General features: G+C 38.8%; 6 protein-coding genes and 1 gene segment (V, D, J or C); all 7 read left to right on the top strand.

Moving 5' to 3' along the window:
• Positions 1-14,766: 14,766 nt before the first annotated feature.
• LOC128383400 (uncharacterized) lies at positions 14,767-19,172 on the top strand. Its single transcript, XM_053343029.1, has 6 exons — positions 14,767-14,812; positions 14,968-15,312; positions 15,445-15,486; positions 15,617-15,727; positions 15,840-15,874; positions 19,083-19,172. Exons 1-6 carry the CDS (start codon positions 14,767-14,769, stop codon positions 19,170-19,172), a joined length of 669 nt encoding a protein of 222 aa, XP_053199004.1.
• A 3,131-nt stretch (positions 19,173-22,303) lies between these two features.
• On the top strand, positions 22,304-23,519 carry LOC128383876 (uncharacterized). Its single transcript, XM_053343467.1, has 6 exons — positions 22,304-22,349; positions 22,515-22,859; positions 22,987-23,028; positions 23,147-23,254; positions 23,359-23,399; positions 23,490-23,519. Exons 1-6 carry the CDS (start codon positions 22,304-22,306, stop codon positions 23,517-23,519), a joined length of 612 nt encoding a protein of 203 aa, XP_053199442.1.
• Positions 23,520-29,315: 5,796 nt separating this feature from the next.
• On the top strand, positions 29,316-30,859 carry LOC128383875 (uncharacterized). The gene is made up of 5 exons (XM_053343466.1): positions 29,316-29,361; positions 29,523-29,867; positions 30,148-30,255; positions 30,369-30,403; positions 30,737-30,859. The coding sequence occupies exons 1-5, from the start codon at positions 29,316-29,318 to the stop codon at positions 30,857-30,859; spliced, it is 657 nt and encodes a 218-aa protein (XP_053199441.1).
• A 2,262-nt stretch (positions 30,860-33,121) lies between these two features.
• Positions 33,122-35,908, top strand: LOC128383399 (uncharacterized). The gene is made up of 6 exons (XM_053343028.1): positions 33,122-33,167; positions 33,336-33,680; positions 33,806-33,847; positions 33,979-34,077; positions 34,171-34,205; positions 35,828-35,908. The coding sequence occupies exons 1-6, from the start codon at positions 33,122-33,124 to the stop codon at positions 35,906-35,908; spliced, it is 648 nt and encodes a 215-aa protein (XP_053199003.1).
• Positions 35,909-36,785: 877 nt separating this feature from the next.
• LOC128383398 (immunoglobulin lambda variable 1-51-like) lies at positions 36,786-37,715 on the top strand. The segment is given in 3 exon segments: positions 36,786-36,831; positions 36,992-37,336; positions 37,594-37,715. Coding segments are annotated over 3 exon segments (513 nt in total).
• Positions 37,716-40,772: 3,057 nt separating this feature from the next.
• LOC128383396 (uncharacterized) lies at positions 40,773-43,553 on the top strand. The gene is made up of 5 exons (XM_053343027.1): positions 40,773-40,818; positions 40,987-41,331; positions 41,590-41,700; positions 41,784-41,818; positions 43,473-43,553. The coding sequence occupies exons 1-5, from the start codon at positions 40,773-40,775 to the stop codon at positions 43,551-43,553; spliced, it is 618 nt and encodes a 205-aa protein (XP_053199002.1).
• Positions 43,554-51,802: 8,249 nt separating this feature from the next.
• LOC128383394 (uncharacterized) lies at positions 51,803-56,256 on the top strand. The gene is made up of 5 exons (XM_053343026.1): positions 51,803-51,848; positions 52,019-52,363; positions 52,621-52,731; positions 52,822-52,856; positions 56,152-56,256. The coding sequence occupies exons 1-5, from the start codon at positions 51,803-51,805 to the stop codon at positions 56,254-56,256; spliced, it is 642 nt and encodes a 213-aa protein (XP_053199001.1).
• The last annotated feature ends 5,969 nt before the right edge of the window (positions 56,257-62,225 follow it).

The following is a 62,225-nucleotide window of genomic DNA, read 5'->3' as shown; positions in this document are numbered from 1 at the left end:
CGGTGATGAGTGGGAAGATGACAGGAAGGCAGTCCTTAATGGGTTTCGATGGGATGGGGTCCAGGGTGCAGGTGGAGGTGGAGGTTTTTATCCCGGTCATGAGAGTTGTTAACTGTTCTGGAGATATTGGAGAGAACTGTAACAGGGGCTGGATGGTGGCAGGTGGTGAGGCAGGTGGTGAAATGGGAGGGATTCCAGAGGTGTTGAGGTTATTGTAGATGGTGTCTATTTTTGTTTGGAGGTAGGAAAGGAATGATTGGCAATTTTCAGTTGTAAATGATGAGGAAGTGTTGTCGTATGGTTTGAGGAGTGAGTTCATGGTGGAAAATAGAGCCTTGGAGTTGTTTGAGCCAGAGTGGATGAGGTGGGAGTAGTAGGTGGTCCGGGCCGCGTTGAGTGCATCTTTTTAGAGTTGTAGGTGGTCTCTGTAAGTAAGAAGGTGAACAGATAATCCAGTTTTCTTGCAGAGTCTTTCCAGTTGGCGTTTCCGGGATTTCATTTGGTGGAGTGCGGGGATGTACCAGGGGGCAGAGTGGGTGAATGAGACAGTTTTTGTTTTGGGGGGCAAGCTGATCCAAGCAGGAGGACAGTGTACTGTTGTAATAGTTGACCACGTCTGTGGGGTCATCAGAGGGCAGGGGAGGTGAGGCAGACAGACAGTGAGTGAGAGAGGCTGAGAGAGCTGCAGGTGAGATGGAGTTAAGGTGGGGGTAGGGATTTTAATGTTCATTTTGATTGCCAGGTGGTCAGAAATGTGCAAATTGTGACTGGTTAGCTGTTGAATGTTGAGTTTAGTGGAGCAAACCAAATCCAGAATGTGACCACAGCTGTGTGTTGGGAAGGTTATTTGTTGAGTGAAATTGAGACATTGCAGCAGTTCTAGGAAGGAGTCCCAGGAAGAGAACAATTGTGCTACTAATGTTGCCTACAGGAACTATGGAGTTATGCTATATTGAGATACAGTGTGTGACATAAACTTTCTGATTTACAGAATTTGGGCTTTGATGACCTGAACCCTTCAGTGCGGATGTCCCTTCCAAACACAATGAGAAGCAGGAAGCCTCCAACAGGGAGAGAAGAGGACACTCATGTTCTTTATGCTGCCACTGGATAGACTCAGGAAGCAACTGGAACTGCAGCTTTGATGCTTTGCATGTGTTAATATGGTAATTGCTCTATGCTTGCTACAATTTCTATTTCACTCGCTAGATCCCTTAATTAAAAACCAAATCACGCAATGTAATTGTACAACCTCACATAGAAGAAATAAATGCTCATAATGTCATTGTGATGTGCAATGGGTTCAAAATGGAATAATACAAAATAAACCAAACAATAAATAAAGTGAGCAGAAAACAGTGGAAATTGAGTAAAAGAAAACAATCATTTTTGCTCTTTGATCATCATACAGGCTGTGTATCTTTAATACAGTGGTGGCTCTCAATTCAAGTGCAGATCATCATTCTACACAGTGTTATTTGGCCTGCAAACAGTAGATTATTTTTCTTTGTTGTTTTAAATAAAGTGTCTATATTAATAAATATGTGCATATATTCATTTATTGCTTGTTTATCTTTTTGTATCTTTAAGCCAAAGTCACTGTCTTTCTTATTCTGTGAGTCTATGATCTTCAACTGACAGTAAAAAGAGAATATGCAATGTTTGATAGAAGAGGAGCCAGAAAGGAAAGTGACTGTCAAATTTATTTATACACATAGTAAGATGGAGACAGTGAGTGAATACACGTCACTTGTTTAACAGGAAGAGACAGCACAGTGTGGCTTGAGCTTAATGAAGTGAAAATAAAGAGGTTTCGAGAGTCAATGTGATAAAGAAACCATTGAAACCTGCCTATTGCTCCTCTCATACAGACAAAATATAACCAGCATCTGTATTTTTATCAACTTTTTTAAAAAAAAACAGTAGCTACAGATAAATAAATAATAAAATACCGATGCTGTAGTGATAAACAGCATTGTCTCTGTAGGCCAAAAATATTCATTCTCGACCACAAACATCGGCTTCCTTTTTTCAAAGACCAAGAGTAATGCTACCTGGCCATGAATCTCTTTTCAAACTATTATCACTTCACTGCTCATATTTTACACAAACTGCTTTACCTTGATAAGCTACAACAACATCTCAAACTTGAAGAGGCCTAATAAACCTACTTCACTCTTGCCAGCACACATTCATAGCTCTGCATTATGAGCATCCTGAGCTTTAGTCTTTAGTTACACTCTCAGGTATCAGTTAGAGAATAACAGCTGGAAAAGGTAATCTGTACTCTGTATTCACAAAGGTAAAATAGTTTGTTGACTTTTGGTAGTCTTTTTATAATGCATTAACATTCTTAACAAAAGCAGAAAGGAAACAGGAGAATGTAAACATTAATAAGCACAACCCTTCATAACTGAAAATTCCAAAACAGGAGCAGAAAACAGTCCTGGTAATAAACAACAAATGACAACTTGCATGATACAAACATATCACCAATTATAGTAGTTCATATTTTTTAACAAGTCAATATCGTCACAACGGCTAATTGTGGTCCTCTAATCAGTGTGTTGTTGGTCCCTGACTCCAGCACTCTCACTAGATTGGACTACTGTATTCCCTGTAATAGTGGCTGAAACAGGATTAGATTAAAGACAGTTTTGGGATATATGATGGGATCACTGCAATCATGGGATTGAGGCAGGCAGATAAGACAGTCAACTCACATCAAGGTTAAGCAATGGTATGGCCCACTTTAGGAATTTCTGGTATTGTATTACAAGATTCTTCAAAGCATGAATATGTGAAATATATTGTAATATTTACATTTTCAGGTAAGACAAATATATGTACCTGTTGTTTTTACCTCTTTTGGGGTGGTCCAAGTCTAAAATAGGGGGTCAGACTCCCCAATTCCTCTGTGATGTGAACCCTAGTATTTACAACTGTCAGTAATAGCAACCATTCTCCATACTTTTGAAAACATGATTGTCCCACATTGCAGATTTCGTTTTGATTTTATTCAAACAGTTAAGAAACTGTTGTCTCTCCTTTGCATAGACACTTTTAAAGTGTATTCCTGTTCTCCAAAAGGAATGCTACCATTTCTTTTCTATGTTCTTAAGAAGCATGACAGAAATGCTTCATTAGCTCAACTAGAAGATATTTCACCAGAAAAGACAAGATTGGGCCTTTCTGCTGTGCCTTTATATCCATACTAGTGGCCTTTATCTATCTGAAGGCAAAACCAAAAAGAAACCTGCCAGCCTGCATCCAATAGAGAAAAGGAGCTAAGTGTTGTGTATGTGGCCACCAGATAGACTCAGGAGACAACTGGAACTGCAGCTCACATTGGAAATGATGCTTTATTATTTTTATTTCTGCTGTGCTTTTGTGTGTGGGCCGAAGTCTGTAGATTCATCCATCTGTAATGCAAAATGAGCACAAGACTTTTTACAAGTTGTGGTCTGTTGTTTGATGTCATTGAAGATGTCTTCAATCTACCTACTTATAGTATCATTCAGTGTATGGTCTTCAGTGTATTGACTGCTGATTGATCTAGCAGATCACTGACATATCAACGATTGCAAGGAAGATACGGTCCTCTGCAATGGTGCGGGACTCTGCTACCATGACCATAAACATACAGACAGACATACAAGAGATTGTCATCATCGTCAGTCACTGAGGATGAATCTCAGCCAAGCTGTCGGGCAGTGGCATGGGATGATCAGATTAAGTAGTGAACTCATGTTCGTCAACAACAGCCATGTAAAGCTCAAATTCATTATCGTTGCAGCACAGTGAGTTGTCACACAAATGGTCCATACATTGTCAGTGTTGGACTGGAGAAAGAGCCCAGCAGTGCACACAAAGCAGACAGGCTGCATCATGCTGCTCTCTTTGTGATCCCATCCGAGGCACGTCATGCAGAAGACGTACTTGTTAGAAGCAGCAAGAGTTTGGAGCATGTCCATCCGTGGAGAACTAAGCTGAAGTGAGGTGATATACTGCCAAGGATGATAGTGTCAGTAAGGGGCGACTATGTGCATGTGGTTGGAGAAGAGCTGGAGGTTAGAGTCCAGTAAAGGGCAGAGCCTGTGTGAGATAAAACTGTTCTCAGGGGAAGATATTTTGGTGGACAGAGACATGTTATTCCTCTTAGAGGGGACAAGGTGAAATATGTAGTGAGAAGGAGTCTGATTTCATTTGATTTTATCATCCAATGCAGTATTTATTATGTGCTGCTGTATATTTCCTTTTGTTTTGCTTAATGGATAATTGTTTGGTCTGTATTATTGTGTTGTCTATGTTTTGCTGTCTGTGCTGCCATACCAGACTGATACAAAGAAGGTAAGAATAAGTTCCATGATGGCTATGAAAAATATGGGAGTAAGTGAGGAAATGTAAGCTGACTGAAATTTTTTGTTGTATCTTTTATAGATAGAGGTGAGCGATTGGAGCATTCTAGCATTAACTATTCATTACCCCACCCTTTCCAATGAAACCCTGTTACACTGATAGAAAGTGTCTGAGACACGATGCTACGCACAATGAGGAGATTCACCTTAATAACAGCATTCCTTCTCTACAGCCTCAGTAAGTAGCAGTATTATATTATTCTCAACACCACATACAACACAAACCTCTCTTTCATCCAGTAAACCACCAGGATTTAAACTTGCAAATTAGTTAGATTTTAATTCATTTAGATGACTTTGGTGATCAGCTGAGAAGTAAATCATGTCAAGTCATGTGTTATGTCTTAGAATTGACAGTTCAAAACAATTATCACAGTGTGGTGTGAAAATACCTTAAAGACAAACAGGAAACCAACACGTGTATAATATCTTCGTCTTTATTTAAGGTAATGGTGAATCTGAGGATGAAGCGCATTTAAAGACTAAAAGTAAACATTTCCTTTCTTCTGTTAAGTTTTTTCATCGTGTTTATTAGCACAGTCAGTAATCTGAATATTAACAATGTCTAAAGTCACCAGACTAAAGACAGAGAAAAATTCTATCATTGTTTTCTTGTAGAAGAGACAAATCTGATGAGTGTGATCCTGGGTGCTGTGACTCTCTTGCTCACTATTATCATCATTGTTCTGGCTGTTAAAATCAGGAAACTTCAAACAGGTACCGCTAGTTTGAAATTTGTAGCACATACGCTTGTAAATTGTGTCGACATGAACAAATCCAAAGCTAAGTAATCATTATGCAATCTGACTTGCCTTTTATCATTTAGCTGCCAATGCCGAACCAAAGCCAGAAAGAAACAAGGTGAGCCAACACTGAACATTCATTATGTGAACTGTCTGCTAATCTTTATTATCTCAAATATCTCTTCCACCTAAATTCAAATGAACCCCATTCATTTCGATTTTCAATTTTTTATTTCAACTATGATCTTCAAACTTTAAACTGGCAATTAAGTTCACTGATCTCGTAAGTTTAATTTGTTGTTTGTGCTAAATGTATTACTTTTGTGAGCATGTGACATACTAAACATGTCCAAATATGTTATATATTATGGTGGTAATGTCTACCACCAAATATTGGTGGTAGACATTACCTTTCTTCTCCACAGTGATGTGTCTTTTTCTCCTCTGAACCAACATTGAAATGCTTCATTAGCTCAACTAGAAGATATTTCACCAGAAAAGACTAAACTGGGCCTTTCTGCTTTGCCTTTATAACCATACAAGCAAGTGTCAATTACTTGTCTGAAGTAAAAGTAACAAACTGTAAAACAAAATAGTTATTTAATTTGAACCATTTGATTTACAGAATATGGGCTTAGATGACCTGAACTATGCAGCGCTGAATTTCCAGCCAAAAGCAAAAAGAACCCGTCGGCCTGCAACCGAAAGAGAAAAGGAACTAAGTGTTGTGTATGCTGCCACCCGATAAACTCAGGAGACACCTGGAACTGCAGCTTGCTGTGGAAATTGTGTTTGATTACTTTTATCTCTGCTATGCTTTTGTGTGTGGGCAGGAGGGTGACTGACAAAAAATTAAACTGTGATAATGTTTCCATACTCAAGCTGTGGTTGTTTTTTCCTGCTCATGTTTCTTCCTGTATTGCTCTCTGGGTCAAAGTCTATCTAATTGTTTCTGCCTTTTGGCTGAGCAGAAAAAGAGCATGATGTGTGATAGAGGAGGAGTCAGAAAGGACATTCATTACTGTCAAACTTGAACAAGGAAGTCAAATCAGAGGGTTTGTCAGGGGGAGGAGTGAGGGAGGTCTGTCACTACCCGATGTGAGTCGCCTACCCGATGTGAGTCTGACATGCGCAGTAGCGTTTTCGATCGTCCGCCATCTTGGACGGTTATGTACGGCAACTCGGCTTGGAAAAAACGCCCCCAGACTCAAAACGCGATACGCGAAATAAATCAGTTGTATAAACATATAAATATAAATAAAATAAATCAATCGTATGAATGTATAAATATGAATAAATATAAATAGTTTGGTTGTAAATAGTTGTCAGAGGTTAAGAGTAAGTATACATATCATGGAAATATCTGGAAATCAGACATGTATAAATATAAATAAAATAAATCAATAGTATAAATACATAAATATGAATGAATATAAATAGTGTGTTTATAAATAGTTGTCAGAGGTTAAGAGTAAGTATACATATCATGGAACTATCTGGAAATCAGACATGGAAATAAAATAATACAAAGTAATAGTAATAATAATTATATCTATCTATCCACTATCTTATCTATCTATCTATATTTTTATTGATATATTTATATTGTATTATTATTTTATTATATACATATATAAAATAGATAGATAAGATAGTATATATATACAATATATAATTATATATAGATATATACACACTATCTTATGTATCTATCTTTTTATTTATATAATATTATTTTATTATATATATGTACATATAGATGTATTGTACTATAAACATATTATATATTTTATATTTTTTCAATTGAGAATGGTATAAACTAACTGAAGTTTTTAACATTACATTACATCCATTTTACATTCATAGAGCTTTGATTTTGGAACAGTTTTGTTAACGAAAAAGAGGCCAAGATTTATCTGATGTGTGATGTGCACTCTTTTAGACTTTGTTATAGACACAGGTACCACCCTTTCTAGTTCTGTCACAGCTCCTCCACTCACCTGATGGACTTTCTCAGCTGTTGTTTTGATGCAGACAGATATTTAAACTGTGGTATGCATGCCTCTGTTTGACAAACTATTACAAGACCATTTCAAATGAATGAATGCTCAAGCCAATACTTTTAGTTTATAACTTTGAAGGACCAAAGGATTCCATTTTGAACATGAACCAAACATTTTAATCTAAAGATACAAAAATGTGTTTCCATCAAATTGATGTCAGAGATGGAAAAACAAAAGACAGAGCTTAAACAGTATTGTCAAAGAATTTAAATCTTGAATTTTAACCACATGCTTTAAAAAATTAATATAAACAATGGAAGAAACAAAAGACACATGTATGTACATAGCTATATGAAAAATTGTGCATATATTCAAGTAAAGACAATTTTATGTAATCACATAAGAAGTTCCAGATGAGGTGGTTCGGGCATCTAATCAGGATGCCTCCCGGACGCCTCCCTGGTGAGGCGTTCAGGGCATGTCCCTCCGGTAGGAGACCCCGGGGAAGACCCAGGACACGCTGGAGAGACTTTGTCTCTCGGCTGGCCTGGGAACGCCTCGGGATCCCCCGGGAAGAGCTGGATGAAGTGGCTGGGGAGAGGGAAGTCTGGGCTTCCCTGCTTAGGCTGCTGCCCCCGCGACCCGACCCCGGATAAGCGGAAGAAGATGGATGGATGGACATAAGTTATGACTGTACTCTTTAATTTAAAGAGACCCAACATTCCCCCCATGAGCAAGCACTTGGCGACTCCGTAACGGGAAGAAACCTCAGGCAGAACCAGGCTCTAGGTGGGCGGCCATCTGCCTTGACCGGTTGGGGTTGATAGAGAAAGAGAGAGAGAAAGACTGAAGCAATCTGAATCTGGAGCATACAGGTATGTAGGTGCTTAAGGCAGAAGGATGATTGTCAACAGTGCAGTCTCCCGATCATCTTCATCTTTTCCTGAAATTGCACAAAAATAAAGATATTAGTACAACAGATATTATAGTAAACTTGAAACTATATGGCACTGTCTTTTAAACATGTGTCCACACACTCAGTAGATATTACAGTTAATAAAACAAGTTAAGCAGCAGTTCTACCTCATACTAGTTAACTTTACCTCAGTGTCTTGTGTTGGGATGCTGCACTCTCCTCTCAAGAGTTTCCTTCCCTGGAACTGCACCTCTTGTCATTGATGCCGTCAGTGTTGTAAGAAAAGAAATGTTAGAAAAATGGTTGTTGAATACAAGGTGAAATGTTACTTCAAGCTTTGTGTTCAAATGCTAATTCTTGTATCATTCTCACTTGGGTAGTTGTTATTTGTTGGAAGTAGTAGAAGTTTTTTGAAGAAATTGAAGTTAGGCATTGATCCCACAGAGAAAGTACAAACTACCTAATCAGCTTCTTACCGAGAACAGGTGTCATTTAAACACAATTGGCTTTATTGTGTTTGCCATAGATGTCCAGCTCAGACTTGATCACTCTCTCCTAGTCTTTTAGACTGTCAATCTGAATTAAGACAACAAGAAGATGGAAATAAGTGAAGTATTGTGTTGATCCTACAGACAAAGTACAAACTACTGACATCAGGCTCTTACCGAGAGTGGAGACTGAAAGGGTGTCGTAGATGGGGAGGCAGGTACTTGAGGAGGATGATGAGGATGACTTTACTGTATTTGGCGTAGATGTCCAGCTCAGATTTGATCACTCTCTCCTAGACAGTCCTCTAGACTGTCAATCTGAAGTAAGACAAGAAATTGAAGTTGGGCATTGATCCCATAGACAAAGTACAAACTACCAAATCAGGTTGTTACCAAGAGTGGAGAATGGAACAATGGTCACACCAACAGTTTAGCAGTATACTGAAAACACTTACGTTTCTGTCTGTAGTACGGCCTCAGGCGATTGATATTCACCTTCTGCAAGGACCCAGTGTTCTTTTGGATGGTGGCCACGCCATTTTCTGACATATCAAGGACTTTATAGGGGCCTTGATGCATATGTTTCAGGCCATGCCTGAAAAGGAGAATGTCATCACCTGTGTTAATTTCTACTGTTTTGCAGCGCTTCCTTTTGCGTGCTACGTAACAGCTCTTTTGCTTCTCCTGGGCCTTTTCTATGTTGGCAAGAAGCTATTGGCCAAAGCCACAAATAAAGTAAATAACATGAAACACAAAAATACAACAACTTCAATACATGAGCTTTGTGCCTCACTACCTTTTCATTGAGGTCTGTGATTGTCCTCATCCTCGCTTCCAGGTCGTTCCAGCCGAGAGACATAGTCTCTCCAGCGTGTCCGGGGTCTTCCTCGGGGTCTCCTACCGGTGGACGTCCGGGAGGCATCCTGATTATATGCCCGAGCCTCCTCATCTGGCTCCTCTCAACACAGAGGAGCAGCGGGTCTACTCCGAGCTCCCTCCGGATAACTGAGCTTCTCACCCTATCTCTAAGGGAGAGCCCAGCCAGCCTACGGAGGAAGCTCATTTCAGCCGCTTGTACCTGCGATCTTGTTCTTTCGGTCACTACCCAAAGCTCATGACCAGAGGTGAGGGTAGGAACGAAGATCGACTGGTAAATCCAGAGCTTTGCCTTTCGGCTCAGCTCTCTCTTCACCACGACGGATCTGTACAGAGTCCACATTACTGCAGACGCCGCACCGATCCGCCTGTCGATCTCCCGCTCACTCCTTCCCTCACTCGTGAACAAGACCCCGAGGTACTTGAACTCCTCCACTTGGGGCAGGATCTCATCCCCGACCCGGAGAGTGCACTCCACCCTTTTCTGGTTGAGGACCATGGACTCAGATTTGGAGGTGCTGATTCCCATCCCGGCCGCTTCACACTTGGCTGCGAACCGAGGAGGTCACGGTCTGATGAAGCCAACAGGACCACATCATCATGTTTAGCAGTGTGAAGATCTCTTTGTTGAGCTGTAAATATGTATACAAGAGCAATACAACAAAGTCTGTAAGCATCGACTGAATAGAAAAACAATACATGAATGATCTGCAGCTATGAAGATGATCACGGTTTATCTAATATTGTATTTATCATACCTCATTCACAAACTCCCTCCCCTGGTCAGTTATGATTTTGCTGACCATGCCAAACATGTAAAACCTGGCAGTTACTGCAGCGGAAATCTCCACAGCTGACTTTGACTGTAGCGGTTCAGCAACAACAAACTTGCTGAACAAATCAGTCATTGTCAGGATGTATTTGTTCTTGCGTGCAGTCTCCTTTAATGGGCCAATTAGATCCATTCCAAGCACACTCCAATTTTCTTTCACCTGCAAATATAAATGTCGATAGTTTATCACAGAGTCAACTGACACATGTTGAAAAGAACATTATATATTGGTGTTCAACACTACCTTGATGGAGTGTAGCACTGGTGCCACTGTTTTTATTGGATCATTTAACTGGCATTGGTGACAGCGCGTGACCTGAAACAGAGGTCAATGTACTTGAATAGATATCTCATGTTAGTTTTTCTTGAAATAAAAATATAGTTGGAAGTTCTATCGTCCAGATAACAAACTTTGCCTTACCCAGTCAGTAACATCCTCCGTGATGGTGGGCCAGTAGTATCCTGCCACCAAACGGTTTCTGGTGCCTCTGACACCATTGTGGTTGCCTGTGCCTTGCTGGTTGTGGCACTCTTTGAGAGCAGCGCTCTTTTCCTCCTCAGACATAACCACCAGCCGCATGTACAGTTTGTTTGGGCCAGTGTAGAACAGTCTGCCATCTGTGTAGAAAACAATTCTTTAATTACAATTGTGTGTCTCCCTCTGTGTGTGTGTCTGTCTCTGTGTGTGTCTGTCTGTCTCTCTCTGTGTGTGTCTGTCTGTCTCTCTGTCTGTCTGTCTCTCTCTGCGTGTGCCTGTCTGTGTGTGTCTCTCTCTCTCTCTGTGTGTCTCTGTGTGTGTCTGTGTCTATCTGTGTGTGTCTGTCTGTATGTCTCTCTGTGTGTCTGTCTGTCTCTCTCTCTGTGTGTCTGTCTGTCTCTCTCTGTGTGTGTGTGTGTGTGTGTCTGTCTCTCTGTGTGTGTGTGTGTGTCTGTCTGTCTCTCTCTCTGTGTCTGTCTCTGTGTGTGTGTGTGTCTGTCTCTCTCTGTGTGTGTCTGTCTGTGTGTCTTCTATCTGTCTTGCAATATATATTCATGTTTTTCATTAAAATAATGTTGATTACAAAATGTATTGATTTATGACAACCTCTTGAAACAGACATATTTTGCCACTAATGAGCCATGTGTAACACTTTTTAAAACATTTTTTCGTGAAGAGATTAAAAATAAAAATTATGATTAATATGAAAAAAAATAAATATTGGAAAATAGGAAATGTGCTAAAATATTTTCATTATTTTATTATTATAATTCAAATGATTACCATGATTATCATTATCAAATTACCATGCTAGCTAGCCAAATTACCTTTCAAGATGTAATTACTCTGAGAACGAGTAATCTTCCACTTCACAGCTTTTCCACAACTGGGATTAAACTGTCCCGATTGCAGGTAAGCATGGAGCTGACTGAAATATTCAAAATCGCTCATTTTAATCAATCCGCTGAAATTGACGGTGCAAGATTGAAAAGTGGCGCATGCGCGACTCACATCGAGTAACAGCGCGGATAGATACAAAGCGCATGCGCTACAGACTCACATCGGGTAACCAGACTCACATCGGGTAACACAACGCGCATGCGCGGCAGACTGACGTCAGGTAGCGTCATGGCGCATGCGTGAGAAACGCAACGCACAAAAAACCACAGTCTTACCTATGGTAGCAGTAGTTTGTCCAAGCGGTGTTGCCGTAGATATCCGTCCAAGATGGCGGACGATCGAGAACGCTACTGCGCATGTCAGACTCACATCGGGTAGGCGACTCACATCGGGTAGTGACAAGGTCCACATCACTTGTTTGACAGGAAGAGACAGCACAGTGTGGTCTGAGCTGCAAAGAGGTGAAGATCATGAGGCCTCTAAAGACAAAGCTTGTTGGAAAGTATAAAAGGAAGCATCATAATCAGACATATTTGTTTGGGACAAAATTAAACTAGCTGCTGCATTTATACTTTTGGAAAAGAAAATGTATATAAGCCAGCAGTCTGGTGGCAAAACCAGCTGTCTATATGACTCAAAAAGTATCCACCACGTGAATACCCCAACATCTTCTGTCTTTGTGAAATCACTCCACTCATTAATTGATACCTTATTACTTCATTACTTTACTGTCATATATCAACATCTACCTATAAAATTGAACAAAGAGGCCTGATGCAACTGTGTTATTGTTAACTGCACAGCTCTCCATTTAGAACAAATTGAGCCACAGTCTTAGGTTACACGTTCAGCGAACAGGTTCCTAATGTTGGGAGGTGTTCACAGAATCTGTTCATTTATTCATCAAGTTCAATAATGTAAATTTAATTGTAGCAGTGATAAATCTCACAGGGAATACATACTGAGGGTCATTGAAATATGACGAATATTCCATAGCACTTTACCTAACCTTTCGTCATAAGGTTGACACAACAGACCTAAGTGTGGAGTAATAGGATAAGTGATGATGATTTTTGCCCCTGACAAACATCTCAATGTTTTTTCAGGCAATGTTTGCATGCAGTATCCAATTGTGGCGCATCATGACAAGCATTGGGAAACATATTTAGCCTCTTCTTTAAACTTTTTTTTTTTATTCATTTGGCATTTTTGTCTTCATTGGATAGTGGGTAATGAAGTGGCAGATAAGAAAAAAGGGGAGGGAGAGATGTGTATGACATGGAATTGAACCAGTTATTTTGTAGTCATGTGGGATGTGTGGTAACCATTCTGTCTACTTTTAGAAACTTGCAATCCAAAATGCAATCTTCTTATTAGGTTTAGTTTTACAGTTTTTACTTTAGTTAGTTTGCACTGACAAATTTAAAGTGTTCTCCTGTTCAAAAACATCAGCCACACATGGTGAATAAACAGGTTGGCAATAGGTTAGATGTTCTTTGAGAGGAAGCATATAATTTGTGTTCTAAGTTTGTGAAAGTGTGTGAGTACATTTCCCCTTCAAAACATCCACATCATACAAAACATGCAGACGCTCACTGTCCAGGTCTTTGCACTGCTTTTGAAACCACTAGGTGTTATTGGCACTCTGTTTAATGCAGTTCAACCACTGATGACATCCTTCAAATATTCATGAAGTGCTGGCACCATATCTTTAGCTGATAAGGCCCCTTGGTGCAAAAAACACAATAGTTCCATATCACATTCTGTGCCTTAACGATTATTCTCCTCACCAGCCCAGAAGATTTTCTGGTCATCCAAGGGAGCACTACCAGTTGTGATTCTGACGTAAATATCCCAGCTTAGAATTACTCAACCCAAGTACAAAAGCACAGTACAAGTGAAGTTGCCTGTTTCGCGACATCTGTAATGTATAATGAGCACTTGCCGTGATCCAAGCTGTGGTCTGTTTTTTGATGGCATGGAAGATTTCGTCAGTCTGCCCACTTCGGGTATCATTCACCAGGGGTATGGTCTTCAGTGTATTTGCCGCAGATTCATCCAGCGCCTCTCTGGCTATGTGTCCGGTTGCAGGAAAAATGAGGTCTTCTGCAATGGTGTGGGACTCTGCTACCATGACCACAACCTTCAAGAAATTGTGCCAAACTGAAGTTGGTCAAGGTTTCTGAAGGCACAGGTAGAGACACAGAAGAGATTGTCATGATAGTCCATCACTGAAGCCACTCGGAGAGTCTCAGCCAAGGTGTCAAGCAGTGTCAGTTGCAGTGGAGGATCGGATCAAGCAGTGAACTCATGTTCACCATGGAGAGACATGTTAAGCTCAAGTTCACTATTGTTGCAGCACAGTGAGTTGTCAAACAGGCGAAAATGGTCCGACCATTGTCAGCGTTGAACTGGAGAAAGAGCCCAGCAGTATACAAAAGGCAGAACGGCTGCATCATACTACTTTCAGAAGCAGAAGCAGCAATGAGACCTGGGCATGATGGTAGGGGACAAGTTTAAAGTACGTCCATCCATGGAGAACTAAGCTGAAGTGAGGTAATTTGCTGCCAAGGATGAGAGTGGCAATGATGGGTGATTGTGTGCGTGTGATTGGAGGAGAGTTGGAGGTTAGAATCCAGTAAAGGGCAGAGCTTTTGTGATATAGAACTGTTCTTAGAAGAAGATATTTTGGTGGACAGAGACATGTACTTCCTCTTAGAGGGGACAAGGAAAATAAGTAGCGAGAATGAGTTGGATGTAATTTTATTTTATCATCCAGTCCAGTATTTATTATGTGCTGCTCTACATTTTCTTTTGCTTTGCTTACTGGATAATTTTTTGGTTTGTATTATTGTGTTGTCCATGTTTTGCTGTCTGTGCTACCATACCAGACTGATACAGAGAAGCTGAGAATACATTCCATCATGGCTGTAAAAAACTATGGGACTAAGTGAAGAATTGTATGCTGACTGAAATTCTTTGATGCATCTGTACAGATAGAGGTGAGCGATTGGAGCTTTCTAGCATTCACTATTCACTACCCCGCCCCTTTCCAATGAAACCCTCTTACACTGATAGAAAGAGTCTTTGCTGAGACACGGTGGTATGCACAATGAAGAGCTTCACCTTAATAACAGCATTCCTTCTCTGCAGCCTCAGTAAGTAGCAGTATTAAATTATTCGGAACAAGAAATATAAAACAAACCTCTCTTTCATGCAGGATTTAAACTTGCAAATCAGTTAGTTTTGAATTTATTTAGATGTTGTTTTATCAGCTGACGAGTAAATGTCTTGTTGTCTCTGTGTGTTTCAGGCTGGATCTCTGTCTCAGTTTCTGAGTCTCAGACTGTGGAGGTCCAGCCTGGTGATGAAGTCACACTGCAGTGCTCCAACATCTCCAAAAGTCAAACTCAGACAGAGTGGTTCAGAGTGGTCAACGGAACCAAAGCCAGCTGTATCGCCTCTATGTACGGATCTGACAACAAAGTTATACTCTGTGACGGATTTCAGAATGCAGAATTGGAAATTAGTTCAAACATCTCTACAGTCTTTCTTAAAATCACAAAAGTGGATTTATCTGACTCTGGACTGTATTTCTGTGGATTTTACATCGGCACAAACACAGTCATTGCTGATGTGACAGAGTTACACGTTCAAGGTAAGATTGTGGTCATGTTTTATCTCTTTCAGTTGACAGTTGAAACAATTATCACAGTGTGGTGTGGAAATACCTTAAAGACAAACAGGAAACCAATATGTGTATAATATCTTCACCTTTCTTTCTTTTAAGGTAATGGTGAATCTGAGGATGAAGCACATTTAAAGACTAAAAGTAAGATTTTCCTTTCTTCTATCAAGTTTTGTCAACATGTTAATTATCACAGAGCCAGTAATCTCAATCTTAACAATGTCTAAAGCCATCAGACTAAAGAAATATAGTCTAATTCCATCATTTTTTCTTGTAGAAGAGTCTGATGGAATAAACCTGATGAGTGTGATCCTAGGTGCTGTCATTGTCTTGCTCACTATGATCATCATTATCCTGGCTGTTCAAATCAGGAAACTTCAGACAGGTACCGCGAGTTTGAAACTTGTAGCACATACTCTTGTAAATTGTGTCAACATGAACAAATTCAAAGCTAAGCATGATCATTATGTAATCATACTTAATTTTTTATCATTTAGCTGCCAATGCCGAACAACAGCCAGAAAGAAACAAGGTGAGCCAACACTGAACATTCATTATGTGAACTGTAACCAGTGTGCTAATCTTTATTATCTCATAATATCTCTTCCACCTAAACTTAAATGAACCCCATTCATTTCGATTTTCAATTTCTGATTTCAACTATGATCTTCAAACTTTAAACTGGCAGTTTAGGTTCATTGATCTTATAAGTGACATTATTTTTTGTGCAAAATGTTTTATTTGTGTGAGCATGTGGTGTACTCAACATGTTAGCCAAATATTGGTGGTAGCCACACTTTACGCTTCTTCCCCACAGTGATTTGTCTTTTTCGCCTCTGAAACAACATTGAAGTGCTTCATTAGCTCAACTAGAAGATATTTCACCAGAAAAGACTAAAATGGGCCTTTCTGCTTTGCCTTCATAACCCTATAACTGTAAAACAAAATAGTTATTTAATTTCAACAATTTGATTTACAGAATATGGGCTCAGATGACCTGAACTATGCAGCACTCAATTTCCAGCCAAAAGCAAAAAGAACCCGTCGTCCTGCACCCGAAAGAGAAAAGGAACCAAGTGTTGTGTATGCTGCCACCAGATAGACTCAGGAGACGCCTGGAACTGCAGCTCGCTGTAGAAATTGTGTTTTATTACTTTTATCTCTGCTATGCTTTTGTGTGTGGGCAGGAGGGTGACTGACAAAAAATTAAACTGTGACAATGTTTCCATACTCAAGCTGTGGTTGTGTTTTCCTGCTCATATTTCTTCCTGTATTGCTCTCTGGGTCAAAGTCTATCTATTTTATTCTGCCATTTGGCTGAGAAGAACAAGAGCATGATGTGTGATGGAGGAGGAGTCAGAAAGGACATTCATTACTGTCAAATTTGAACAGGGAAGTCAAATCAGGGGTTTGTCAGGGGGAGGAGTGAGGGAGGTCCACATCACTTGTTTGACAGGAAGAGACAGCACAGTGTGGTCTGAGCTTCAAAGAGGTGAAGATCATGAGGCCTCTAAAGTCAAAGCTTATTGGAAAGTATAAAATGAACCTTCCAAAACTGACCTGTTTGTTTGAGACAAAATTAAACTAGCTGCTATATTAAGACTTTTTGGAAGCAAGAAAAAAGAGATAATATAGTAAAGCAGCACTGCGTGGTGGCAAAAGCTGCTGTCTGTATCAGTGAAAAGTCTCCACCACAGGAACTTTTCAGCTATGACCACAAACACATTGAGTGCCTTGCACATCACCATCTGCCTTTATAATTGAACAAAGAGGTCTGATGCACCTACGTCATTTGTAAACTCTCCATTTTGAACATACTCAGCCACAGTCTCAGGTTACACTGTCAGCAAATGGTGTTTAATGTTAGCAGGTGTTCACTGAATTTGTTCATTAATTCATTATGTTTCTATACTGTTCATAGCAGGGGTCTTCAACGTTTTCCAGGCCAAGGACCCCCAAACAGATGGAGACACAGCGGGGACCCCCTACTTTTACATATTGTATAAAATTGTGTTTTATATTAAACTGGTCCTATAGTGCCATGTATTATGTACCTTGTTATTGTGCATTCAATACTAATATTCAAATAATACCAGACATCCCAACCTGCAAGGGAGGTCCGTTCCGGGGGTGGGATTACTGTTACACTTGGTGTCGGTCAGTGCTGGGTGGGGTGGGGTGAGGTGGGGGTGCGATCGGTTTAATAAGCGGCAATACAGAGCTATAAAATAAGGATGCTTGATCTCACACGCTACATTTATAGTCACACACACACACACACAGTCACTCTCTAGTTCGCGCCCTTGCTCACTCCAGATTCCGGGAGATTGGATCTCATTTGTGGGCGTCAGGGAGCTGCTTTCAATATGCGGGAGACTCCCGGAACTTCCGGGAGAGTTGGGATATCTGTAATACACAGGTTCATATATTCATGTTTTTATTTAGCATGTGCAAGGTACGGCCTCGTGATTGGCACAGCAGCGATAGGGGTGGGTCCTCCTCGTTGGCGGGACAGGTGTTGTGAATGAACCGGTGCCCAGCTTGAAAGAGCTCCTGTGTGTCGCTGAATGTGTGCATTGCTGACTGAAAGACGTCTTCTGCCTCCATTCATCTGTTCACTACAGTGTGTTGGATTCATGTTAATGTGTATTTTAAGACATTTCAATTTATGGAACAAATTACGAGGGGGAATATAAAAAAATGTGTAATCAACTAAAACTTTCGCGACCCCCCTGCAGTACATCCCGGACCCCCTAGGGGTCGTGGACCCCCTGTTGAAGACCTCTGGTTTATAGGGTATTTTTGTCTCCACTGGATAGTGGGCAATGAAGAGGGAGACAGGAAATAAGGGGAGATGGAGATGTGTATGACATGGAATTGAACCAAGGATATTGTGGCTATATGGGATGTGCAGTAACCATTCCATCCACTTTAGGACGCATGCAATCCACAATGTTATCCTTTTTGTTTTTCAATAGAAAAACAAGCAACAACAAAACGTTTTTCTTCCCTTGCATAGACAAGTGTTGAAGTGTTTTCCTGTTCAAACACATCAGTGAGATAAGCAACTTGTAAAGCCACATATCATCAATAAACAGGTTGGTAACAGGTTAGTTGTTCTCCAAAAGGAAGTCTGTAATTTATGTTCAAAGTTTGTGAAAGTGTGAGTAGCTTTCCCCTTGAAATAATCCATGATACAACACCTTCACATTCTCACTTGCCCGGGTCTTTGCGCTGCATTTGAAAGTACCAGGGGCCTCATGTACAAAGGGTGCGTAGGCACAAAAACGTGTCATACGCTCTTTTTCACAGCAAAGTTCACATGTATCAAGAGTGAAATGACCGTGGGAATGTGCGGTGCCTAACGCCAACTTCATGGCTGGCGTACGCACATTTCTACAGCTGTTGATCCTTTGGCGACACTTAGAAGTGATGCTGGGAAACTGTTATAACAAATAAATGTGAAAACAATTAGTTCTCAGACTAAGTGATGTGCACATCAGAGACACTTGAACAATTAACACACCCACGTGTCCGCAATTACATGAGTGGACATAAAAGCATGCGCAAAATGGTGTAGAAAATACCGTTAACGACATTGGCTGCTTTAGCAATACGAAGAGAACGTGTGTTCAGAGATAGAGAGGATTTACTAGCACATGATGACAACTGGCTCATCAGGCGCTTTAGGTTCCCAAGGGCAATCCTCCTGGAACTGTGTGCTGTCTGTATCCATACAGGTGCTGACCACAATGGGGTTCCTAGCAACCGGGGCATTCCAGAGGGAGCTGGCTGACCGATCAGGACTGTGCCAGTCAACCCTGAGCTGAACCATGCCAGCCGTGTAGGACGGAATTATCTGCATGTCAGCCAGGTATATCAAATTCCCATACAATGCAGCTGAACAGGTCAACATGAAAGCGCAATTTGCAGCGAGAGCCGGTTTTCCTAATGCAATTGGAGCTATCGACTGCACACACAGGAAACATTTTCATTCGATCAATGTACATCGATCAATGTTAATCAACATTTTGGCGAGAGGGCCAGGTTCAACGCATGATTAATACATTCTGAGTAACAGCATGGTTGGGAACAGACTACAAGCTGGCACTGTGCGCAATGGGAGGCTTCTTGGTGAGTAAATAAATACATAAATAAATATAAATAATTTATTTGTGTGTGATTCGCAGATTGATCCAGCAGCTCTCTGACCATGTCAATGGTTGCAGGTAAGATAAGGTTTTCTGCAATGGTGTGGGACTCAGCTACCACGACCATAACCTTCAGGATATCATGGCAAACTGCAGTCAGCGGAGGATTTCTGAAGGTACAAGTAGAGACATACTAAAGATTGTCATGATTGTCAGTCACTGAAGATGAACGGAGAGTCTCAGCCAAGCTGTCAGGCAGTGGCATGGGATGATCGGATTAAGCAGTGAACTCATATTTGTCATCAACAGCAATGTAAATAATGAGATGCTCATTAGAAGCAGCAATGAGACCCGGGCACGATGGTCAGAGACGAGCTTGGAGCACGTCCATCCATGGAGAACTTATCTGAAGTGAGGTGATTCGCTGCCAAGGATGAGAGTGGCAGTGATGAATGATTGTGTGCGTGTGATTGGAGGGGAGTTGGAGGTTAAAGTCCAGTAAAGCTGGTCCGGAATGCAGCTGCCTACGTTCTGACAAAAACTAGAAAAAGAGATCATATTACTCCCATTTTGGCTTCACTGCATTCAATCTAGAATTGAATTTAAAATCCGTCTCATTACCTTCAAAGTTCTTAATGGTCAGGCTTCATCATGTCTTAAAGAGCTTATAGTACCTTATGTACCTACTAGAACACTTCGCTCCCAGCATACAGGCCTACTTCTGGTTCCTAGTATCTCTAAAAGTACAATGGGAGGCAGGGCCTTCAGTTATCAGGCTCCTCTCCTATGGAACCATCTCCCAGATTCCATCCAGGGACCAGACAACCTCTCTACATTTAAGAGTAGGCTTAAAACTCCTTTTTGATAAAGCTCACAGTTAGGGCCCGCCCAGGCTTTTTCCTGGACCAGCTCCTAGTTTATGCTGCTATAGGCTTACTGGGAGACCTGCAGTACGGTTTAGCTCCGTCCTCTGCCTGGTGTCAACTCACACCGGGAGTGTTACAGCTGCGGAGTGGAGCATGCTGTGGGAGAGCTGTGCCTTTTAAAATGAAGTTGCACTGTTAATACAGCAATTACGGCAGCCCTATCAAATCCGAACGGGTGCCTTTAGTCTACAGTAATTACTGTAGTAGCAGCACAACTAAACGGCCCGATTTTGTTAACTTGCTCAATTTTGGTTGATTTGGTAATTTTCTTTGATTTTTGTGCTTATCTCATGTGTCAGTAGGCTACGTAGCTAGATGGAGTCTTTATCTGTCTGTTTTATTCCTGTTTGTTGCTGAAATACGATCGGGAGGCTGCACAGGTTGTTTGATTTTGAAAGACGGAAGTTTTATTATGCTGATTCAGTGTCTGACTTCCTGTCTGGTGCAATCTGCTCTGTTGAGCTTGTTGCGAGTTAGAAACAGCTCCGTCAAAAATAGAAATGCTACCTATTGATAGCACTGCGGTGCAGAGAGCCGCTGCTGGGACGTTGCTGAGACGCTCTCGGTGGAGACACTCTCATTGATTATAGTGGTATCTATCAGCTCCGGTGACCACGGCGCAGCTGTAACGCGCCACTGACGGACCCGGTGGAAATTGGGCTTTAGACTGCAGGGGGAAACACATAAGTTAAACTTCTACTATGGAGTTCACTGTGCTTTTTCGTCTCACAGGTAATCCGGGCCTGTAGACGTTGCAATGACAGATGACAGCCTCTAACTTCAATGTTGATTTTCAATGAGCTTCTCTCTCCTATCCTTCCCCTCTCTCCTCTCTATCTCAACCGGTCAAGGCAGATGGCCGCCCACTTTGAGCATTGTTCTGCCTGAGGTTTCTCCCCGTTAAAAGGGACTTTTTTCTTGCCACTGTCTCCAAGTGCTTGCTCATGTGGGAATGTTGGATCTCTTTAAAATTAAACCTGAAGAATACGGTTTAGACCTGCTCTATGTGTAAAGTGCCTTGAAATGACATTGTTGTGTTTTGGCGCTATACTGATTGATTGATAAAGCTTGTGTGACATAAAACTGTTCTTAGAGGAAGATATTTTGGTGGACAGAGACCTGTAATTCCTCTTGGAGGGGACATGGGGAAATATGTAGTGAGAAGAAGTGCGATGTGATTTGATTTTATCATCCATCCATCCATCCATCCTCTTCCGCTTATCCGGGGTTGGGTCGCGGGGGCAGCAGCCTATGCAGGGAAGCCCAGACTTTCCTCTCCCCAGCCACTTCGTCCAGCTCTTCCCGGGGGATCCCGAGGCGTTCCCAGGCCAGCCGAGAGACATAGTCTCTCCAGCGTGTCCTGGGTCTTCCTTGGGGTCTCCTACCGGTGGGACGCGCCTTGAACACCTCACCAGGGAGGCGTCCAGGAGGCATCCTGATTAGATGCCCGAGCCACCTCATTTGGCTCCTCTCGACGCGGAGGAGCAGCGGGTCTACTCCGAGCTCCCTCCGGATAACTGAGCTTCTCACCCTATCTCTATTTTATCATCCAGTCCAGTATTAATTATGTGCTGCTTAATATTTCCTTTTGTTTTGCTTAATGGATAATTGTTTGGTCTGTATTATTGTGTTGCCCATGTTTTGCTGTCTATACTACCATACCAGACTGATACAGAGAAGCTGAGAATAACTTCCATGATTGCTATAAAAAATAAGGGAGTAACTGAGGAAATGGATGCTGACTGAAATTCTTTGATGCATCTTATACAGATAGAGGTGAGCGATTGGAGCTTTCTAGCATTAACATTTCATTACCCCGCCTCTTTCCAATGAAACCCTCTTACACTGAGAGAAAGAGTCTAGGCAGAAACATGGTGTTACGCAATGAAGAGATTCACCTTAACAACAGCGTTCCTTCTCTGCAGCCTCAGTAAGTACCAGTATTAAATTATTCTGAAAAACAAATATAAAACAAATTTCTCTTTCATCCAGGATTTAAACTTGCAAATTAGTTAGTTTTGAATTTATTCATTTAGATGTTTTTGTTGTTTCAACAACTGAGAAGTATAACTCTTGTTGTCTCTGTGTGTTTCAGGCTGGATCTCTGTCTCAGTTTCTGAGTCTCAGACTGTGGAGGTCCAGCCTGGTAAAGAAGTCACACTGCTGTGCTCCAAAATCTCCAAAAGTCCAATTGTGACAGAGTGGTTCAGAGTGGTCAACAGAACCAAAGCCAGCTGTATCGCCTCTATTTACGGGTCTGACAGAAAAGTTTCACTCTGTGATGGATTTCAGAATACAAAATTTGAAATGACATCAAACAACTCTACAGTTTTTCTTAAAATCACAAAAGTGGATTTATCTGACTCTGGACTGTATTTCTGTGGATTTTACATCGACACAAACACTGTCATTGCTGATGTGATAGAGTTACACGTTCAAGGTAAGATTGTGGTCATGTTTTATCTTTTTCAGTTGACAGTTGAAACAATTATCACAGTATGGTGTGAAAACAACATAAAGACAAACAGGAAACCAATATGTGTATAATATCTTCACCTGACTTCAAGGTAATGGTGAATCTGAAGATGAAGCACATTTAAAGACTAAAAGTAAGATTTTCCTTTCTTCTATCAAGTTTTTTCTTTGTGTTTATTAACAAGGAGCCAGTAATATGAAAATTAACAATGTGTAAAGCCACTAGTCTAATTCTATCATTTTTTCTTGGAGAAGAGTCTGATGGAATAAACCTGATGAGTGTGATCCTGGGTGCTTTGACTCTTTTGCTCACTATTATCATCATTGTTCTGGCAGTTAAAATCAGGAAACTTCAGACAGGTACAGCTAGTTTGAAACTTGTAGCACACACTCTTTTCAACTGTTGACATGAACAAATCAGCAATGATTATTATGTAATCAGACTTTTCCCTTTTATCATTTAGCTGCCAATGAAAAACCACAGCCAGAAAGAAACAAGGTGAGCCAACACTGAATATTAATTATATGAACTGTAAACAGCCTGTTAATAATCTTTATTATCTCATAATATGTCCGCCACCTAAACTAAAATGAACCACCACTTTCAATTTCTAATTTCAACTAAGTTAAGGTTAGCTGATGTGAAAAGTGACAGTATTTTTTGTGAAAAATGTGTGATTTTTGTCAGCATACGGCACACTCAAAATGTCAGCTAAGTGTTAATGGTAGCCACACTTTTCCCTTCTTCACCACAGTGATATTATTCTTTTTTCCCCCTCTGAAACAAGTTGAAATGCTTCATTCGCTCAACTGGAAGATATTTCCCGAAGAAAAAAATTAATTGGCTGTGCCTTTAGAATCATATTAGAGAGTGTTATTGTGCGTGTGGCAGAGTGTGTCTGAAGTATGGAGACAGAAAGTTATTTAATATTAACAATTGGATTCACAGAATCAGCACACAGATGATCTGAACTACGCAGCTCTGAATTTCCAGCCAGAAGCAAAAAGAACCCGCCATCCTGCAACCGAAAGAGAAGAGGAACTAAGTGTTGTGTATGCTGCCACCAGATAGACTCAGGAGATGCCTGGAACTGCTGCTTGTAGTGGAAATTGTGTTTTATTACTTTTACCTCTGCTATGCTTTTGTGTGTGGGCAGGAGAATGACTGGCAAAAAATAAACTGTGATAATGTTTCCATATTCAAGCTGTGGTTGTTTTTTCCTGCTCATATTTCCTCCTATATGTCTCTCTGGGTCAAAGTCTATCTAATTGTTTCTGCCTTTTGGCTGAGCAGAAAAAGACCATGATGTGTAATGGAGCAGGAGTCAGAAAGGACATTCATTGCTGTCAAACTTGAACAAGGAAGTCAAATCAAGGGGTTTGTCAGGGGGAGGAGTGAGGGAGGTCCACATCACTTGTTTGACAGGAAGAGACAGCACAGTGTGGTCTGAACTTCAAAGAGGTGAAGATCATGAGGCCTCTAAAGACAACACTTGTTATAAAGTATAAAAGGAAGCATCTAAAAGTGACCTTGTTTGGGATAAATTAAACTAGCTGCTAAATTAAGACTTTTTGGAAGCAAAAAAAAGAGATAAGTAAAGCAGAACTCTGTGGTGGCAAAAGCTGCTGTCTATATGAGTCAAAAACAAAGTCTCCACCACAGGAACTTTTCAGCTATGACCACAAACACATCGAGTGCCTTGCTATTCTTGCATCTGCCTTTATAATTGAACAAAGAGGTCTGATGCACCAACGACATTTTTAAACTCTCCATTTTGAACATACTAAGCCACAGTCTCAGGTTACACTTTTACCAAATGTTTTTTAATGTTTGCAGGTGTTCACTGAATTCGTTCATTAATTTTGAACTGTATGAAGTATGAAACAAAAATATAAATATCCTGAATTATAGGTATACATGCTTTTTAAACAAGTTAAACTGCTGATGCTTATCAAGTTTCAAGAATCTAAATTTAAGTGTAGCAGTGATAAACCTTTCAGGTAATATATTCTGAACATCACTGTTCTATAAAGAATGTTCATTTGCACGTCATCACAAGGCTGACATAACAGACCTAAGTCTGGGTGAACTAATAGGATAACTGGGCATGATTTTTGCTTGTGACATAAGTCTCAAAGTTTTCTTCAGATAATGTTTGCCTGCAGTATCCACTTGTTGAGCCTCATGACAAGCACTGGGAAACATTTATAGGGTACTTTTGTCTTCACTGGATAGTGGGCAATGAAGAGGCAGATAGGAAACAAGGGGAGATGGAGATGTGTATGACATGGAATTGAACCAGGGATATTGTGGTTATATGGGATGTGCAGTAACCATTCCATCCACTTTAGGACCCATGCAATCCACAATGTTATCCTTTTTGTTTTTCAGCAGTCAAGCAGCGTCAAGCAGAAGAGATGCTCATTAGAAGCAGTAATGAGACCCGGGCACGATGGTCAGAGACAAGCTTGGAGCATGTCCATCCGTGGAGAAGTAAGCTGAAGTGAGGTGATTTGCTGCCACGGATGATAGTGGTAGTGATGGGTGATCATGTGCATGTGATTGGAGGAGAATTGGAGGTTAGAGTCCAGTGCAGGGCAGAGCATGTGTGAGATAAATCTGTTCTTAGAGGAAGATATTTTGGTGGACACTGACCTGTTTTTGCTTTTAGAGGGGACATGGGGAAATGTGTGTAGTTCCTTCTGTTTTGCTTACTGGATAATTGTTTGGTCTGTATTATTGTGTTGCCCATGTTTTGCTGTCCATGCTGCCATACTAGACTGATACAGATAAGCTGGCTGTGGAAATTGTGTTTTATCTCTGCTATGCTTTTGTGTGTGGGCAGGGGGGTGACTGGCAAAAAATAAACTGTGATAATGTTTCTGTGGTTGTTTTTTTCCCTGTGTCTCTGGGTCAAAGTCTATCTAATTTTTTCCGCCTTTTGGCTGAGAAGAATAAGAGCATGATGTGTGATGGAGGAGGAGTCAGAAAGGACATTCATTACTGTCAAACTTGAACAAGGAAGTCAAATCAAGGGGTTTTTCAGGGGGAGGAGTGAGGGAGGTCCACATCACTTGTTTGACAGGAAGAGACAGCACAGTGTGGTCTGAACTGCAAAGAGGTGAAGATCATAAGGCCTCTAAAGTCAACAAAGGAACATTTCAGTTATGACCACACACACATCAAGTGCCTTGCTATTCTTGCACATCACCATCTGCCTTTATAATTGAACAAAGACATCTGATGCACCTACGTCATTTGTAAACTCTCTATTTGGAACATACTCAGCCACAGTCTCAAGTTACACTGTCAATAAATAGTGTTTTAATGTTAGCAGGTGTTCACTGAATTTGTTCATTAATTCATTATGTTTCAAGAATCTATGTTTAACTGTATGAAGTATGAAACAAAAAATGCAAACTTATCCTGAATTACAGGTATACATGCTTTTTAAACAAGTTAAACTGCTGATGCTTATCAAGTTTCAAGAATCTAAATTTAAGTGTAGCAGTGATAAACCTTTCAGGTAATATATTCTGAACATCACTGTTCTATAAAGAATGTTCATTTGAACGTCATCACAAGGCTGACATAACAGACCTGGGCATGATTTTTGCTACATGGGATACATGCAATCCACAATGTTATCTTTTTTTTTTAGTAGAAAAACAAGCAACAACAAAACGTTTTCTTCCATTGCACAGACAAGTGTTGAAGTGTTTTCCTGTTTCCAAGATGCTTGACTACTGCAACGTATAAGATAATGTTGCAGTAGTCTAGTCTGGATGTTATAAAAGCATGAATCAGGGTTTCAGCAGCAGAGAAGGTGAGTGAGGGGCGGAGACGGGCGATTTTCTTGAGGTGAAAGAAGGCAGTCCTGGTGATGTGGTTAATGTGGCGGTCGAACTTGAGTTGGCTGTCAAAGATGACTCCAAGGTTCTGGATGTGAGGGGAGGAGGACAGAGTACAGTTGTTGAAGGTGAGGCTGAAGTTTTGGGTGGGCCTGGTGTGGGATGTAGGACCAATGATGATGATGTCCGATTTGTCACTGTTCAGTTGGAGATAGTTTCTTTGTATCCATTTTTTAATTTCAGTGAGACAGTTGCTGAGTGTGGAGGGGGTGGTGTTGGTGATGGCTTTGGTGGAGATGTATAGTTGGATGTTGTTGGCATAACAGTGAAACCGGAGACTGTGATGATGGATGATTTTGCCAAGGGGGAGCATGTAGAGGATGAAGAGGAGGGGACCAAGCACCGATCCCTGGGGGAACTGGTGACGGTTGGTGAAGTAGGAGTGGATCCAGGTGAGTGCTGTGCCAGTGATGTGGTCTGAAGATTTCAGTCGGGAGAGCAGGATGGAGTGGTATCAAAGGCTGCTGTGAGGTCAAGGAGGATGAGGATGGTGAGGTGACCGCAGTCTGAGGAGAGGAGATCGTTAGTGATTTTGAGGACGGCTGTCTCTGTGGTCTGTTGAGATTGGAAACCGGATTGGAAGCATTCAAAGAGATTATTGGAGATGAGGTAGGTACTGAGTTGAGAGGCTACAGCACGTTCCAGGATTTTTGACAGGAAGGGGAGATTGGAGATGGGGCAGAAGTTACTTGGATTCTCAGTGTTGAGACCAGATTTTTTGATGACAGGTGTAGTGGCAGCCAGTTTGAGGGTTTGGGGAACAGAACCAGAGCTGAGGGAGGTGTTAATGATGTAGGTGATGAGTGGGGAGATGACAGGGAGGCAGTCCTTAATGAGTTTGGATGGGATGAGGTCCAGGGTGCAGGTGGAGGTTTTTATCCCGGTCATGAGAGTTGTTAACTGTGCTGGAGATATTGGAGAGAACTGTAACAGGGGCTGGATGGTGGCAGGTGGTGAGATGAGTGAGATGGGAAGGATTCCAGAGGTGTTGAGGTTACTGTAGATGGTGTCTATTTTTGTTTGGAAGTATGAAAGGAATGATTGGCACTGTTCAGTTATAAATGATGAGGGAGTGTTGTCGTGGGGTTTGAGGAGTGAGTTTATGGTGGAAAACAGAGCCTTGGAGTTGTTTGAGCCAGAGTGGATGAGGTGGGAGTAGTAGGTGGTACGGGCTGCGTTGAGTGCATCTTTGTAGAGTTGTAGGTGGTCTGTGTAGGCAAGATACTCAGATACACTCAGGAGACAACTGGAACTGCAGCTCACATTGGAAAAGATGTTTTATTATTTTTATTTCTGCTGTGCTTTTGTGTGTGGGCCGATGTCTGTAGATTCATCCATCTGTAATGCAAAATGAGCACAAGACTTTTTACAAGTCTGTTGTTTGATGTCATTGAAGATTTCTTCAGTCCACCTACTTATAGTATCATTCACCAGCGGTATGGTCTTCAGTGTATTGACTGCAGATTGATCGAGCAGCTTATCTTCAATTGCAAGGAAGATAAGGTCCTCTGCAATGGTGTGGGACTCCGCTACCATGACCATAACCTTTAGGAAATCATGCCAAACTGAAGTCAGCGGAAAATTTCTGAAGGTAAGTAGAGACCGAGACATACAAGAGATTGTCATCATCTTCAGTCACTGAGGATGAATCTCAGCCAAGGTGTCAGGCAGTGGCAACAGATGATCAGATTAAGCAGTGAACTCATGTTCGTCAACAACAGCCATGTAAAGCTCAAATTCATTATCTTTGCAGCACAGTGAGTTGTCACACAAATGGTCCATACATTGTCAGTGTTGGACTGGAGAAAGAGCCCAGCAGTGCACACAAAGCAGACAGGCTGCATCATGCTGCTCTCTTTGTGATCCCATCCGAGGCACGTCAAGCAGAAGACATGCTTGTTAGAAGCAGCAAGAGTTTGGAGCATGTCCATCCGTGGAGAACTAAGCTGAAGTGAGGTGATATGCTGCCAAAGATTATAGTGTCAGTAAGGGGCGACTATGTGCATGTGGTTGGAGAAGACCTGGAGGTTAGAGTCCAGTAAAGAGCAGAGCCTGTGTGAGATAAAACTGTTTCCAGGGGAAGATATTTTTGGTGGACAGAGACATTTTATTCCTCTTAGAGGGGACAAGGGGAAATATGTAGTAAGAATGAGTCTGATGTGATTTGATTTTATCATCCAATCCAGTATTAATTATGTGCTGCTGTATTTTTCCTTTTGTTTTGCTTAATGGATAATTGTTTGGTCTGTATTATTGTGCTGCCCATGTTTTGCTGTTTGTGCTGCCATACCAGACTGATACAGAGAAGGTAAGAATAAGTTCCATGATGGCTATAAAAAATAAGGGAGTAACTGAGGAAATGTATGCTGACTGAAATTTTTTGTTGTATCTTTTATAGATAGAGGTGAGCGATTGGAGCTTTCTCGCATTAACTATTCATTACCCCGCCCCTTTCCAATGAAACCCTGTTACACGGACAGAAAGTGTCTGAGACACGATGCTACGCACAATGAGGAGATTCACCTTAATAACAGCATTCCTTCTCTGCAGCCTCAGTAAGTAGCAGCATTATATTATTCTCAACACCACATACAACACAAACCTCACTTTCATCCAGTAAACCACCAAGATTTAAACTTGCAAAGATTTGAATTAATTTAGATGATTTTGGTAATCAGCTGAGAAATAAATCTCTTGTTGTCTCTGTTTGTTCCAGGCTGGTTCTCCGTCTCAGTTTCTGAGCCTCAGAATGTGGAGGTCCAGCCTGGTGAAGACGTCACACTGCAGTGCTCCAACAACTCACCATATTCAACTCAGACAGAGTGGTTCAGAGTAGTTGAAAGAAACAAAGTCAGCTGTATCGCCTCTATGTACGGGTCTGACAGCAAAGCTTCTCTCTGTGATGGAATTCAGAATGCAAAATTTGAAATGAGATCAAACAACTCTACAGTCTTTCTTAAAATCACACAAGTGGATTTATCTGACTCTGGACTGTATTACTGTGGATTCTACATCAACGCACACACAGTCATTGCTGATGTGACAGAGTTACACGTTCAAGGTAAGATTGTGGTCATGTTTTATCTCTTACAGTTGACAGTTCAAAACAATTATCACAGTGTGGTGTGAAAATACCTTAAAGACAAACAGAAAACTAACACGTGTATAATATCTTTGTCTTTCTTTAAGGTAATGGTGAATCTGAAGATGAAGCGCATTTAAAGACTAAGAGTAAGATTCTCCTTTCTTCTTTCTTCATTGTGTTTATTAGCACAGTCAGTAATCTGAATATTAACAATGTCTAAAGCCACAAGTCTAATTCTATCATTTTTTTTTTGTAGAAGAGTCTGATGGAATAAACCTGATGAGTGTGATCCTGGGTGCTGTCATTGTCTTGCTCACTATTATCATCATTGTTCTGGCTGTTAAAATCAGGAAACTTCAGACAGGTACCGCTAGTTTGAAATTTGCAGCACACACTCTTCTAAATTGTGTCGAAATGAAGAACTCCAAAGCTAAGCGTGATCATTATGTAATCAGACTTTTCCCTTTTATCATTTAGCTGCCAATGAAGAACCACAGCCAGAGGGAAACAAGGTGAGTCAACACTGAACATTCATTATGTGAACTGTACACATTAGTCTGTTAGTTTCCATGAAAATTTTAGATTTTTGTGAGCATGTGGCGTACTTAACTTGTCAGCCAAATGTTAGTGGTAGCCACACTTTTACCTTTTCCCACAGTGATATTGCTTGTTTTCTCCTCTGAAACAACGTTGAAAGGCTTCATCAGCTCAACTAGAAGCTCTTTCTCCAGAAAAGACAAAATTTGACATTTCTGCTGTGCCTTTATAACCATATTTACTTATCGGAAGTAAAAGTAAAAGATTGTTACAAAATAGTAGTTTAACAGTAAGAATCTGAATTACAGAATATGGGCTCAGATGACCTGAACTACGCAGCTCTGAATTTCAAGGCAAAACCGAAAAGAAACCGCCAGGCAGCAGCCGAAAGAGAAAAGGAGCTGAGTGTTGTGTATGCTGCCACCAGATAGACTCAGGAGACGCCTGGAACTGCAGCTCAAAGTGGAAATTATGCTTCATTTTTTCTATATCTGCTGTGCTTTTGAGTGTGGGTAGGGGGGTTACTGACATAAAATAAAACCTTGATGATGTTTCTGTACTCAAGCTGTGGTTGTATTGCTCATATTTTTTCCTGTATGTCTCTCTGGGTCAAAGTCTGTCTCATTTTTTTTGCCTTCTGGCTGAGAAGCACAAGAGCATGATGTGTGATGGAGGAGGAGTCAGAAAGGACATTCATTACTGTCAAACTTGAACAAGGAAGTCAAATCAAGGGGTTTGTCAGGGGGAGGAGTGAGGGAGGTCCACATCACTTGTTTGACAGGAAGAGACAGCACAGTGTGGTCTGAGCTTCAAAGAGGTGAAGATCATGAGGCCCCTAACGTCAACACTTGTTGCAAAGTATAAAAGGAAGCATCTAAAACTGACCTTGTTTGGTACTAAATTAAACTAGCTGCTGCATTTAGACCTTTTTTTGGGGGGGGAAAGATAATAGAGTAAAGAAGCACTTTGTGGTGGAACAAAACTGCTGTCTATGTGAGTCAAAAACAAAGTCTCCACCACAGGAACATTTCAGTTATGACCACAAACACATCACTTGCTATTCTCACACAACAAGAAAACTGCCCCTTTCTGTTTATACAAATAATAATTTAATTTGAGCACTTTACTTCGTAGCACTTTACTTAAAAATTCATCACAGTACTGATGTAACAGACCTAAGTTTGGGGGAATAAATAGAATAACTGGGTATGTAAATTGCTCCTGACAATAGTCTCAAAGTTTCATCACAGTATTATTGCATGCAGTATCCATTTGTGCCTTATTACATGCATTGGGAAACACGTTAAGCCTTTTTAAGTGTTTTTTTCTGTGTTGTGTGTGTGTGTGTGTGTGTGTGTGTGTGTGTGTGTGTGTGTGTGTGTGTGTGTGTGTGTGTGTGTGCGTGTGCGTGTGTGTGTGCGACTGATATTTTTGAATAGTGGCAATGAAGAAGCAGACAGGAACCTAGGGGAGAGAGAGATGGGTATGAGAGGGAATCGAACAAGGGGTATTTATCGTGGTTATGTACTATGCACAGTGACTATTCAGTCTACAGCTTCTTCTCCCTTGCATGAACACATTTTGATTCATTTCCTCTTCAAACAGTGAAATAACAGTGAGATAAGCTACTTGTGCGAGTCACACATTGTCACTAAACAAGTTATCAAAAGACCAGTCGTTGATGTTCTATGGTCTATGATTGTATAACTGAACACCAGTAAACCTACAAATGCTCACTGCCCAGGTCTTTGCACTGCTTGAGTGTTCTTGACGCTCTGTTTAATGTGGTTCACCACTTTAACGACATCTCTCATAGTTTTATGAAGTGCTGGCACTGTATCATTGGTTGTTATGGCCCCTCGCTGTAAAAATCATTGCTTCCATGTTTGGGATGATGATCATACTGGGAAGATGAAAACAATTCATAATCCCAGCCTGTTGTATATGAATGATAATGCACCATAGGGTTTCCTGATATGCAAAGATAATGTACGTTGATGAGATGTAGATGCCCAAAATGAAAACTGTTGTCTTTTTTATTGATGAGTATTGAGAATACTGATTTTAACTATTTGTTTCGCAGTAACTATATCAAAACCACTAATGCTTTATGCTCGTCTAATGAAGGCTCAGCTACATTTAAAACTGGTGACTACAGACACAGAAACTTTGTACCTCCTTTGAAAACTAGACAACTCATTCATTTGATGGATCAACTGGGAGCTGATCAATGTAAGTGATCATAGGACACATGATATCAGTTCCACTCAACATGAGAATCAACCCAAACATCCATAAAAAACTGCATCAGGCATTCAAATATAACACCACAATCTTGTCATGTTTAATACTTAATGCCAGACTGTAATATACTGTATCTGTAGAAAACTGCAGGAGTCACAGATGAGTTCTTTATGCATCTGCAATTCTATGAGGCCATGTTTGTGTCAAATTGCATCTGACACTGTTATAATGTATCATAAGATTTTGAGTCTTCTAGCACCGCCCTGCCAGTGAGGTCAAAATTCAAACATCAAAGTGAAATAATATTTACGCAAAAGGTGTTGCATTGTATTGCACGTCCCTGAGAAGCAGAATAAAAGAATCATAAAGACCCCGCCTCTCTTAACCGCTTTAAAAGAGCTCAGTGATATGAACTACAGTATACTGACAGTGACACGATGATAACCGCAATGAAGAGCTTCACCTTGATAACAGTTATATTTCTCTGCAGCATCAGTAAGTACTGTTACTTGATTATTTTCAGCACCAAACATTGCAACTGTCTCTTCAATCCAGTGAAGAACCAGGGTATTGTCAAATGAATTGGTGTTGAATTCGTTTGGGTGTGCTGCGGTTGTTTTATCAGCTGAGGAGTAAATGTCTTGTTGTCTCTGTGTGTTTCAGGCTGGATCTCTGTCTCAGTTTCTGAGTCTCAGACTGTGGAGGTCCAGCCTGGTGAAGAAGTCACACTGCACTGCTCCAACATCTCCAAAAGTCAAACTCAGACAGAGTGGTTCAGAGTGGTCAACGGAACCAAAGCCAGCTGTATCGCCTCTACGTACGGGTCTGACAACAAAGTTATACTCTGTGATGGATATCAGAATGCAGAATTTGAAATTAGTTCAAACATCTCTACAGTCTTTCTTAAAATCACAAAAGTGGATTTATCTGACTCTGGACTGTATTTCTGTGGATTTTACATCGGCACAAACACAGTCATTGCTGATGTGACAAAGTTACACGTTCAAGGTAAGATTGTGGTCATGTTTTATCTCTTTCAGTTGACAGTTGAAACAATTATCACAGTGTGGTGTGGAAATACCTTAAAGACAAACAGGAAACCAATATGTGTATAATATCTGTCTTTCTTTAAGGTAATGGTGAATCTGAAGATGAAGCACATTTAAAGACTAAGAGTAAGATTCTCCTTTCTTCTATCAAGTTTTTTCATTGTGTTTATTAGCACAGTCAGTAATCTGAATATTAACAATGTCTAAAGCCATCAGAGTAAAGCCACCAGTCTAATTCTATCATTATTTTCTTGTAGAAGAGACAAACCTGATGAGTGTGATCCTGGGTGCTGTGACTGTCTTGCTCACTATTATCATCATTGTTTTGGCTGTCAAAATCATGAAATGTCAGACAGGTACAGTTGGATAAAACATTTTAAACAACAAATACAAGGGTTGTGTTAATTATCATTAACCAATCATTCATCATTTTGTCTATTGTCATTTAGCTGCCAATGAAGAACCACAGCCGGGGAGAAACAAGGTAAACCTGTTTTAAATACATAGCTATAATGGTTAAAGGTCATAAGATTCATTAAAGCACTCATTTCATTTCATTATTAAAGATCTTTGTCCCAATGTGAAGCTGTGTGAGGCAGGAAATCATCATATTACATATACACCTCAATTAATCCTGATTGCTGATTGCATCCTCCTTCCTAACAGTCTCTGTGTGACAAAGCAAAGAAATACTACAAACATACTACACAATGTTAAATAATGAATGTTCACATATGTAGAGGTGATGGTTCTGTATTTTTACTTCAGTCATTCTGGATGATATTTCATGATGGTGTGAACAAATATTGAACTTTGGTTAAATCATTTATCTGTTTTTATTTGTTTGTGTTTGTTTCTTTTATAACTCTTACTAATCGATGATGAATCCTTACTAAATCTGGAGTAAACCAGTGTATGTGTATAGTATGTGGCTGAAACACAAAATTTAGCCATCAGCCAATACATGAATAACAATTGTGCTTACAATAGTGCCTACAAGTACCATGGAGTTATGCTATATTGAGATACAGTGTGTGACTCAAACTCTCTGATTTACAGAATTTGGGCTTTGATGACCTGAACCCTTCAGTGTGGATGTTCCTTCCAAAAACAATAAGAAGCAGGAGGCCTCCAACAGGGAGAGAAGAAGATACTCATGTTCTTTATGCTGCCACTAGATAGACTCAGGAAGCAACTGGAACTGCAGCTCTGATGCTTTGCTTTTGCTTTTCAAGTGTTAATATGAACAAGTGGACAAGTAATGTTTGCTTTATGCTTGCTACATTTTCTATTACTTCAGCACTGATTAAATATCACTCACTGGATCCCTCACTTCAAAAACAAACCATACCATGTTATTGTACAACATCAAACAAAAAATGAATAAATAAAGGCTCAACATAGCATTGTCTTGTGCAATGGGAGAAAAACTGGATAATACAAATGAACTAAACAATAAATGAAATAAACAGGAAACAGTGAAAAAAGGAGTATAAGAAATACAATTTTTTTTAACTTTAATAATCCTACAGGTTGTGTATCTTTAATTGGTGACTCTCAATTCAAGTGCAGTCATTCCAGTGTAGACCCTCATTCTACACAATGTTATATTGTAGATTATTTTTCTTTGTTTAATAAAGTGTCTATATTAGTGAATATATGTCTGTATTCATTTATTGCTCATCTTTCTCTTTTTCATTCTTTAAGCCAAAGTCTCTGTCTTTCTTATTCTGTGAGTCTATGATCTTCATCTGATGGTAAAAAGAGCATACAGTATGTGGTGTTTGATAGAAGAGGAGCCAGAAAGCAAAGTGACTGTCAAACTTATTTATACAGATAGAAAGATGGAGACGGTGAGTGAGTGAGTACATGTTACTTGTTTAACAGGAAGAGACAGCACAGTGTGGCTTGAGCTTAATGAAGTTAAAATAAAGCAGTCTCAAGAGTCAATGTGATAAAGAAACCATTGAAACCTGCCTATTCCTCCTCTCATACAGACAAAACATAACCAGCATGTATTTCTATCGACTCTTTTTTAAAAAAAAGTACAGATAAATAAATAATAAAATACCAATGATGTAGTGACAAACAGCATTGTCTCTGTAGGCCAAAAGTCTCTACCAGAGGAAAACTTCAGCCTCGACCACAAACATCAAAAGGCTTCCTGCTTTCAAAGACCAACAGTAATGCCACCCGGCCATGAATCTCTTTTCAAACTATTATCACTTCACTGCTCATATTTTACACAAACTGCTTTACCTTGATAAGCTACAACAACATCTGCCCTCAAACTTGAAGAGGCCTAATAAAACTGCTTCACTGTTGCCAGCACACATTCATAGCTCTGCATTTTGAGACAATGATGTATTCTAGTAGTCATATAAGAATATTGAGAATACTGATTTTAACTATTTGTTTCACAATAACTATATTAAAACCACTAATGCTTTATGCTCGTCTAATGAAGGCTCAGCTACATTTATATCGGGTGACTACAGACACAGAAACTTTGTACCTCCTTTGAAAAAGTATTTAGTCAGCAGGGCAGATTCTAGCAACTAGACAACTCATTCATTTGATGGATCAACTGGGAGCTGATCAATGTAAGTGATCATAGGACACATGCTATCAGTTCCACTCAACTTGAGAATCAACCCAAACATCAATAAAAAACAGTGTCCGGCATTAAAATATAACACCACAATCTTGTCATGTTTAATATGTAATGCCAGACTGTAATATACTGTATCTGTAGAAAACGGCAGGAGTCACAGATGAGTTCTTTATGCATCTGCAATTCTATGAGGCCATGTTTGTGTCAAACTGCATCTGACACTGTTATAATGTGTCATAAGATTTTGAGTCTTCTAGCACCGCCCTGCCAGTGAGGTCAAATTTCAAACATCAAAGTGAAATAATATTTACGCAAAAGGTGTTGCATTGTATTGCAGGTCCCTGAAAAGCAGAATAAAAAAAACAAAAAGACCCCGCCTCTCTTAACCGCTTTAAAAGAGCTCAGTGATATGAACTACAGTATACTGACAGTGACACGCTGATAACCGCAATGAAGAGCTTCACCTTGATAACAGTTATATTTCTCTGCAGCCTCAGTAAGTACTGTCACGTCATTATTTTAAGCACCAAACATTGCAACTGTCTCTTCAATCCAGTGAATGACCAGGTTTTTAGTTAGTGTTGAATTAATTTAGATGTGCTGTAGTTGTTTTATCAGCGGAGGAGTAAATGTCTTGTTGTCTCTGTGTGTTTCAGGCTGGGTCTCTGTCTCAGTTTCTGAGCCTCAGACTGTGGAGGTCCAGCCTGGTGAAGAAGTCACACTGCAGTGCTCCAACATCTCAGCAACCCCAACTCAGACAGACTGGTTCAGAGTGGTCAACGGAACCAAAGCCAGCTGTATCGCCTCTATGTACAGGACTGAGGACAAAGCTTCTCTCTGTGATGGATTTCAGAATGCAGAATTTGAAATGAGATCAAACATCTCTACAGTCTTTCTTAAAATCACACAAGTGGATTTATCTGACTCTGGACTGTATTTCTGTGGATTTTACATGAACACACACACAGTCATTGCTGATGTGACAGAGTTACATGTTCAAGGTAAGATTGTGGTCATACTTTATCTGTTTTAGTTTACAGTTATCACAGTATGGTGTGAAAACAGCATAAAGACAAACAGGAAACCAAAACGTGTCAACATCTTCATCTGACTTCAAGGTAATGGTGAATCTGAAGATGAAACACATTTAACGACCAAAAGTAAGAGTCTCCTTTCTTCTCTGAAGTTTTTCAATGGGCATCTTATCAGAAAGCCATTGTCTGAAGCCATCAGACTAAAGACACATTTTGTCCTGTAGAAGAGTCTGATGGAATAAACCTGATGAGTGTGATCCTGAGTGCTGTGACCGTCCTGCTCACTATTATCATCATTGTTCTGGCTGTTAAAATCATGAAATGTCAGACAGGTATAGTCGGATAAAACATTTTAAAGAACAAATACAAGGGTTGTGTTAATTATCATTAACTAATCAAGCATTTTGTCAATTGTCATTTAGCTGCCAATGAAGAACCACAGCCAGGGAGAAACAAGGTAAACCTGTTTTAAATATATAGCTATAATGGTTAAAGGTTATAAGATTCATTGAAGTACTCATTTCATTTCATTATTAAAGATCTTTGTCCCAATGTGAAGCTGTGTCAGGCAGGCAGTCATCATATTACATATACACCTCAATTAATCCTGATTGCTGACTGCATCCTCCTTCCTAACAGTCTCTGTGTGACAATGCAAACAAATACTACAAACATACTACACAATGTTAAATAATGAATGTGTACAGATGTAGTGGTGATGGTTCTATATTTGTACTTCAATCATTCTGGATGATATTTCATGATGGTGTGAACAAATATTGAACTTTGGTTAAATCATTTATCTGTTTTTATTTGTTTGTGTGTTTGTTTGTTTTCTTTTATAACTCTTACTAATCAATGATGAATCCTTACTTAAACTGATGCAAACCAGTGTATGTATACAATATGTGGCTGAAACACAAAATTTAGCCATCAGCCAATACCTGAAAAACAATTTTGCTTACAATGTTGCCTACAGGAACCATGGAGTTATGCTATATTGAGATACAGTGTGTGACTCAAATTCTCTGATTTACAGAATTTAGGCTTTGATGACCTGAACCCTTCAGTGTGGATGTTCCTTCCAAAAACAATAAGAAGCAGGAGGCCTCCAACAGGCAGAGAAGAGGACACTCATGTTCTTTATGCTGCCACTAGATAGACTCAGGAAGCAACTGGAACTGCAGCTCTGATGCTTTGCTTTTGCTTTTCAAGTGTTAATATGGACAAGTGGACAAGTAATGTTTGCTTTATGCTTGCTACATTTTCTATTACTTCAGCACTGATTAAATATCACTCACTGGATCCCTCACTTCAAAAGCAAACCATACAGTACAACAATGTAATTGTACAACCTCAAACAGGAAAAATAAAGGCTTATAATGGCATCATCTTGTGCAATGGGAGAAAAACTGGATAATACAAAATAAACTAAACAATAAATGAAGTGAACAGGAAACAGTGAAAAAGGAGTATAAGAAATATATATACATTTTATTTTTACTCTAATAAACCTACAGGCTGTATATCTTTAATTGGTGACTGTCAATACAAGTGCAGACCCTCATTCTACACAATGTTATACTGTAGATTATTTTTTCTTTTTTTAATAAAGTGTCTATATTAGTGAATATATGTCTGTATTCCTTTATTGCTCATCTTCCTCTTTTGGACTCTTTAAGAAGATGATCTCCATCTGACGGTAAAAAGGCCCAATTTTTTCTTTTCTGGTGAAATATCTTCTAGTTGAGTTGATGAAGCATTTCTATCACGCTTTTACAAACATAGAACAGAAATCATAGCATTCCTTTTGGAGAACTTGATAGACGAAAAAATTATATTAGTATTTAAATGTCCGTCATCATCAGATTCACTATTACCTTGAAGATAGATGAAGATTATCACACATATCAGTTTATTGTTTGTCTTCATTCTGTTTTGGTGCCACACTGTCATTATAACTTTGATAATGTTTCTGTACTGTTGCTCATATTTTCCGATCTGTCTCTCTGGGTCAAAGTGTGTCTATTTTTTTCTGCCTTTCGGCTGAGAAGAACAAGAGCATGATGTGTGATGTAGGAGGAGTCAGAAAGGACATTCATTACTGTCAAACTTGAACAAGGAAGTCAAATCAAGGGGTTTGTCAGGGGGAGGAGTGAGGGAGGTCCACATCACTTGTTTGACAGGAAGAGACAGCACAGTGTGGTCTGAGCTTCAAAGAGGTGAAGATCATGAGGCCTCTAAAGTCAACACTTGTTGTAAAGTATAAAAGGAAGTAGGGCTGGGCAATTCATCAAAAATAATCGAAACCGACATTTAGAAACTCTAATCGATTTAATCTTGCTCATGTCAATTAATGGTGGTGTTCACTGTTGCCATGACAGTAAAGGTTGCATATCTTTAAGGGATTTGAAAACTTGTCTCCAGTGATCATTTTAACCCAAACCATGATCTTTACATAGTTCTGATCAAGTAAACTAGACATTAACCACAGTGTCACACCTTGAAACATCATTATTTTCACTCCCTAAAGATACTCATGTGCCAAAATATCACAAACATATAGTGTGAGGGCAGCAGTGTAAAATACAAAACTAAACAGAAAATACATAATTGTTCATCAAGGGAGGAGATAATCGTTCATCGTAATCAAGGTTAAAAGTTCAATTAATCCTGATTTAGATTTTTGCCATAATTGCCCAGCCCTAAAAGGAAGCATCTAAAACTGACCTCCTTGTTTGGGACTAATTTAAACTAGGTGCTGCATCTAGACTTATATTGGGGGGAAAAAGATAATAGAGTAAAGCATCACTCAGCTACATTTATATCTGGTGACTACAGGCCCAGAAACGTACCTCCTTTGAAAAAGTATTTCTCTTGATGTCAGCAGGGCAGATTCTAGCAACCAGACAACTCATTCATTTGATGGATCAACTGGAAGCTGATCAATGTAACTGATCATAGGACACATGGTATCAGTTCCACTCAACTTGACCCAAACATCCATAAAAAACTGCATCAAGCATTAAAATATAACACCACAATCTTGTCATGTTTAATACGTAATGCCAGACTGTAATATACTGTATCTGTAGAAAACTGCAGGAGTCACAGATGAGTTCTTTATGCATCTGCAATTCTATGAGGCCATGTTTGTGTCAAATTGCATCTGACACTGTTATAATGTATCATAAGATTTTGAGTCTTCTAGCACCGCCCTGCCAGTGAGGTCAAATTTCAAACATCAAAGTGAAGTAATATTTACGCAAAGGTGTTGCATTGTATTGCAGGTCCCTGAGAAGCAGAATAAAAGAATCATAAAGACCCCGCCTCTCTTAACTGCTTTAAAAGAGCTCAGTGATATGAACTACAGTATACTGACAGTGACACGATGATAACCGCAATGAAGAGCTTCACCTTGATAACAGTTGTATTTCTCTGCAGCATCAGTAAGTACTGTCATTTGATTATTTTCAGCACCAAACATTTCAACTGTCACTTCAATACAGTGAATGACCAGGGTATTGTCAAATGAATTGGTGTTGAATTCATTTCGATGTGCTCTAGTTGTTTTATCAGCTAAGGAGTAAATGTCTTGTGGTCTCTGTGTGTTTCAGGCTGGGTCTCTGTCTCAGTTTCTGAGTCTCAGACTGTGGAGGTCCAGCCTGGTAAAGAAGTCACACTGCTGTGCTTCAATATCTCGACAACCCCAACTCAGACAGACTGGTTCAGAGTGGTCAACAGAACCAAAGCCAGCTGTATCGCCTCTATGTACGGGTCTGAGGGCGAAGTTTCACTCTGTGATGGATTTCAGAATACAAAATTTAAAATGAGTTCAAACATCTCTACAGTGTTTCTTAAAATCACACAAGTGGATTTATCTGACTCTGGACTGTATTTCTGTGGATTTTACATCAGCACACACACAGTCATTGCCAATGTGACAGAGTTACAAGTCCAAGGTAAGATTGTGGTCATATTTTATCTATTTTAGTTGACAGTCATCACAGTATGGTGTGAAAACAGCATAAAGACAAACAGGAAACCAAAATGTGTCAAAATCTTCATCTGACTTCAAGGTAATGGTGAATCTGAAGATGAAGCACATTTAACGACTAAAAGTAAGAGTCTCCTTTCTTCTCTCAAGTTTTTCAATGGCCATATTATCACAAAGCCATTGTTTGAAGTCATCAGACTAAAGACACATTATTTTCTTGTAGAAGAGTCTGATGGAAGAATAAACCTGATGAGTGTGATCCTGGGTGCTGTGACTCTCTTGCTCACGATTATCATCATTGTTCTGGCTGTTAAAAGCATGAAATGTCAGACAGGTATAGTCAAATACATTTAAACAACAACAAGGGTTGTGTTAATTATCATTAACTAATCAAGCATTTTGTCTATTGTCATTTAGCTGCCAATGAAGAACCACAGCCAGGGAGAAACAAGGTAAACCTGTTTTAAATACATAGCTATAATGGTTAAAGGTTATAAGATTCATTAAAGCACTCATTTCATTTCATTATTAAAGATCTTTGTCCCAATGTGAAGTTGTGTCAGGCAGGCAGTCATCATATTACATATACACCTCAATTAATCCTGATTGCTGATTGCATCCTCCTTCCTAACAGTCTCTGTGTGACAATGCAAACAAATACTACAAACATACTACACAATGTTAAATAATGAATGTTCACAGATGTAGAGGTGATGGTTCTGTATTTGTACTTCAATCATTCTGGCTGATATTTCATGATGGTGTGAACAAATATTGAACTTTAGTTGAATCATTTATTTGTTTTTGTTTGTTTGTGTCTGTTTTCTTTTATAACCCTTACTGAGCAATGATGGATCCTTACTAAATCTGAAGTAAACCAGTGTATGTGTATAGTATGTGGCTGAAAGACAAAATGTAGCCATCAGCTAATATCAGAAGAACAATTTTGCTACTAATGTTGCCCACAAGAACCATGAACCACTAAAGAGTTTGTGTTGCTTTCATCTTAGCTACAGTATGCTGAGATAGTGTGTGACTCAAATTCTCTGATTTACAGAATTTAGGCTTTGATGACCTGAACCCTTCAGTGCGGATGTTCCTTCCAAAAACAATAAGAAGCAGGATGCCTCCAACAGGGAGAGAAGAAGATACTCATGTTCTTTATGCTGCCACTAGATAGACTCAGGAAGCAACTGGAACTGCAGCTATGATGCTTTGCTTTTGCTTTTCAAGTGTTAATATGAACAAGTGGACAAGTAATGCTTGCTTTATGCTTGCTACATTTTCTATTACTTCAGCACTGATTAAAGATCACTCACTGGATCCCTCACTTCAAAAACAAACCATACCATGTAATTGTACAACATCAAACAAAAAATGAATAAATAAAGGCTCAAAATAGCATTGTCTTGTGCAATGGGAGAAAAACTGGATAATACAAATGAACTAAACAATAAATGAAATAAACAGGAAACAGTGAAAAAAGGAGAATAAGAAATACAATTTTTTTTAACTTTAATAATCCCACAGGTTGTGTATCTTTAATTGGTGACTCTCAATTCAAGTGCAGTCATTCAAGTGTAGACCCCCATTCTACACAATGTTATGTTGCAGATTAATTTTCTTTGTTTAATAAAGTGTCTATATTATTGAATATATATCTGTATTCATTTATTGCTCATCTTTCTCTTTTTCATTCTTTAAGCCAAAGTCTCTGTCTTGCTTATTCTGTGAGTCTATGATCTTCATCTGATGGTAAAAAGAACATACAGTATGTGGTGTTTGATAGAAGAGGAGCCAGAAAGCAAAGTGACTGTCAAACTTATTTATACAGATAGAAAGATGGAGACGGTGAGTGAGTGAGTACATGTTACTTGTTTAACAGGAAGAGACAGCACAGTGTGGCTTGAGCTTAATGAAGTGAAAATAAAGCGGTCTCAAGAGTCAATGTGATAAAGAAACCATTGAAACCTGCCTATTCCTCCTCTCATACAGACAAAATATAACCAGCATCTGTATTTCTATCGACTCTTTTTTTTAAAACAGTACAGATAAATAAATAATAAAATACCAATGATGTAGTGACAAACAGCATTGTGTCTGTAGGCCAAAAGTTTCTACCAGAGGAAAACTTCAGCCTCGACCACAAACATCAAAAGGCTTCCTGCTTTCAAAGACCAACAGTAATGCCACCCGGCCATGAATCTCTTTTCAAACTATTATCACTTCACTGCTCATATTTTACACAAACTGCTTTACCTTGATAAGCTACAACAACATCTGCCCTCAAACTTGAAGAGGCCTAATAAAACTGCTTCACTGTTGCCAGCACACATTCATAGCTCTGCATTTTGAGACAATGATGTATTCTAGTAGTCATATAAGAATATTGAGAATACTGATTTTAACTATTTGTTTCACAATAACTATATTAAAACCACTAATGCTTTATGCTCGTCTAATGAAGGCTCAGCTACATTTATATCTGGTGACTACAGACACAGAAACTTTGTACCTCCTTTGAAAAAGTATTTAGTCAGCAGGGCAGATTCTAGCAACTAGACAACTCATTCATTTGATGGATCAACTGGGAGCTGATCAATGAAACTGATCATAGGACACATGATATCAGTTCCACTCAACTTGAGAATCAACCCAAACATCAATAAAAAACAGTGTCAGGCATTAAAATATAACACCACAATCTTGTCATGTTTAATATGTAATGCCACACTGTAATATACTGTATCTGTAGAAAACTGCAGGAGTCACAGATGAGTTCTTTATACATCTGCAATTCTATGAGGCCATGTTTGTGTCAAACTGCATCTGACGCTGTTATAATGTATCATAAGATTTTGAGTCTTCTAGCACCGCCCTGCCAGTGAGGTCAAATTTCAAACATCAAAGTGAAATAATATTTACGCAAAAGGTGTTGCATTGTATAGCAGGTCCCTGAGAAGCAGAATAAAAGAATCATAAAGACCCCGCCTCTCTTAACCGCTTTAAAAGAGCTCAGTGATATGAACTACAGTATACTGACAGTGACACGATGATAACCGCAATGAAGAGCTTCACCTTGATAACAGTTACATTTCTCTGCAGCCTTAGTAAGTATTGTCATTTGATATTTTAAGCACCAAACATTTCAACTGTCTCTTCAATCCAGTGAATGACCAGGGTTTTTTTAGGTTTTTAGGTAGTGTTGAATTAATTTAGATGTGCTGTAGTTGTTTTATCAGCTGAGGAGTAAATGTCTTGTTGTCTCTGTGTGTTTCAGGCTGGGTGTCTGTCTCAGTTTCTGAAACTCAGACTGTGGAGGTCCAGCCTGGTGAAGAAGTCACACTGCAGTGCTCCAACATCTCCAAATTTCAAACTCAGACAGACTGGTTCAGAGTGGTCAACAGAACCAAAGCCAGCTGTATCGCCTCTATGTACAGGACTGAGGACAAAGCTTCACTCTGTGATGGATATCAGAATGCAAAATTTGAAATGAGATCAAACATCTCTACAGTCTTTCTTAAAATCACACAAGTGGATTTATTTGACTCTGGACTGTATTTCTGTGGATTCTACATCAACACACATACAGTCATTGCTGATGTGACAGAGTTACATGTCCAAGGTAAGATTGTGGTCATGTTTTATCTGTTTTAGTTGACAATTATCACAGTGTGGTGTGAAAACAGCATAGAGACAAACAGGAAACCAAAATGTGTCAACATCTTCATCTGACTTCAAGGTAATGGTGAATCTGAAGATGAAGCACATTTAACAACTAAAAGTAAGAGTTTCCTTTGTTCTCTAAAGTTTTTCAATAGGCATTTTATCACAAAGCCAAAAATCTCAATATTAACAATGTCTGAAGCCATCACACTAAAGACACATTTTTTTCTTGTAGAAGAGTCTGATGGAATAAACCTGATGAGTGTGATCCTGGGTGCTGTGACCGTCTTGCTCACTATTATCATCATTGTTCTGGCTGTTAAAAGCATGAAATGTCAGACAGGTATTGTTGGATAAAACATTTTAAACAACAAATACAAGGGTTGTGTTAATTATCATTAACTTATCAAGCATTTTGTCTATTGTCATTTAGCTGCCAATGAAGAACCACAGCCAGGGAGAAACAAGGTAAACCTGTTTTAAATACATAGCTATAATAGTTAAAGGTCATAAGATTCATTTAAGCACTCATTTCATTTCATTATTAAAGATCTTTGTCCCAATGTGAAGCTGTGTCAGGCAGGAAATCATCATATTACATATACACCTCAATTAATCCTGATTGCTGATTGCATCCTCCTTCCTAACAGTCTCTGTGTGACAATGCAAACAAATACTACACACATACTACACAATGTTAAATAATGAATGTTCACAGATGTAGTGGTGATGGTTCTATATTTGTACTTCAGTCATTCTGGATGATATTTCATGATGGTGTGAACAAATATTGAACTTTTGTTAAATCATTTATTTGTTTTTGTTTGTTTGTTTGTGTCTGTTTTCTTTTATAACCCTTACTGAGCAATGATGGATCCTTACTAAATCTGGAGTAAACCAGTGTATGTGTATAGTATGTGGCTGAAAGACAAAATGTAGCCATCAGCTAATATCAGAAGAACAATTTTGCTACTAATGTTGCCCACAAGAACCATGAACCAGTAAAGAGTTTGTGTTGCTTTCATCTTAGCTACAGTATGCTGAGATAGTGTGTGACTCAAATTCTCTGATTTACAGAATTTGGGCTTTGATGACCTGAACCCTTCAGTGTGGATGTTCCTTCCAAAAACAATAAGAAGCAGGATGCCTCCAACAGGCAGAGAAAAAGATACTCATGTTCTTTATGCTGCCACTAGATAGACTCAGGAAGCAACTGGAACTGCAGTGCTGTTGCTTTGCTTTTGCTTTTCAAGTGTTAATATGGACAAGTGGACAAGTAATGCTTGCTTTATGCTTGCTACATTTTCTATTACTTCAGCACTGATTAAAGATCACTTACTGGATCCCTCACTTCAAAAACAAACCATACCATGTAATTGTACAACATCAAACAAAAAATGAATAAATAAAGGCTCAAAATAGCATTGTCTTGTGCAATGGGAGAAAAACTGGATAATACAAATAAACTAAACAATAAATGAAATAAACAGGAAACAGTGAAAAAAGGAGAATAAGAAATACATTTTTTTTTAACTTTAATAATCCTACAGGTTGTGTATCTTTAATTGGTGACTCTCAATTCAAGTGCAGTCATTCAAGTGTAGACCCTCATTCTACACAATGTTATATTGCAGATTATTTTTCTTTGTTTAATAAAGTGTCTATATTATTGAATATATGTCTGTATTCATTTATTGCTCATCTTTCTCTTTTTCATTCTTTAAGCCAAAGTCTCTGTCTTTCTTATTCTGTGAGTCTATGATCTTCATCTGATGGTAAAAATAGCATACAGTATGTGGTGTTTGATAGAAGAGGAGCCAGAAAGCAAAGTGACTGTCAAACTTATTTATACAGATAGAAAGATGGAGACGGTGAGTGAGTGAGTACATGTTACTTGTTTAACAGGAAGAGACAGCACAGTGTGGCTTGAGCTTAATGAAGTGAAAATAAAGCGGTCTCAAGAGTCAATGTGATAAAGAAACCATTGAAACCTGCCTATTCCTCCTCTCATACAGACAAAATATAACCAGCATCTGTATTTCTATCGACTCTTTTTTTTAAAACAGTACAGATAAATAAATAATAAAATACCAATGATGTAGTGACAAACAGCATTGTGTCTGTAGGCCAAAAGTTTCTACCAGAGGAAAACTTCAGCCTCGACCACAAACATCAAAAGGCTTCCTGCTTTCAAAGACCAACAGTAATGCCACCCGGCCATGAATCTCTTTTCAAACTATTATCACTTCACTGCTCATATTTTACACAAACTGCTTTACCTTGATAAGCTACAACAACATCTGCCCTCAAACTTGAAGAGGCCTAATAAAACTGCTTCACTGTTGCCAGCACACATTCATAGCTCTGCATTTTGAGACAATGATGTATTCTAGTAGTCATATAAGAATATTGAGAATACTGATTTTAACTATTTGTTTCACAATAACTATATTAAAACCACTAATGCTTTATGCTCGTCTAATGAAGGCTCAGCTACATTTATATCTGGTGACTACAGACACAGAAACTTTGTACCTCCTTTGAAAAAGTATTTAGTCAGCAGGGCAGATTCTAGCAACTAGACAACTCATTCATTTGATGGATCAACTGGGAGCTGATCAATGAAACTGATCATAGGACACATGATATCAGTTCCACTCAACTTGAGAATCAACCCAAACATCAATAAAAAACAGTGTCAGGCATTAAAATATAACACCACAATCTTGTCATGTTTAATATGTAATGCCACACTGTAATATACTGTATCTGTAGAAAACTGCAGGAGTCACAGATGAGTTCTTTATACATCTGCAATTCTATGAGGCCATGTTTGTGTCAAACTGCATCTGACGCTGTTATAATGTATCATAAGATTTTGAGTCTTCTAGCACCGCCCTGCCAGTGAGGTCAAATTTCAAACATCAAAGTGAAATAATATTTACGCAAAAGGTGTTGCATTGTATAGCAGGTCCCTGAGAAGCAGAATAAAAGAATCATAAAGACCCCGCCTCTCTTAACCGCTTTAAAAGAGCTCAGTGATATGAACTACAGTATACTGACAGTGACACGATGATAACCGCAATGAAGAGCTTCACCTTGATAACAGTTACATTTCTCTGCAGCCTTAGTAAGTATTGTCATTTGATATTTTAAGCACCAAACATTTCAACTGTCTCTTCAATCCAGTGAATGACCAGGGTTTTTTTAGGTTTTTAGGTAGTGTTGAATTAATTTAGATGTGCTGTAGTTGTTTTATCAGCTGAGGAGTAAATGTCTTGTTGTCTCTGTGTGTTTCAGGCTGGGTGTCTGTCTCAGTTTCTGAAACTCAGACTGTGGAGGTCCAGCCTGGTGAAGAAGTCACACTGCAGTGCTCCAACATCTCCAAATTTCAAACTCAGACAGACTGGTTCAGAGTGGTCAACAGAACCAAAGCCAGCTGTATCGCCTCTATGTACAGGACTGAGGACAAAGCTTCACTCTGTGATGGATATCAGAATGCAAAATTTGAAATGAGATCAAACATCTCTACAGTCTTTCTTAAAATCACACAAGTGGATTTATTTGACTCTGGACTGTATTTCTGTGGATTCTACATCAACACACATACAGTCATTGCTGATGTGACAGAGTTACATGTCCAAGGTAAGATTGTGGTCATGTTTTATCTGTTTTAGTTGACAATTATCACAGTGTGGTGTGAAAACAGCACAGAGACAAACAGGAAACCAAAATGTGTCAACATCTTCATCTGACTTCAAGGTAATGGTGAATCTGAAGATGAAGCACATTTAACAACTAAAAGTAAGAGTTTCCTTTGTTCTCTAAAGTTTTTCAATAGGCATTTTATCACAAAGCCAAAAATCTCAATATTAACAATGTCTGAAGCCATCACACTAAAGACACATTTTTTTCTTGTAGAAGAGTCTGATGGAATAAACCTGATGAGTGTGATCCTGGGTGCTGTGACCGTCTTGCTCACTATTATCATCATTGTTCTGGCTGTTAAAAGCATGAAATGTCAGACAGGTATTGTTGGATAAAACATTTTAAACAACAAATACAAGGGTTGTGTTAATTATCATTAACTTATCAAGCATTTTGTCTATTGTCATTTAGCTGCCAATGAAGAACCACAGCCAGGGAGAAACAAGGTAAACCTGTTTTAAATACATAGCTATAATAGTTAAAGGTCATAAGATTCATTTAAGCACTCATTTCATTTCATTATTAAAGATCTTTGTCCCAATGTGAAGCTGTGTCAGGCAGGAAATCATCATATTACATATACACCTCAATTAATCCTGATTGCTGATTGCATCCTCCTTCCTAACAGTCTCTGTGTGACAATGCAAACAAATACTACACACATACTACACAATGTTAAATAATGAATGTTCACAGATGTAGTGGTGATGGTTCTATATTTGTACTTCAGTCATTCTGGATGATATTTCATGATGGTGTGAACAAATATTGAACTTTTGTTAAATCATTTATTTGTTTTTGTTTGTTTGTTTGTGTCTGTTTTCTTTTATAACCCTTACTGAGCAATGATGGATCCTTACTAAATCTGGAGTAAACCAGTGTATGTGTATAGTATGTGGCTGAAAGACAAAATGTAGCCATCAGCTAATATCAGAAGAACAATTTTGCTACTAATGTTGCCCACAAGAACCATGAACCAGTAAAGAGTTTGTGTTGCTTTCATCTTAGCTACAGTATGCTGAGATAGTGTGTGACTCAAATTCTCTGATTTACAGAATTTGGGCTTTGATGACCTGAACCCTTCAGTGTGGATGTTCCTTCCAAAAACAATAAGAAGCAGGATGCCTCCAACAGGCAGAGAAAAAGATACTCATGTTCTTTATGCTGCCACTAGATAGACTCAGGAAGCAACTGGAACTGCAGTGCTGTTGCTTTGCTTTTGCTTTTCAAGTGTTAATATGGACAAGTGGACAAGTAATGCTTGCTTTATGCTTGCTACATTTTCTATTACTTCAGCACTGATTAAAGATCACTTACTGGATCCCTCACTTCAAAAACAAACCATACCATGTAATTGTACAACATCAAACAAAAAATGAATAAATAAAGGCTCAAAATAGCATTGTCTTGTGCAATGGGAGAAAAACTGGATAATACAAATAAACTAAACAATAAATGAAATAAACAGGAAACAGTGAAAAAAGGAGAATAAGAAATACATTTTTTTTTAACTTTAATAATCCTACAGGTTGTGTATCTTTAATTGGTGACTCTCAATTCAAGTGCAGTCATTCAAGTGTAGACCCTCATTCTACACAATGTTATATTGCAGATTATTTTTCTTTGTTTAATAAAGTGTCTATATTATTGAATATATGTCTGTATTCATTTATTGCTCATCTTTCTCTTTTTCATTCTTTAAGCCAAAGTCTCTGTCTTTCTTATTCTGTGAGTCTATGATCTTCATCTGATGGTAAAAATAGCATACAGTATGTGGTGTTTGATAGAAGAGGAGCCAGAAAGCAAAGTGACTGTCAAACTTATTTATACAGATAGAAAGATGGAGACGGTGAGTGAGTGAGTACATGTTACTTGTTTAACAGGAAGAGACAGCACAGTGTGGCTTGAGCTTAATGAAGTGAAAATAAAGCGGTCTCAAGAGTCAATGTGATAAAGAAACCATTGAAACCTGCCTATTCCTCCTCTCATACAGACAAAATATAACCAGCATCTGTATTTCTATCGACTCTTTTTTTTAAAACAGTACAGATAAATAAATAATAAAATACCAATGATGTAGTGACAAACAGCATTGTCTCTGTAGGCCAAAAGTCTCTACCAGAGGAAAACTTCAGCCTCGACCACAAACATCAAAAGGCTTCCTGCTTTCAAAGACCAACAGTAATGCCACCCGGCCATGAATCTCTTTTCAAACTATTATCACTTCACTGCTCATATTTTACACAAACTGCTTTACCTTGATAAGCTACAACAACATCTGCCCTCAAACTTGAAGAGGCCTAATAAAACTGCTTCACTGTTGCCAGCACACATTCATAGCTCTGCATTTTGAGACAATGATGTATTCTAGTAGTCATATAAGAATATTGAGAATACTGATTTTAACTATCTGTTTCACAATAACTATATTAAAACCACTAATGCTTTATGCTCGTCTAATGAAGGCTCAGCTACATTTATATCTGGTGACTACAGACACAGAAGCTTTGTACCTCCTTTGAAAAAGTATTTAGTCAGCAGGGCAGATTCTAGCAACTAGACAACTCATTCATTTGATGGATCAACTGGGAGCTGATCAATGAAACTGATCATAGGACACATGATATCAGTTCCACTCAACTTGAGAATCAACCCAAACATCAATAAAAAACAGTGTCAGGCATTCAAATATAACACCACAATCTTGTCATGTTTAATAGTTAATACCAGACTGTAATATACTGTATCTGTAGAAAATTGCAGGAGTTGCAGATGAGTTCTTTATACATCTGCAATTCTATGAGGCCATGTTTGTGTCAAATTGCATCTGACACTGTTATAATGTATCATAAGATTTTGAGTCTTCTAGCACCGCCCTGCCAGTGAGGTCAAATTTCAAACATCAAAGTGAAATAATATTTACGCAAAAGGTGTTGCATTGTATAGCAGGTCCCTGAGAAGCAGAATAAAAGAATCATAAAGACCCCGCCTCTCTTAACCGCTTTAAAAGAGCTCAGTGATATGAACTACAGTATACTGACAGTGACACGATGATAACCGCAATGAAGAGCTTCACCTTGATAACAGTTATATTTCTCTGCAGCCTTAGTAAGTATTGTCATTTGATATTTTAAGCACCAAACATTTCAACTGTCTCTTCAATCCAGTGAATGACCAGGGTTTTTTTAGGTTTTTAGGTAGTGTTGAATTAATTTAGATGTGCTGTAGTTGTTTTATCAGCTGAGGAGTAAATGTCTTGTTGTCTCTGTGTGTTTCAGGCTGGGTCTCTGTCTCAGTTTCTGAGTCTCAGACTATAAAGGTCCAGCCTGGTGAAGAAGTCACACTGCAATGCTCCAACATCTCAGCAACCCCAACTCAGACAGACTGGTTCAGAGTGGTCAACGGAACCAAAGCCAGCTGTATCGCCTCTATGTACGAACCTAAGGTCAAAGCTTCACTCTGTGATGGATTTCAGAATACAAAATTTGAAATGAGTTCAAACATCTCTACCGTCTTTCTTAAAATCACACAAGTGGATTTATCTGACTCTGGACTGTATTTCTGTGGATTTTACATCAACACACACACAGTCATTGCTGATGTGACAGAGTTACAAGTCCAAGGTAAGATTGTGGTCATGTTTTATCTGTTTTAGTTGACAATTATCACAGTGTGGTGTGAAAACAGCATAAAGACAAACAGGAAACCAAAACGTGTCAAAATCTTCATCTGACTTCAAGGTAATGGTGAATCTGAAGATGAAACACATTTAACGACAAAGAGTAAGAGTCTCCTTTCTTCTCTGAAGTTTTTCAATGGGCACTTTATCACAAAGCCATTGTCTGAAGCCATCAGACTAAAGACACATTTTTTCTTGTAGAAGAGTCTGATGGAAGAATAAACCTGATGAGTGTGATCCTGGGTGCTGTGACTGTCTTGCTCTCTATTATCATCATTGTTCTGGCTGTTAAAAGCATGAAATGTCAGACAGGTATAGTCTGATAAAACATTTTAAACAACAAATACAAGGGTTGTGTTAATTATCATTAACTAATTAAGCATTTTGTCTATTGTCATTTAGCTGCCAATGAAGAACCACAGCCAGGGAGAAACAAGGTAAACCTGTTTTAAATACATAGCTATAATGGTTAAAGGTCAGAAAATACATTGAAGCACTCATTTCATTTCATTATTAAAGATCTTTGTCCCAACGTGAAGCTGTGTCAGGCAGGCAGTCATCATATTACATATACACCTCAATTAATCCTGATTGCTGATTGCATCCTCCTTCCTAACAGTCTCTGTGTGACGATGCAAACAAATACTACACACATACTACACAATGTTAAATAATGAATGTTCACAGATGTAGAGGTGATGGTTCTATATTTAGAGTTCAATCATTCTGGCTGATATTTCATGATGGTGTGAACAAATATTGAACTATATGTTTCTTTTATAACCCTTGCTGAATAATGATGGATCCTTACTAAATCTGGAGCAGATCAGTGTATGTGTATAGTATGTGGCTGAAAGACAAAATTTAGTGATGAGCCATTACATGAATAACAATTTTGCTTACAATGTTGCATACTGGAACCATTGAGTTATGCTATATTGAGATACAGTATGTGACACAAACTCTCTGATTTACAGAATTTGGGCTTTGATGAACTGAACCCTTCAGTGTGGACGTTCCTTCCAAAAACAATAAGAAGCAGGAGGCCTCCAACAGGCAGAGAAGAAGATACTCATGTTCTTTATGCTGCCACTAGATAGACTCAGGAAGCAACTGGAACTGCAGCTTTGATGCTTTGCTTTTGCTTTTCATGTGTCAATATGAACAAGTGGACAAGAAATGCTTGCTTTATGCTTGCTACATTTTCTTCAGCACTGATTAAAGATCACTTGCTGGATCCCTCACTTCAAAAGCAAACCATACAGTACAACAATGGAATTGTACAACATCAAACAGGACAAATAAAGGCTCATAATGGCATTGTCTTGTGCAATGGGAGAAAAATGCTTTAACAATAAATGAAGTGAACAGGAAACAATGAAAAAGGAGTATAAGAAATACAATTATTTTTGTCATATTTTTAATCATCATACAGGCTGTGTATCTTTAATTTAATTTTAATAAAGTGTCTATATTATTGAATATATGTCTGTATTCATTTATTGCTCGTCTTTCTCGTTGCCACTTTAAGCCAAAGTCTCTGTCTTCCATATTTTGTGAGTCTATGATCTTCATCTGATGATAAAAAGAACATATGTGATGTTTGATAGAAGAGGAGCCAGAAAGCAAAGTGACTGTCAAACTTATTTATAGAAGAGTAAGATGGAGACGGTGAGTGAGTGAGTACACGTCACTTATTTGACAGGAAGAGACAGCACAGTGTGGCTTGAGCTTAATGAAGTGAAAATCAAGATGTGATAAAGAAACCATTGAAACGTGCCTATTCCTCCTCATATATAGACAACATTAAATCAGCTTCTGTATTTCTATATACATACTTTTGTTTTAAAAAGTGCAGATAAACAAATAACAATACAATAAACCAGCTATGATGTAGTGACAAACAGCGTTGTGTCTGTAGGCCAAAAGTCTCTACCAGAGGAAAACTTCAGCCTCGACCACAAACTTCAAACGGCTTCCTGTTTTCAAAGACCAAGAGTATGCTACCTCAAATTTGGCCATGAATCTCTTTGCAAACTGTATCACACCACTGCTCATATTTTACACAAACTGCTTTACCTTGATAAGCTACAACATCTGCCCTCAAACTTGAAGAGGCCTAATAAAACTGCTTCACTGTTGCCAGCACACATTCATAGCTCTGCATTATGAGCATACTCAGCTTTAGTCTTTAGTTACACTCTCAGGTATCAGTTAGAGAATAACAGCTGGGAAAAGTAACCTGTATTCAGTATCCATAAAGGTGAAATATATTGTTATATTTACAATTACAGGTAAGATGAATGTGTACAAGTGTTGTTTTGACCTCTTTTGGGGTGATTCAAGTCTTAAATAGGGGATCAGATCCCCCAATTCCTCCATGATTTGAACTCTTGAACAGCCTTTGATCTCAATGTCAGTGCAGATGACACACTGTCTATATATACTACATGTCCTTGCACGTGTATTATTTTAAGATGCACATTTTATCAAAAGCTGTTATTTATTCTATGTTTAAATGCAGCCCTTTTACTAAAAAACAAGAAAAGAAAATTTACTAACATTTACTTTCCATTTATTATTTATAACATCTGTGAATAAAGTGTTTTTATAGATGTTCACACTTTACATGAAGAGTATTAATTTGTCTATGTTTTGAAGCAGCAATACTGAAGGCCTGGCACACATCAGGTGAAAATCATGGGCCATGAAAATAAATCAAATCTCTACACATCTCAACTCAAATGCAAAAACTACCTCAACTAGACTGTATTATCTCCTATTTTAAAAATGATTCATGGTATATACAACAGGGTAGCAGTTTTTACTGGCTGTGTCTGCATGCACATGCAGGCATGAAACAAGGCTTGTGTCTCCGCCCCCTGTCATGATCTGTTGTGGTTTCAGCCAAAATAAAACCACAGGAAGACTGGCCTTCAGCTCTCTGCTACAAAACCGTGTGCATCAAAAGCTGTGCAACTTGAACAAAACTTGAAATGCGACAATATTCTTATGCTGTATTTGCAAAGATGTGATTAGTTAAAATCATATCAGCCATAAATACAGCTCTTTTCAAACTGTCACATTCTTTACAAAACCACACTAACCGATTTCCTCAAACCACTTTCACTCTTTTGCCGTCATACTTTAAAAATAACATGCACTGTGAAGCTTCATACTTGCAAAGACATTTGACAAGATTCCACAGTACAGCTCAAAATATACAATTGATAAGACATGACAGATTAGATTTCAGCAAATAAGTGTTTAGAGCTGTTTATTGCCGTTTGTGTTGAGTTCAAAGACAATGAACACAAAAACAGCAAAGCAGAACCAACTTGATGGCATGATTCTTTTGATGAAAATCCTCCCACATTTGTGCCACCACAAAAGTAGAGCACTATGTGTGAGAAGTTATTATGTGGTCTGTGACTGACAAGATGAATATAGAAAAACCCACCCCCCTCTTTAATCATACCTCCTCCTGGAAATCAGTAATTTAAAGCTACAATGTTGTCGAGGCGATCGATGGGCAATGATGAGCTTTGCAATGGTTACAGCTTTACTCCTCTACAGCCTCAGTAAGTACTAGGAGTGAATTACTCTCTAAGTGTCATTTAATAACCACAAGGAAAAATTTATTGTTTTAATGCAATTGATTAGAGGAACTCTTGTGTTAGGTGTTTATCAGTGGAGGATTCTATCTCATTTAGTCTCTGCTGTGTGTTTCAGGCTGGATCTCTGTCTCAGCCTCTGACTTTCACACTGTGGAGGTCCGGCTTGGTGAAGAAGTCACACTGCTGTGCTCCAACTTTTCCACTTCTCCCTCTCAGATAGTCTGGTTTAAACTGCTCAACAGAACCAAGCCTCATTGTATTTCCTTTCTGTACAACTATATTGAGCCTGCTTCGTTCTGTCATGGAGATGAAAATGAAAAATTTGAATTGACATCCAACATCTCCACTTTGTTTCTCAAAATCAAGCATGTGGATTTATCTGACGATGGGTTGTATATTTGCGGATATTGGTTAAGCAGAAACCCAGTAATAATGAGTACAACATATTTAGAGGTTCAAGGTAAGAATGTTAAAGTGTCATTTAGCTGCTCACACAAAGGAAACAGATTGGGATTATGTTGAAATACTGTCAGAATAATATAAAGAACATCTAAAGGATTTTTGAAAAAAGCTAACATTGTTTTGTTGACGTCAAAATTATGCAAACATGTAGTGATTTGATCTTTATACAACAGATAAGTAGAGTCTAATCTATTGATCTTTTGATTGAAGGTGAGCCTGATGAAAGGACAACCCTGATTAGTGTGATCCTGACCAGCGTGACTCTTGTTCTCACTAAGGTCATCATTGGTCTTATTATTAAAATGAGTCAGACCTACAGACAGGTACTGTTTGAAGGATGTCCTTTATTTTGTTTCTATTTGGTTTTTGTACATTTCCATTATAGTTGATCACCAAAAAGTGTTTGTAGAAATTAAAATTAAGAGCTTTTTTTGACAGGTAACCAATCAGGCTTGTTGACTCTGTGACATGCAGTAGATTTTAAGGTTTAAGTCCACAGTGGTGAAATCAGCTTTATGATGAGATGTACAATATTGTTAAATCATTTTAACTTGATCATAGGATTATTGCTGTGAGCTCATCTGTGTGAAATCTTCTGCATTTGTAGAATCTGCACTCAGATGAGAAATAATCAGAACCTCGATTGAACTGGAAAAGGACACTGGAAAAGACTTGAAATTCAGTTCTGATCCAGGACCAACATGCCACATATCACATCCCTGGGTGGCCATATATCATAGGACCCAGACATTCCAGGGATCATGGAAGTTTCTACAGGAGGAATTTAAAAAAAAAAGAAAAGAAAAAAAGAAGACCTCACTGGATGGTGATTTAGCAAATTTTAAAGTGGGAAAAAAATAATAAGTAGGTATGAATTATAGAAATAATGCAATTTACCACAACAAATAATGGTATGTATGTGTAAATGAATTATTAATAATTACAATATATGATAAATAAAACTGCAATAAAAGTTATGGCCACTAGGGTTGCACAGTGCTGTCAAGTTATATCATGGTTTACTAACTTTAAACCCACCTCATGTTGGTTTTCCTGCCTGTATTTTCAACATGACCATCAACCTTTCTGTAACAAATTGTATTAACCCCTGAATGGCAGAATTCTCAGGATTCTGTTATATGAGCATTGGTCATGACTACTTTAAATGTAACTCATAGTGGAAGCTGCTTTCTTGAGTATAACTAATCTCCCTAGTCACTAGAAGAAATGTAGTTATGTCATTTAGTTTCCCTTCACTTCTCAAAAATCGTATTTGGACTACGATACAGAGTAATAGAAGAATTAAGATCTTCCATAGTGCAGTGCTGAGTGAACACATCGTGATGCACACAATCTGTAGAAAGTCTCAAAAGAAAAAGTGAACACTGGCCTCATTGCTTTGGTCTAATGATACAATATAGTTGAGTATTTGTACTGATGTGCAGAAGTGTATAAATATGTATCATGAAGTTGCTGGGCATTTTAGAGATGACAATCTAAAAGCTTCACAGTTTTATACTAGAGTAGACAGATTCAACTCAAGCGTATTATAATGTATTAAAGTTAATTTCATGTTACTATGATCAACAAAATATATATTAACACATTTCTTTGATTTTCTGAGATTTTATTTTCATAATCTTGTATTTTCTCTATTAACTTTTAATATGGAAAGGCAAGAACTTGCAAACGCATCAAAGCTAGCGAGAAATCCAGGTATTTTAACCCAAACCAGGATCTTTCCCAAAACTTATCCAAGTAGATTTTGTCACATCATAATACATCATTCTTCCACTGATACAACCATTAATGAGGCGTTAAATAACATGCTACAAGCGTGACAACGAGTGTGATGGACATTGAAATGTAGAGGTTGAAAAGTAGTGATTCAACATATTCAAGGTTTGGGTTGACGTACAATGAAAATATTTTATTCTGGTGATTGGGTTGATGTGACAGACCAAAAGTACAGCCAGGCCTATGAGCTGATATTGTCTTTTTGCAGTATTGTGATTTATGAAGAAAACTGCAGTAGAGACATACAACAGATATATTTGCAGGCAATCTTCTTTACATTCCTTTTTAAAATGACAATAATAAATAATTGTGTTACACTACTTTAGATGAGCCCTTTACCTCTACATAGGGAGCAGATTCTCTTCCACAGAGCCCACTGTGTTTCTCCAGTAGCCTAGAACAGACAAACCAAACACTCTATAGAGGGTTTTCTTTATTAATGTTTTTGGGCATTTTGCATTTATTTTCACGATTTCATGAGTTTCACTGCCGCTGTAGGTTCTCCTGCACATTTGTAAGGGAGGACTTGAGGGGAAGGGTATTCAGTTGGTTGCAAACTTCAACCTCACCCCTAGATGTCATCAAATCCTCCACACCTGCACCTTTAACTTAAGTACTAAAGTTAAAGCTGCAGTTGGTAACTTTGAGGAGAGAGAGGACTTAGCATCAAATTTGAAGAAGTACAACTTTCAGATCCCTGCCCATCCCTCTCCGCTGCAGTCCTGCCCTGCCTCCAAAGTCCCTCCCCTAGAGGAGGCAGACGTGCGCGCAATGGCACATGACCATGGATGTGCACGCGATCGGAAATACATGAACTACACTCCACACAGCTAGATATAAAACCCTTTACAGTGACTTTCACATGGCTATACCTTACCTAGAAACTCAGAGATATGAGCTTGACCGAGCTGAGGAGGAAGGGGGAGGTGGCTGTGTGCGTGAGCAGTGATTGACACCTGTCAGACACTCCATCAGACACAATCCTGGCTCTCATTGCCTCTGGTCCGGTCGCAGTGGATTCTGGCAGTTTGCAGTAGGAGCAGTAGGTGGAGCTAAATGAGCCTATTTTTTTTTTTTTTTTTTACAGATTACTAGTTTCATGTAATGCTGTCTTTACATAGTGACAAAAAGTTACTTTTATAAGACTTACCAACTGCAGCTTTAAATATAGCACAAAGATATAGGATATTATAAGATTATAAGATATTTCATGCCACAATATAAGTCGTTTAACTGAATTTTTCTGTAAATTCCCCTCAAAATCTACAAATAATGTTATTTTAACACTATCATGTTGTCATTTAAACTGCATTGTATTGCTTTTTGTATTACGGGTAATAGGTCATTTCTACAAAGATTTTTTTTTTTTCATTTAAATTAACAGTTATGTTTGGTTTAGTATTTTACAAAATATTATAGTAAAGTAAACAATGCTCCATTGTATTTCCATTCACAGGTTGTCATCATTTTATAGCATTTCAGTGTTAATTCTACAGACATTTTTCATAGTGTAACTGAACTGAAACAAGTGTGGGAGACCACCTATGTACTGAGACAAAATATCCTTTATTGTGAAGGTAAAGCTCTATTTTGTTCTTTTATGATAATTAATAAACTGGAGTAAATAATCACTACTTATACACAAATGTCTGCAGCTACAACTTCTGATATGACAAGCACAATGTCTGAAGAATTACTTGAAGGTACCATTCTGCATCAACACTTCCTTTCCATTTATGTTGTCAGATTGAGCAACAGGAAAAGTAACTAAAAAAAACAGCCCGCCTCCTTCCAACAAAGCCCCTCTACAAGTGAATAATGTGTCATTGCAGTGAGACGCTCATACTCACAATGATGAGCTTTACCTTAAAAACAGCTTTAATTTTCTGCAGCATCAGTAAGTACATTTGGTAACTCTAACAAACCAGCATTGAAACTATTCATTACTTACAAAATGTATTAAAACTGTTATATTAAGTTTGATTTAAAGATGATATAACTTGTGTTTTCTCTGCTATTTGTTTTAACATTTATTACAAATCACACTTCCTCTTATTAAACTTGTTGTCTCTGCTGTGTGTTTCAGGCTGGATCTCTGTCTCAGTTTGTGAGTCTCAGGTTGTGAAGGTTCAGCCTGGTGAGGAAGTTACACTGCATTGTGCTGATAAATCCAGACAAGATTCTCTGATATTCTGGTTCAGACTAGTCAAAAGAAATGAGACAAGCTGTATCTCTGTTATGTCCAGTACTGCGAAAACAGCTGCATATTGTGATGGATTTCAAGGTGGAGCATTTGAAATGAGATTCAGCAACTCTACTGTTTTTCTTAAAATCAAACAAGTGCGTATATCTGACTCTGGACTGTATTTCTGTGGATTTTACGTGCGTGGACGTCCGATTTTCAGTGTGATACATTTAAATGTTAGAGGTAAGATTATTGTTGTGTTTCTTCTCCAGTTTCGCTTCACTTGGTTGCATCATTTTACATATTTTAAATATACTGTGATAATTTTCTGAAAGCTTGCAAAATGTGACTATGTAAAATCAAACGGTTATTGTGATGCAAATCTGCCATAAGATCATTGAGATTAAATTCTTACTTTCATTAAAAGGCAGTGACGAATCCGATGATGAGGTGGACAGCAAGTCTCAAAGTAAAATGTTCTTTTTTTGTGCACATTGTTGGTCAGACCTCAAGCAACCAAAGATCAAGTTTAGGCTAACTTCATTATTTTCTTGATCAAGATTGTGATGGAGTAACAAAGCTGATGACTGTGATCCTGGTTGGTCTGACTGCTGTTCTTGTAATGATCATCATTGGCCTGATTGTTACAATCATGAAACTTATGACAGGTACTTTGTGGGAATTTCTCAAACATTGAGCATTTCTTGTAGCCAGCAAACTTTCTACTAACTGATCACATGTATTGTCTCTGTCACATAGGTGCAGCTGAAGGGCAGAATTCACAACTGAACAAGGTAAACCAGGTTTGTGTCGAATCATGACAAATTAATATTGTTTTTCTCACAAACTCAGCTGTTTGACATGTAGAACTGCATGTACTCTTATTTACAGAAGCTGGACTGTGATCAGCTGAAGGACGCATCACTGACTTTATATTCAACAACATTAAGAAGCAGGAAGGAATCAGAGAGAGAAGTGGAAACTCATGTTATTTATTGTGCCAGCAGATAGACACAAGAAGCAACTGCAGCAACAGCTCACAGTCAAACTAATGCTTCTTTAATCTGCTGTTGGACTGATGTGTGAGTAGCAATACACACCATCAACCTATCCAAATATCAAGTTGAATCATCTAAAATACTTTTATTCATACTAAATTGTGTTGTGTTCAGTTAACCACCTGATTGAAATCTGTTTTTAATTCTTCAATGTATTGTTATGGGATGTTATTACTTGTGCAAATAAATAAAGGAAGCTAAATGTTTTCATTCTCATCTCTCTCAAAGTCTCTCTGGTGCTTATTTTATCTGCCTCACATCCACATCTGAGAGACAAACAATATGATTGGTGTTTGAGAGAGGAGGAACCTATAAGGACACTGATGACTGTCCACATTCTCCACAACTGAGCTGAAAATCAAGAGGCCTGTTAAAGGTGCAGTGTGTAGAATTTAGTGGCATCTAGCAGTGATTACCAGCTGACTTTCTGCCACACATTTGATGACTGTGATGCTTGTGCAATACATGAGGAAAAACAGCAGAGCAGTAAAATAGAGGGGGATATTATAGTAAGGTTGTGATGCGTAAACCACTCATTACAAAGTTGAATCCACATTTGAGAGTTCAGTGGAACAGAAACTAAAGATATCTATCGAGATGGGGGGGGGGGGGGGGGGATGATGTGGTCAGTGTCACTAACTTCCCCCCTGCTGGACCAACTTGACCCATAAAGAGGGGAGGAACCTA

This window comes from Scomber japonicus, chromosome 22 (genome assembly GCF_027409825.1).
Source record: "Scomber japonicus isolate fScoJap1 chromosome 22, fScoJap1.pri, whole genome shotgun sequence".
Classification (NCBI taxonomy): Eukaryota; Metazoa; Chordata; class Actinopteri; order Scombriformes; family Scombridae; genus Scomber; species Scomber japonicus.
The sequence above is the reverse complement of the archived record's forward strand: the minus strand, read 5'-3'. Positions and strand labels throughout refer to the sequence as shown.

What these genes read in the sequence shown, in the direction of transcription:
- LOC128383875 (XM_053343466.1), top strand. Translation starts at nt 29,316, where the DNA reads ATGAGGAGATTCACCTTAATAACAGCATTCCTTCTCTGCAGCCTCA. An exon ending in GACAGAGTTACACGTTCAAG is followed by an intron (nt 29,868 to 30,147) that starts GTAAGATTGTGG and finishes TTTTTTTTGTAG; the next exon opens with AAGAGTCTGATGGAATAAAC. An exon ending in AATCAGGAAACTTCAGACAG is followed by an intron (nt 30,256 to 30,368) that starts GTACCGCTAGTT and finishes TTTATCATTTAG; the next exon opens with CTGCCAATGAAGAACCACAG.
- LOC128383394 (XM_053343026.1), top strand. Translation starts at nt 51,803, where the DNA reads ATGAAGAGCTTCACCTTGATAACAGTTATATTTCTCTGCAGCCTTA. An exon ending in GACAGAGTTACAAGTCCAAG is followed by an intron (nt 52,364 to 52,620) that starts GTAAGATTGTGG and finishes TTTTTCTTGTAG; the next exon opens with AAGAGTCTGATGGAAGAATA. An exon ending in AAGCATGAAATGTCAGACAG is followed by an intron (nt 52,732 to 52,821) that starts GTATAGTCTGAT and finishes ATTGTCATTTAG; the next exon opens with CTGCCAATGAAGAACCACAG.
- LOC128383876 (XM_053343467.1), top strand. Translation starts at nt 22,304, where the DNA reads ATGAAGAGATTCACCTTAACAACAGCGTTCCTTCTCTGCAGCCTCA. An exon ending in GTTCCTTCTCTGCAGCCTCA is followed by an intron (nt 22,350 to 22,514) that starts GTAAGTACCAGT and finishes TGTGTGTTTCAG; the next exon opens with GCTGGATCTCTGTCTCAGTT. An exon ending in AATCAGGAAACTTCAGACAG is followed by an intron (nt 23,255 to 23,358) that starts GTACAGCTAGTT and finishes TTTATCATTTAG; the next exon opens with CTGCCAATGAAAAACCACAG.
- LOC128383400 (XM_053343029.1), top strand. Translation starts at nt 14,767, where the DNA reads ATGAAGAGCTTCACCTTAATAACAGCATTCCTTCTCTGCAGCCTCA. An exon ending in GACAGAGTTACACGTTCAAG is followed by an intron (nt 15,313 to 15,444) that starts GTAAGATTGTGG and finishes CTTTCTTTTAAG; the next exon opens with GTAATGGTGAATCTGAGGAT. An exon ending in AACAGCCAGAAAGAAACAAG is followed by an intron (nt 15,875 to 19,082) that starts GTGAGCCAACAC and finishes GTATCCATACAG; the next exon opens with GTGCTGACCACAATGGGGTT.
- LOC128383399 (XM_053343028.1), top strand. Translation starts at nt 33,122, where the DNA reads ATGAAGAGCTTCACCTTGATAACAGTTATATTTCTCTGCAGCATCA. An exon ending in GACAAAGTTACACGTTCAAG is followed by an intron (nt 33,681 to 33,805) that starts GTAAGATTGTGG and finishes TCTTTCTTTAAG; the next exon opens with GTAATGGTGAATCTGAAGAT. An exon ending in AATCATGAAATGTCAGACAG is followed by an intron (nt 34,078 to 34,170) that starts GTACAGTTGGAT and finishes ATTGTCATTTAG; the next exon opens with CTGCCAATGAAGAACCACAG.
- LOC128383396 (XM_053343027.1), top strand. Translation starts at nt 40,773, where the DNA reads ATGAAGAGCTTCACCTTGATAACAGTTGTATTTCTCTGCAGCATCA. An exon ending in TGTATTTCTCTGCAGCATCA is followed by an intron (nt 40,819 to 40,986) that starts GTAAGTACTGTC and finishes TGTGTGTTTCAG; the next exon opens with GCTGGGTCTCTGTCTCAGTT. An exon ending in AAGCATGAAATGTCAGACAG is followed by an intron (nt 41,701 to 41,783) that starts GTATAGTCAAAT and finishes ATTGTCATTTAG; the next exon opens with CTGCCAATGAAGAACCACAG.